Here is a 72,089-nt window from a genome sequence, read left to right as displayed (position 1 = left end):
AACCTCTAAGGGTGGACCTTACATGGTACAATTTTTCATTTTTTTTTTATTAGATAATTTAGTTCGATTATTCCATTAGATCAAATATAAAGATTTTTCCAACATGTACGATCTGATTTTTCTCGAAAAAACGCGATAATCGTTCGAATTCCTTGATCGAAAAAAAAAAATGTTTTTAACTTTCATTCGATTCGATTGTTTAGATTGAAAAAACGGGATAATCGAACGTTTTTATTGTACCGTGTATGGCCACCATAACAGATGTTTGAAAAATATTGTATATTCATTTATTTCACTGTTTAAGACACTGAGTTGTTGTATAACATTGGTGCAGCAGTGATCGCACCAGACAGGTGTGCCTACTCCTGCTGCTGCCATCTTTCAATATCAGTACTCCATTGCCACTACATTGGAACCTTTGTTTGCAAGCATAATTTGTTCCGGAAACATGCTTGTAATCCAAAGCACTCTTATATCAAAGCGCATTTACCCATAAGAATTAACCCCCTTGCCGTTCCAATTGTGTCGGCGAGGGGGCGCCACAGCACTTTTTAATTTTTTTTTTTTCTAAATCATGTAGCGAGCCCAGGGCTCGCTACATGATAACCGTTGAGCAGCGGCATCCCCCCACCCACTCCGATCGCCTCCGGCGATCAGAGTAAGCAGGAAATCCCGTTCAGAACGGGATTTCCTGCTGGGCTTCCCCAGTCGCTATGGCGACGGGGCAGGATGACGTCACCGACGTCGGGACGTCAGAGGGAATCCCGATCCACCCCTCAGCGCTGCCTGGCACTGATTGGCCAGGCTGCACAAGGGGTCTGGAGCGGGGGTGGCGGCGCGGCGGGTAGCGGCGAATCAGGGCCGAGCGTAATATGCATGCAGCTAGCAAAGTGCCAGCTGCGTGCAATAAAAAAAAATTATGCAAATCGGCCCAGCGGGGCCTGAGAAATCCTCCTGCGCAGGTTACCCCGAGCTGAGCTCGGGATAACCGGCAAGGAGGTTAATGAAATCCCAGTTGATTTGTTCCACAATCCAAAAAAACAGTTATAGTAAAATAGTATAAAATAAAAATGTAAACAAAACTTTCACTATAACTAACAGGATCATACATCTGTTTTTTGTTTTTGTTTTGTTTTGTTTTTTTTGAGTGGCTTTAACAAGAAACTTATCCAATGACAGTTACTTTTGAGGATTTCATGGAAATATGACTTTGCACAGTCTCTACACTCAGAATAAGTACAATCCTGCAGCTCCAAAGGGAGAAGAACTATTGGCTCAATTGTGATGATGTGACGCATGTATACTGTTTTTTCCTGTATATCAAGTCAAAGTTTCACTAAAATTGTTGTTTGTATTGTAAAGCGCTGGTAAAAGGAACCCGAGTTGAGCGGGATATGGAGGCTGCCATATTTATTTCCTTGTAAACAATGCCAGTTGCCTGGCAGCCCTGTTGATCTTCTGGAAAAAAAGTAATGTCTGAGTCAAAACTATGGAACAAGCATATGGCTAATCCAGTTAAACCTGAGTCAGCTGAGTCGGAGTACCTTATCTGTTGCATGCTTGTTCAGGGTCTATGGCCAAAAGTATTAAGGTACATACACACGTCGTATTTTTCCAAATGACCGGTCGTTTGGACCTATGAATGACTGGTCATTTGGACCTGTGAATGACCGGTCGTTTGGACGTCAAATGGGGCGTGTGTACAAACAATCATTCAGCTGGTAAGATTGGATTTGACCGATTCGCCAAGCGGATCCGTCAAGACCAGCTTTATCAGCTGAACGACCGTTTGCACACACACCCCATTTGACGTCTAAATGACCGGTCACTCAGACGTCCAAATGACCGGTCATTTGTAAAAATCCGACGTGTGTACGCACCTTTAGAGGCAGAGGATCAGGATGCCTGCCAGGCAACTGGTATTGTTTAAACAGAAATAAATATGGCAGCCTCCATCTCACTCTCACCTAGGGTTCCCTTTCAATCAAATTACCCTCAATCCAAGGGTTTCCAGGACTTGTATGTACACTTCTAGGTGACATAGGTGATGCACTTCACCCAGCTCATGCTACCAGCTAGAAATGTGGGCCATGCTCTGTCTCAGGGCCCACCACCTCCTCCCACTGCCTTTCAGTGCGGAATTGAAATGTCCACATTTCAGATTAAAATCTGCATTTCCGATCGGAATTCGGAAAACGGAAATCACAATTCGACGGAAATCCGATTTACCACAACTCTATAATTTTAGCCCAATCACAGAACTCGGAAGCGTTGGATCAAACCGAAAATGCAGAATTTTTCTGCAAAACTCGGGTTACTGCAGTCATTTTAGAGCAATCAGGCCAATTAGACCAATTGGGGGGGGGGGAGGTTTGTCGATTGTTTGCATTCTCTCTCTGCAAGCTTGTCTGTGCTCCCATTTTCTTTTTTTTCTCACTGAAAGGGTTAATAATCCAGGACCTTAAAAAAACAAAACAGTTTTTTCCTGCAGGATGAAATCAGACTGACTTAAAGTGAACCTCCAGACTAAAAATCGACTCAGCAGCACTGAAAAGGCTTTGTGTTACAGTTTCACAGCATCAGAACTTTGTTTCTCTTATACAAGCCTCATTTTTAGCTGCACAGAAGAAAACTGCCCGGGCTTTTTTCCCCTGATGCTGTGCAAAGCATGATGGGATTTCTGATGTTGTTGTTCTCGTTCTGCTGTTTTGGTGCAATTTTTTTTTTTTTTACATTTTGAATTTGACATTTGAAGCCTAGGGTGTGCAGCTAGGAGGGGTTATCAGGACCCAGGACAGTTGGAACTGTGTCTCATGCTCCCTGTCACCTACTTTCAACCAAAAAGATGGCTGCCCCCATGACAAAGATGGCAGCCCCCATGAATCACAAACATTTGCCTGTTCTTTTAAAACAGGGTGGGTAAGAGATTATATTACCGATCTATTCTAATTAACATAACTAATGTAACTTAATAACAGTATGTTTGTTTAGGCTGAAGTTCCCCTTTAAAGCAGCAGGTACAGCCATACTTTGCCAGGAAAAAAACACCCATATAAGTAGATAATTACTTGTTCTGCTTACATAATATATGTATTGCACTCTCCATGTTTTGATTTCAGTGAATTATGGAAAGTAAATAAAAATAATTCTGTTGTAAGTCCCCCTGACTGTAGTTGCATTCTGATGTCATTTCCTCTCTTACTCGTTTTTATTTTTTTTTCTAGCATCTGCACTGTCATAGCTAGCTTGCTTTGTAAACATGTGAGCACAGCAAGATCAGATTTCATCCTCATGTCACACTGAACTGCCTCAGCCAATCAGTGAGGAGCTGGAAAGTGGGAGGGGCGATGACAAGCTTCCTTCTCATCGGCAATGGAACAAATAGAGCCAGGCTGACAGATAAGATTTATTACAGCAGACATTTTCAGATTAGATTGGAGTGCTTGCAATGCAGCGTAAGGTTCCAGGCTGCATAATAAACACAGAGCAGTGGGTAAATTTAATTTGATTTTGTGTCTCACAATCCCTCTTTAAAACAATGCGATTATCCCTGACAGCTAATTAAAGATCATAAAACGTAAGCCTCCCTCACATGTATGAGGAATTCTGCCTGCAGGGATTGGCCATAGATCCCTCAGGCAACAGTTTGGGGCAGAGTATTGAGATAGATCGCTAACCTAATGGGCTGTTACCATGGAGCAGGGAGGAGGGATGGCACACAGCTCACTGCAGAACAACTTATGGTGGGCAAGTGGAGGAGGAGAACTGTGTGGTCAGGACTGGTCAGACTTTGACTTAAAAATCAGGGACTCCAAAAAAAGTTACATCTATGATTAATTCTCTTGATTTCGTCAGAAGCATAACTACAAACTATGCCCCCCCCCAAAAAAAAAAAAACATTGGTAGGGCCACCTAGTGTTAACACCCGTTCCCTTGTCTCCCCTTGGTGGCCTTCATGGCCCTGGGGTCCATCTTGCAAGTGTCATAAAACAAGTGTGGTCATCATAATCTTCACACCCATAACAAGTGTAGCCACAAAAACTCCTGATCTAAAGGATGGACCCCTTTATTGGAGGAGGAGAAGATTAGTAGTTGTGGCCCCTTTCCAGCTCTTGGGCCACCTGGGGTTCCAGAGGCTTCTACGATGTAGTTACACCAATGGATTCCATTGTTTATATCATCTGTTTACTTTAGGGTATTTAAAGTTTTTTTTTTATATTGTGGGTGTTGGCAGAGTACTCTAATTATAACCTGGACTTATGGTTTTCTGGAATTACATTTTAATAAAAAAAAAAAAGAAAAAGAAAAGAACATGAAAAATGGTGTATTTTACACATTAAGTGACAACACAAAGGTTAAGGGCGCAAACAGTGTGACCGACAGCAATATGTGCAAAGCATATGTTCAAATCCAACTTGACAGTTTGTAAAAACAAATGTATTAATAAAACACCATCAACGTTGTTCTGTTTTTTTCTGCATTTAATATTAGTAACATAACTTGGACATTAATTAGGACCAGTTTATAAAAGCTGGAAGGCAGATATGGCAGAATAAGATACACAAATGCAAATAACTCGGAGGAGACCTTCACAGGCAGTCACTGTACCTACAGAAGATCAGTCGCCTGGGGTGGTGTTGGGCGAACAGTGTTCGCCACTGTTCGGGTTCTGCAGAACATTAGTGTTGGGCGAACATCTAGATGTTCGGGTTCGGGCCGAACAGGCCGAACATGGCCGCGATGTTCGGGTGTTCGACCCGAACTCCGAACATAATGGAAGTCAATGGGGACCCGAACTTTTGTGGTTTGTAAAGCCTCCTTACATGCTACATACCCCAAATTTACAGGGTATGTGCACCTTGGGAGTGGGTACAAGAGGAAAAAAAAATTTAGCAAAAAGAGCTTATAGTTTTTGAGAAAATCGATTTTAAAGTTTCAAAGGGAAAACTGTCTTTTAAATGCGGGAAATGTCTGTTTTCTTTGCACAGGTAACATGCTTTTTGTCGGCATGCAGTCATAAATGTAATACATATAAGAGGTTCCAGGAAAAGGGACCGGTAATGCTAACCCAGCAGCAGCACACGTGATGGAACAGGAGGAGGGTGGCGCAGGAGGAGAAGGCCACGCTTTGAGACACAACAACCCAGGCCTTGCATGAGGACAAGAAGCGTGCGGATAGCATGCTTTGTACCACCATGCAGTCATAAATGTAATAAAGATAAGTGGTTCAATAAACAGGGACCACGCGGCAACGCTAACCCAGCAGCAGCACACGTGATGGAACAGGAGGAGGCGCAGGAGGAGAAGGCCACGCTTTGTGAGACACAACAACCCAGGCCTTGCATGAGGACAAAAAGCGTGCGGATAGCATGCTTTGTACCGCCATGTAGTCATAAATGTAATAAAGATAAGAGGTTCAATAAACAGGGACCACGCGGCAACGCTAACCCAGCAGCAGCAGCAGCAGCAGCACACGTGATGGAACAGGAGGAGGCGCAGGAGGAGAAGGCCACGCTTTGTGAGACACAACAACCCAGGCCTTGCATGAGGACAAAAAGCGTGCGGATAGCATGCTTTGTACCGCCATGTAGTCATAAATGTAATAAAGATAAGAGGTTCCATAAACAGGGACCGGCAACGGTAACCCAGCAGCAGCAGCAGCAGCAGCAGCACACGTGATGGAACAGGAGGAGGCGCAGGAGGAGAAGGCCACGCTTTGTGAGACACAACAACCCAGGCCTTGCATGAGGACAAAAAGCGTGCGGATATAGCAGCAATGCTTTTTGCCGCCATGCAGTCATAAATGTAATACAGATGAGAGGTTCAATAAACAGGGACCGGAAACGCTAAACCATCCCAGATGTTCATCGGTCATGTTACTTGGTTGGGGTCCAGGAGTGTTGCGTAGTCGTTTCCAATCCAGGATTGATTCATTTTAATTTGAGTCAGACGGTCTGCATTTTCTGTGGAGAGGCGGATACGCCGATCTGTGATGATGCCTCCGGCAGCACTGAAACAGCGTTCCGACATAACGCTGGCTGCCGGGCAAGCCAGCACCTCTATTGCGTACATTGCCAGTTCGTGCCAGGTGTCTAGCTTCATGCCCGGTTTCAGGTCCAGCGGTGCCAGCCACAAATCCGTCTGTTCCTTTATTCCCCTCCAAATTTCCTCCCCTGTGTGCTGCTTATCCCCAAGGCAGATCAGCTTCAGCAACGCTTGCTGACGCATGCCAACAGCTGTGCTGCACTGCTTCCACGATCCTACTGCTGCTGGTGCTGGGTTAGCATTTCCGGATGAGGTACAGCTTTGAGATGCGTTGGAGGAGAAGGAGTCAGAGAGGTAGGTGCTGCTGTTGTTATCCAGCTGTTTGCGGCGTGGGCAACACCCGCGCCGTAGCAGGTGAGGAATCGCTGCCAGGCTCCACAAGGTTCACCCAGTGCGCGGTAAGGGAGATGTATCGACCCTGGCCGAACGCACTCGTCCAGGTGTCAGTGGTGAGGTGAACCTTGCAGGCAACGGCATTCTTCAAGCTTCGGGTTATTTAGCTGACCACGTGCTCATGCAACTCAGGCACTGCAGAGCGCGCAAAGTGGTAGCGGCTGGGAACAACGTAACGTGGGATGGCCACTGACATCATGCCCTTGAAGCTGTTTGTCTCCACCACTCGATATGGCAGCATTTCGCAGGCCAGAAGCTTGGCTATGCTGGCTGGCTGTTACTGCCACGGCCCGGGGGTCATTTGCTGGCAATTTCCTCTTGTGCTCAAACATCTCAGAGACAGACAACTCAACCGTAGCGCTGCACACCGAAGGGCTGTTGGTTGTTGTGTTTGATGAACACTGGGAGACCTCAAGAGCACTAGTCCGGAAAGTGACAGTGTCAGCATCGTCTGATGTTTGTGAATGTTGTGAACCACGCAATGGCTGGGCTACTGCTGCTGCTGAGGCGGGTCTGGTGGTGAGTCTGGTGAACCCAAGGGAGGCAGTGTTGCTGGTGGTACCCTGTCCTGCCGCGTTTGCCCACAGAGTGGGATGTTTGGATAGAATGTGGCGGCTCATGCTGGTGGTGGAGAGGTTGTTAATACTTTTCCCCCTGCTCAGGCGGGTCTTGCACACCTTGCAAATCGCCATGGTAACATCCTCAGTGCAGTCTTCAAAGAAAGCCCAGACTTTAACTGGCTGAGGACTCGGACCTCGTGCGTGATGTGCTGGTGCTGCTTAACCCACTGCTGGACGCTTGAGAGGTCATCCAAGTAATTATCTGGTCCTGTTCTTTTGGATCTGTGAGGGTTGTTGTCCTGGACAACATGGGCAGTATTGAGTGGGTTTTCTTGGGTGCTCCCCTGTGGCCTGTACGTGAACCGTCAGGGGAAACACCTCTTCCCTTGCCCCTCCCTCTTTCACCGGATTTCTTCCTCATTTCACTTATCCTTAAAGTACACGCTGACTGGCAGCAGTACAGTGGCAGTACAGAAATGCTATACAGTGGTGGGTGAGCGGTGTACCACTATTGTCAGCAGTGACACAGAGCACAATGCTATACAGTGGCGGGTGAGCGGTGTACTACTGTTCCCAGCAGACACAGAGTGGAAGTAAACACAATGCTATATAGTGTGGCTGAGCCGTGTACACAGAGTGGCATTAAACACAATGCTATATAGTCTGCTATATAGTCACCCCGAACAGGGTGATGTTCTGCAGAACCCGAACAGTGGCAAACACTGTTCGCCCAACACTACTGGGAGGGAACGCAGATTTTAGTACCTAAACACACGATACAACATGTTTTCCGGGGTCGGACTCTGAGGCACATACAGATGGTCCCGATCATCATCCTCATCATACAACTCTTCTCCTGAGTCTGACCCACCCACCACCTCTGCCACCCCAACATCCCCAGACACAGACCCCTCATCGTCCTCAACATTAACTTGGGATGCTGGCCTGAGCCAGACCTCCTCCTCCACATCAGGCCCCATCATCTCCTCAATGGCAGCCCTCATTAATCGCTCTGGCGACGGACTGATGGACACAACGTTCTCCTCCGGGGAGGGCTGCTGCTGACCACTGGCTGCTGGGGTGGATGTTATAGCTTGCGTGGGGCGTTGGCTGTTGCTGTTGTTGGGAGTGCTGCTCACAGCGGAGGTCTCTGGGGAACTCATGTTGAGCTCATATAGTGGTTGACGGTGAGTGGAGTATTACTGATCCCAGCAATATACACACTGACTGGCAGAGTACGCAATGCTATATAGTGTGGCTGAGCGGTGTACACAGAGTGGCAGTAAACACAATGCTATATAGTCTGGCTGAGCGAGCGGTGTACTACTGTTCCCAGCAGAATCAGAGTGGCAGTAAACAATGGTATATAGTCTGGCTGAGCGGTGTACACAGAGTGTCAGTAAACAATGGTATATAGTCTGGCTGAGCGAGCGGTGTACTACTGTTCCCAGCAGAATCAGAGTGGCAGTAAACAATGGTATATAGTCTGGCTGAGCGGTGTACACAGAGTGTCAGTAAACAATGGTATATAGTCTGGCTGAGCGGTGTACACACAATGCTATATAGTCTGCTATATAGTGTCAGTAAACAATGGTATATAGTCTGGCTGAGCGAGCGGTGTACTACTGTTCCCAGCAGAATCAGAGTGGCAGTAAACAATGGTATATAGTCTGGCTGAGCGGTGTACACAGAGTGTCAGTAAACAATGGTATATAGTCTGGCTGAGCGAGCGGTGTACTACTGTTCCCAGCAGAATCAGAGTGGCAGTAAACAATGGTATATAGTCTGGCTGAGCGGTGTACACAGAGTGTCAGTAAACAATGGTATATAGTCTGGCTGAGCGGTGTACACACAATGCTATATAGTCTGCTATATAGTGTCAGTAAACAATGGTATATAGTCTGGCTGAGCGAGCGGTGTACTACTGTTCCCAGCAGAATCAGAGTGGCAGTAAACAATGGTATATAGTCTGGCTGAGCGGTGTACACAGAGTTTCAGTAAACAATGGTATATAGTCTGGCTGAGCGGTGTACACAGAGTGTCAGTAAACAATGGTATATAGTCTGGCTGAGCGGTGTACACAGAGTGGCAGTAAACACAATGCTATATAGTCTGGCTGAGCGAGCGGTGTACTACTGTTCCCAGCAGAATCAGAGTGGCAGTAAACAATGGTATATAGTCTGGCTGAGCGGTGTACACAGAGTGTCAGTAAACAATGGTATATAGTCTGGCTGAGCGGTGTACACAGAGTGTCAGTAAACAATGGTATATAGTCTGGCTGAGCGGTGTACACAGAGTGGCAGTAAACACAATGCTATATACTCTGGCTGAGCGAGCGGTGTACTACTGTTCCCAGCAGACACAGAACAGTGAACAGAATGCTATATAGTGTGGCTGAGCGAGCGGTGTACCACTATTCCCAGCAGACACAGAACAGTGAACAGAATGCTATATAGTGTGGCTGAGCGGGCGGTGTACCACTATTCCCAGCAGACACAGAACAGTGAACAGAATGCTATATAGTGTGGATGAGCGAGCGGTGTACCACTATTCCCAGCAGACACAGAACAGTAAACAGAATGCTATATAGTGTGGCTGAGCGAGCGGTGTACCACTATTCCCAGCAGACACAGAACAGTGAACAGAATGCTATATAGTGTGGCTGAGCGAGCGGTGTACCACTATTCCCAGCAGACACAGAACAGTGCACAGAATGCTATATAGTGTGGCTGAGCGAGCGGTGTACCACTATTCCCAGCAGACACAGAACAGTAAACAGAATGCTATATAGTGTGGCTGAGCGAGCGGTGTACCACTATTTCCAGCAGACACAGAACAGTAAACAGAATGCTATATAGTGTGGCTGAGCGAGCGGTGTACCACTATTCCAAGCAGACACAGAACAGTGAACAGAATGCTATATAGTGTGGCTGAGCGAGCGGTGTACCACTATTCCCAGCAGACACAGAGTGGCAGTAAACAGAATGCTATATAGTGTGGCTGAGCGAGGTACACAGAGTGGCAGTAAACAGAATGCTATATAGTGTGGCTGAGCAAGCGGTGTACTACTATTCCCAGCAGACACAGAGTGGCAGTAAACAGAATGCTATATAGTGTGGCTGAGCGAGGTACACAGAGTGGCAGTAAACAGAATGCTATATAGTGTGGCTGAGCAAGCGGTGTACTACTGTTCCCAGCAGTGACACAATGACAGGGGGGACCCTGGCTAGCGTGGCTGGAGCGCGAACTACCCTGCCTGCCTACCCAAAGCTAAACCCACAGACAAATGGCGGAGATATGACGTGGTTCGGGTATTTATTTACCCGAACCACGTGACCGTTCGGCCAATCAGAGCGCGTTCGGGTCCGAACCACGTGACCCGTTCGGCCAATCACAGCGCTAGCCGAACGTTCGGGGAACGTTCGGCCATGCGCTCTTAGTTCGGCCATATGGCCGAACGGTTTGGCCGAGCACCGTCAGGTGTTCGGCCGAACTCGAACATCACCCGAACAGGGTGATGTTCTGCAGAACCCGAACAGTGGCGAACACTGTTCGCCCAACACTACAGAACATCACCCTGTTCGGGTGATGTTCGAGTTCGGCCGAACACCTCATGGTGTTTGGCCTTTTTAGTTCGGGTTCGCCCGAACAGCTCAATGCCCAGCCGAACAGGCCGAACAGGGCCCCTGTTCGGCCAAACAGGGCCCTGTTTGGTCGAATACTGCCCCCCTATGGGGTCGCAGGCATAAGGGGGGAGCATGCCCCGGTCGCGAGGGGGGGTCGGAAATTCCCCCCACCCCCTCCGCTAGTGCTTCCCCCTCTGCCCGCTTCCCCATACAAAAATTTTGCGTAAAGTTCAATAGTACCTTCAGTGGCTGGCTGGCACTGTGGTGTGAGTGAGTAGGAGGAGTCCGAGTAGGATGCGTTGAGGCCGGGCAGCGGGCGGTTCAGCGGTAGTACCCTTGTGGTACTTCCGCCCTTTCTCTGACCTCATGTCCTCTACGTGATGACGCATACGAGGGTACGCGTGACGCATTGACAGTAAAGAGACACTGCTCTGAGAGCACAGGAACCTTCCAGCAGCTTGAGGCTCCTCAAGGGGAGGAGTCAGGCTGAGGATGGGAAAGGCCAGAGAGTGAGTGACACCTGACGGTGGATGTCACTATCTGGTCTGGAGACTATGGGCCTGATTCACAAAGCGGTGCTAACAGTTAGCACGCTAGTGAAAAGCCCTTTATCACGCCTAAACTCTGTTTAGGCATGATAAGTTTAGATGTGATAAGTTTAGGCGTGACTGATAAGTTTAGGTGTGATAAGTTTTTAGGCGTGATAAGTTTAAGCACCAACTGGGTTAGCACCGCAGTGCACAGCTGATCAAAAGTTTTGCGCTAGCAAAGTCTGGTGCACTTTGCATAGAGTTTAATGGCGCTGCTTTGCGTGCGGGACTTTAGGCGCAAAATAAACTTATCTAAACTTATCATGCCTAAACTTATCATGCCTAAACTGAGTTTAGGCATGATAAAAATGGTTATCACGCCTAGGGCTTGATTCACAAAGCGGTGCAAAGTGTTTGCACGCCAGTGAAAAGCCCCTTATCACGCCTAAACTCACTTTAGGCGTGATAAGAAGAAACTCGCGCGAAGTTACCGCGCGTACGCGCGCTGCACCCGACGCTTCGCGCGAAGCTCCCATTAAACCCTATGGTAACTTCGCGCGAAGAGCAGGAAAAAGCGGTGATAACTCAGTGGTGAAAAGGTCATCACGCCTAAAGTCTTTTAGGCGTGATAACTGGGTTATCACCGCTTTGTGAATCAAGCCCCTAAAGTCTTTAACTGGGTTATCACCGCTTTGTGAATCGAGCCCTATATCTTAACAGGAGAGATAGCTCTCAAGGTCGGCCTCGCCTGGTCGGCAACACACTGACAGATAAGGTACAAAGACAGAAGGCTGATTCGGTATCCTAGGCAAGCAGGGTCTGGCAACGGAATATCAGATATGCGAGGTACCGAATCAGAAGACAGAGGAGTAGTCGGAAAAGCTATAAGTCATAACATATAATAACAATGCCTATTCTGGGTGCGAGGTCCTTATTCTCAGCACCCCGGAACTAGACTAAAGTATACAATGATGATAATACAGTTCCCTAGACTGGGTGCGAGGTCCGTGGTCTCTACACCCTGGAACTAGTCTGAAGGTATAACACAGATGATAACACAGTTCCCTAAGCTGGGTGTGAGGTCCTTGGTCTCTACACCCTGGAACTAGCTTAAGCATAAACAGAATAACAATTTAAAGTAATCTGGCTAAGTGTGAATTCCCAGGTCCACCTGGTTCAAACACACTGAAGGATCTGACTAGGTCTGAGTGCTTCCACGTAGTGATCCCAACGGCCAACAACTTGCAAGTGACCAGCAGAAACTATATATGGAGTAGTGCTCTCTAGCACCACCCCTAATTGCTCAACCAATAGTATCCTGCTCTGGAGTCAGCTGATCGGCGTGGTCAGCTGACTCTTCCTGCTTAGTATAAGAATTCTGCCTCTCAGCGCACGCGCATGTATGCCTAAGCCTATGTGCACTAACAGACTCAGCCACACCAGACACACGCTGCTGCGTGCAAACCGCCGCGCTGGACGCGGAACCAGCCGCCTTACTGTTGTTGCCTGCGGCGACTTTTCCGCGTTCTGCCCTGCCACCAGACACACGCTTCCGCGTGCAAACCGACGCACTGGACGCGGAATCAGCCGCCTCCTTAGTAGCACATGCGGCGGCTTTTCCGCGATCTCTCACAGGTCCTCTTTAAGTTTTGTCTTCCAGTTTGATCTGCTTGACAGTAGGGGGCAACGTTTTGCCACACTACTAAATTCTATTATGTAAAAACTATTTCCAGACAGGAGAGCTGACAGTACAACGGGCTGTGCGGTGAAGGGCATGCATCGGTGCATATTTTGTATGATGCTGAATAGAGAGAATAATGTGTTCTTTCCAAAATAATGCCAGTTATTTCCCTACACTTACCCATCGCTCTTGGCATTGAAATCTTCACAAAATATGTGCTTACAAAACTGCTGAGATGCTGATTTGCTGGAAAAGCAATTTCACCTCTGCACAAAGAAAAAAGTTATTTTCTTGTCTTTTGGTCAAAACTTCCAAACTACTCTGTATGGAGCTTTCACGAATCCTGCCACAGTGCCACCTGTAATCATGCGGAATGGTAGCAGGCAGCAGGTAATGGTACTCTCTTATTTATAGTGGTTACATGGACGTAATGACCCAAAAGCCAAACTGTGTTAGAATGTTCAGACTTGCTGATGCTTAGATAAAGATGTTAAAAACAGCATAGTATGTTCATGAACAAAGTTGTAAGAAGACTCCTTTCTTAACCACTTAAAGCGAAACTGTAAATACAATTTAAGCACAGTGTTCCACTTACCTGGGGCTTCTGCAAGCCCCCAGCAGCCGCCCTGTCCCTCGCCGGTCCTGCCCGAGCCGCCGTTCTCCCGCCGCCAGCTCCGTTCCGTTCCTAGACTTCAAAGTCGACGCCAGCGCAGCTTTGCTAAGCGTATCCTTTCTTCGCGTTCCCCTCTGCAATAGCAGGGGACGTGAAGAAAAGATACACGTGGCACAGTGGTCCGGCGGCGAAACCGAAACTAGCTGGCGGCGGGAGGATGGCGGCTCGGGCAGGACCGGTACGGGACAAGAAAGTGAAACAGTGTGCTTAAATTGTATTTACAGTTCCGCTTTAGGTACCAGCAGTCTCTGGCCCCTTAAAGGGAAAGTCTGACGATTAAAAAAAATAAATAAATATATATACATATATATATATATATATATATATATATATATATATATATATGTGTATATATATATATATATATATGTACTTACCCAGGTCTTCCTCCAGCCCCTGGAGACATCCCGTGCCCTTGCCGCAGATCCACTTCCCACCGAAGGCCCCGGATCTCCTCAAGTGCAAGATGCCAACCTCGCCAGGTCAGCAGCCTACTGCGCCTGCACGAGAGCATCTTGCGGTTGAGCTGACATCATCTGGAGTTTTCTGCGCAGTACACTCAAGGTGACGTTAAAGCAACCGTGAGTGGCTCTTGCGCAGGTGCAGTAGAGGACGACCTGGCGAGGACAGCATCTTGCACCAGAGGGGCCGGCCCGCTCATGAGGCGGGGTGAAACTTTTGCCTCAGGCGGCAAAATTCCAGGGGCGGCACCCGCCCGTCCGTGGGTGCGGGGAGCCGGCCGCCGAGCTGGAGGGGTAGCTGGCAGGATGGGGGTATTGGGCCTAGCGGTGGGGAGGGGGGTCGGACCCCCCCCTCCCTCACCTGGGTCCCCCGTGCTCCGCTCCCCTCCCCTCCAGCCTTAAATACAAGCAGCCGCTATGTGTAAGAGGCACGGGCGGGTAGGACTCACCTCTTCCTCGTTCCAAGCGTGCGCTCCACTGACGTCACTTCCTGCAGCGTTGCAGGAAGTGACGTCAGTGGAACGCACGCTTGGAACGAGAAAGAGGTGAGTCCTACCCGCCCGTGCCTCTTACACATAGCGGCTGCTTGTATTTAAGGCTGGAGGGGAGCGGAGCACGGGGGACCCAGGCGAGGGAGGGGGGGTACGACCCCCTCCCCGCCGCTAGGCCCAATACCCCCGTCCTGCCAGCTACCCCTCTAGCTTGGCGGCCCCCCAGAGCGCGCCCCCCACCGGGGGGGGGGGGGGGGGGTGTAGGCGGAAATTTTTTTTTTGCCTCAGGCGGCAAATAGTCTAGGGCCGGCCCTGCCCCGGGCCATTGGCGGGAAGCAGAGCTGTGGTGAGGGCACAGGACTTCTCCAGGGGCTGGAGGCAGGGACGGATCAAGACCAAGTTGCGCCTGGGGCAAGGTCAGGTTTTGGCGCCTAAAGGTCAGGTTTTGGCGCCTAAACTGCCATTCATTTTGCTGCCTTTTTAAGAATTCAACAAACTGCGCCTGGGGCAAGAGACCCGCCTGCCCCCCCCTAGATCCGTCCCTAGCTGGAGGAAGCCCCGGGTAAGTAGATTTATTTATTTTTTAAATCCTTGGACATTCCCTTTAAGAAGCAGAGACTTTCTGGATGTCATGCTCTCGCTGTTTGCCCCGCTCTCCAGTCGCTGAAGACCACTCGCTCGGCTGTCAGTATGACAGCAGAGCTCTGTGAGCCGGTCAGTAGCCGATATCATTGACTCATGTGATTGGCTTACAGTGATCACAGGGTCAGGATCGAATGAAATGTGACAATAGTACGTACGGGGGCTTTGCTATTAACTGCTAAATTCAGTACAAAATTACCCAAAATCACATGTAATAGTGAAATTATGGTTCCTAGTTATGGTTATAGTCGAAATTAATTATGTTTTTCCCCAATATTTTGTGTTATGATTTTGCATCATAATTGCAAATTTTATGATGCAAAATTTATGATCATGCAAAAATCCTGTTCATCACTACCTATAAATATTTCACGAATAGAGCAAAAGTGAATGCACACTAGTAATCTGCCTGATAACTATTACAAACTTTCTCAAGCGGTTCAACATCCGATTGAGCAAAGATCCATAGGGCCTGATTCACAAAGCGGTGCTAACAGTTAGCACCCTGGTGAAAAGCCCTTTATCATGCCTAAACTCAGTTTAGGCATGATAAGTTTAGGTGTGATAAGTTTAGGTGTGATAAGTTTAGGCATGATAAATTTAGGCATGATAATTTTAAGCACCAACTGGGTTAGCACCGCAGTGCACAGCTGATCAAAAGTTTTGCGCTAGCAAAGTCTGGTGCACTTCGCATAGAGTTTAATGGCGCTGCTTTGCGTGCGGGACTTTGTGTGCGATCTAAACTTATCTAAACTTAGCATGCCTAAACTTATCACGCCTAAACTTATCATGCCTAAACTTATCACGCCTAAACTGGCTTTTCACCAGCGTGGTGCAATGGTTATCATGCCTAAAGTCTCTAACTGGGCTAGCACCGCTTTGTGAATCGAGCCCATAGTATAGTATTCAGCAAAAGACATAGCACCGCTTTGTGAATCAGGCCCTAACAGTTAGCACGCTGGTGAAAAGCCCTTTATCACGCCTAAACTCAGTTTAGGCATGATAAGTTTAGGTGTGATAAGTTTAGGTGTGATAAGTTTAGGCATGATAAATTTAGGCGTGATAAGTTTAAGCACCAACTGGGTTAGCACCGCAGTGCACAGCTGATCAAAAGTTTTGCGCTAGCAAAGTCTGGTGCACTTCGCATAGAGTTTAATGGCGCTGCTTTGCATGCGGGACTTTGTGCGCAATCTAAACTTATCTAAACTTATCACGCCTAAACTTATCACGCCTAAACTGGCTTTTCACCAGCATGGTGCAATGGTTATCACGCCTAAAGTCTCTAACTGGGTTAGCACCGCTTTGTGAATCGGGCCCATAGAATCCAGGAGCAGCTCGCTTGTATAATAAAACTTCCAAAGCTTTAATTAAAATCTTCGTTAAAACATAGGCAGCATAATAAGTAATACGTATCAATTCCAGAAGGTAACTGGTGCAGCAATGGGTATTGAGGTGGGTCTACAAGAGATGCAGAGATTGGCCGTCGATGATCGTTTCGCCGCTCTAATAGGGCTTTCTCAAGTCCATTACTACTACTATTACTACTTATAAATATTTGGGTATGTCCTTCATCTCATTTTAACCGTAGAAGAATTTGTAGTAGCAATGAAACCTCTACAAAGCAGCGAGTTCTCCTGTTGAAATGTCTTTAATTTGTTTTTGGAATAACCATTACATGGATAAATGAGACTCCTTAACCCATGGGAGCTATTTGGTTTTCTGTTCTTTAGCGTACATATGAAAACGGTGGCGGTAGACTTGGGCGCAGGATACAGCCAGTATATGGCTGATCCTGCTGCTGCACAAGTCCCAGCCGTGGTAATTACTATTCCCCCTCCAGGCCGCCATGGATAGTGGGGGAATGATATAATTCAGCTTCCAGCGATTGCTGGAGGCCGAATTATTGTGTTTAAGCAACTTCCGCTCCGTCTTCTGACGTTACTCACTGAGCGCCGCTATAGACTGATTCCCATTATAGTCTATTGCGGCGCTGGCAGTGCCCAAATCTAGCAGAGCTGAAAAGCACTGCTCCGTGTTCTTTAAACTTCTGAATAAAAATCATTCTCTCCACTAGTTCCTGTCCTTCCATATTAACACAAATGTTTTTGTTCAGATTTCTAAACAGAATACTGTTAATGTGCTGGCAGGAGCAAATGTATAAATGGATCCTATGTTAAGCAGAGGCTCCGCTTTACTTGCCACCTAAAATGAAGTGGAGTGGAATCGGGAGCAAAACGCACAATGCTGATTGCCACAATTTTTCCAGAGCCCGCATGCCCTGCGGATGTCCATGGAATCAGTGCAAGTGTATAGGAACTGAGAGTCTGTTCTCACTAGGCTGCTTTCCTCTTCTGTTACAGATATACACACCTGTCTCTGTGTGTCCTCGGTTGGGTCCTCTGCCATTGCTGGCACCTCCACTGGGCTTGGGGAGTGGACAACCACTGATATCAGAGTCCTAGGGCTATCATTGGATTGCAAAGGATCAATGGCAGTCATTCATAGCAACAGGGAGGATTCTCATTTACTCAGTGGTGGACCAATGAGAATCCTCCTAGTTGCTAGATAGGATTCCCATAAATCTATCCAATGATAGCCCTATGCTTCTGTCCAGAGAAGGAATTCTGGAAAGATAGGAAAGGCCCCAAAGTCCCAGGCTTTGGGCGGCTGCAGCCCCAGGGGGCACCTGGACCTGAAACAAGGAATGCTACATATGAAAGAGTAAGCTGCAATTGGAGACACATGTAAAGGGGAGGCTGATGCCCAAAGGAGCTGTACATGAAAGAAAGGTGCTGTGGCACATGGATTTTACACAAGAAAGAAAGGGCTGGCCTCGATTCACAAAGCGGTGATAACCCAGTTATCACGCCTAAAAGACTTTAGGCGTGATGACCTTTTCACCACTGAGTTATCACCGATTTTTCCTGAACTTCGCGCGAGTTTCTTCTTATCATGCCTAAAGTGACTTTAGGCGTGATAAGGGCCTTTTCACCATGGTGCTAACACTTTGCACCGCTTTGTGAATCGAGCCCATAGAGTGTGAGGGATGCTGCTGCGTGTGAAAGAGAAGCCCTAACATACTTGGCCTAAGGTTGGAACAAGTATAAATCCGGCCTTTGGGCTTACCAGTGCCTGTCCCTGAGCCCAGCACAGGTATTAGCAGTGCGAAGTACTGGAATAGCCATGTGATGACAGACGCACAACTGTGGTGAGTGTGAACATCTTGCAGGACGGTGCGATGTGGCACAGCATATCCGATCAGGACCTGGTCTCTGTGTTTGACCCTGTGGACCTGACCTGGCCTCAGTGTTTGACCCTATAGTGTTTCTCTAGAAACTTCAAGCGGGTGAGCTCCAGAGGCAGAAACAACCCTTCAGTAGAGATGGCCCGAACAGTTCGCCGACCAGTAGTATTCTGCGAACATCGGCTGTTGGCATTGCCAGCGAACAGTGAACATTTGGCGTGTTCGATTCGCCCCCTATACATCATCATTGAGCTAAACTTTGACCCCTTACCTCACAGTCAGCAGACACATGACAGCCAATCAGCTAGCACCCCTTCCTGGAACCCCCACCCCCTATCCAAAAGAAGTTGTGGTGTACATATTGGATCAATTCTCTGCTGGCTGCTGACTGTAGTGAGAGCAGGGACAGACTTGCTACAGATAGGTAGGGAAAGTATTATCTAGGCCTATGTTCTTGTTCCTCACTAGCTGTGAAAGCCCAAAAAACAGCCCTTTTGAGGGCTAGCACATCGGTCTCCTGTGTTTTTTTTGTGTGTGACACTCCGCAGCCCACTGACACCCAGAGCTGTGTGCACACTACTGCTGTTGCCTCATTAAGTTGAAGGCACAGAACCACTCCAGTGCATTATTATTTCACTGTATTCTGATAGTACTATTGTATCTCTCTGTGTGAGACACTTCACAGCCCACTGACACCCAGAGTTGTGCATAATGTGATTTCTGCCCTTTAGGGATTAAAACCTGACTTTGCGTCAACTCCGTAATTTTTGGTGAGACTTTTGGCATGGATCCCCCTCTGGCATGCCACAGTCCAGGTGTTAGACCCCTTGTAACTACTTTTTCATCAGTTTTGTGGCCAGAAACAGTCTTTGTAGGTTTTAAAATTCATCTGCCCATTGAAATCTATGGCGGTTCACCAGATTCGCCTGTTCGCAAACATTTTGCGGAAGTTCGTATTCGCAAAATTCTATGTTTGTGACATCTGCGAGATAGCACTGTGCACTAGCAGAGACAGATTAAGATTAAGGAGGGCCCAAGGTAAGATCAGATTTTGCCAACGGCTGATGATCACCTGGCTTTTAAAAAATATTTGGTGGGTGCTAGCATCCACCAGGCCCCTCGACTCTCTCCAAGCCAATTGCCTTTTGTATGATCCGGCTCTGTGTAGTATTACTGAGGCATGTTGAACATGAAAGGGACATTAATGGAAAATTTAGTTTGGGTTCTAAACCATTCACACTATTTCTGAAGTGTGTATTTCGGACTTCGGACCCCCCAATGGCTGACCTTTCCCCCGTCAGCTGTTGATTTTATAAAACTATTGTCTTGCTTGGAGTCACTTGGTGTTATTAATCTTCACGAGCATGAAGAATTTGAGCTGGTTCTCAAGGTTCCCCTGGGACCAGAGCTGAGAAAAGGCGAATAGCACTAAACTCACCATAATTACTGGAGCGAAACAGACGGGAGCAGCTGTGCTTTCAGGTGGAAAGAATGAAGCGAGGAAAATGACTCCTTACATGGCCAATCCCCTCATATTGATATCGCACTTTCCTTCCTTACAAAGGATACACGACTGAAAAGCCATACAAGGCCAGAGCTCTCTAATGTAGCTTCAGAACTGCCCGTAATGCTTACAAGCTCACAGTTATTTCACATTTTACCAATGTTATTTGTCAGTGTACTGTTAATGTTCATCAGTATGGCCAAAATAAACAATGAATAACCCTGGGGTGGAACCTCAAATCATAGGACCAGTCAGCAAACTTTTGCCCCCGTCCTCCACGTTGACAGTGCTTTCTATCTCCAGCTGTAACCACGTGGCCAGTCATTGGTCATATAACACCTGGTGTGGTCATCCTGCAGCCACCATAACTCCCCCGCCCATAACAAAGCCTATTCTGAAGGGAGTAAGGCTCTATCTCAGAAGGAAGGAGGATAAGAAGTTATGGCCCTCTGTAATTATATTAATATGTTAAAAATAATTAAAATGGGGTTGGGGGGGTGGTGGACTTACTTGCCCACAGGAGACTTGACAGATCAAAGTCAATACAAGTGCAATCTCTACTCAAAAAATTGTTGCAACGCGTTTTGCAGTTCAACAGCCCGCTTCCTCAGGCAAATACAAAAGGAGCAAAGGACAAGAGCGCCTCTGTAATTATAGCTCTTAAAACCCCGTGGATATTGTGCAATCCAATCTATACTGAAACTCTTCTCTACATAGTTAATATATTTCAACAGCTGTTTAACTCTGCGGTGCCCATTCACACTACGCGTTTCATACATTACTATTATTATTTAGTATTTCTATAGTGCTGACATCTTGCAGAGTATTAACTTTTACAGAGTATATAGTCTTGTCCCTAAGTGTCCCTCAGAGGAGCTCACAGTTTAATCCCTGTCATAGTCATAGTCTCTGGCAGTGTCATAAAAATTTCCCCCGACTTCAGGAAATTCCATTAATTTTTACGAATGTCTTTCACAAACTGTATTGAAGTCAATGACCTGACTTTAATGATTAATAGCAAAGGCTCCATACACGCTACAACCGCCAAGTTCCAAAATACCTTGTGGTTTTCCAGAAGCCGCTTGGTGGAATTAGGTTCAAGGATGAAAGACCTGAGATGGAGCGTGGGCAGCAGCAGTGTGTGGTCTCTAGTCAGCTATCACCGATGAGAAGACATTGATAGCTGGCAGCATGACCTGGGTGGAGTGCATCAGCAAAGCTGCATCTGCAACCATATGAAAAACATGCAGTTCAAATCAACTATAGAGAAGTAACGTTACAACTGAACTTGCTGATTCCCACATGAACTCCAAATCCCTCCTTTCTGATTGACTCATGCTGTCTAGATTGTGAAAAGACAGCATTAGTCACCAAAAGGGAGGAAGGGTGAGGTAAGAAAGAAGTGCTTTAATTAAATACTTCTATGTAAAGATATAGCAGTAAATTCATATGTATGGACTCATTTTTATAAACAGTTATTTTTACTCAAAATAACTAGTCAAAATGTACTACAGTATATAGTTAATTGTCACCCCACATGCAAAACCAGGCAGAATCTAATCTACTGAGAGTGTGATGGGGGATGGAACAATGTTGTCACCTAATCAGCTGTCTCTGATTAATTATGCTTGTACACACAATCCAATTTATAGCTAGATTATTTATTACCCAATGCACCATAATTCAGTCAATTACTAAATTGTTAATGGTACGTTCTTTCAGGAGCAGAAACAAGACAACAGCTCTGACATACTGTCACTTGTAGTGACCTCTCTGCTTTCCCGGGACCAAAAGACTACCTGAGGGTAATTAATATGCAAATCAAATTACTATGCAAATCAAATGAAGACTGGAAGCTGTTTATAGTGTCACCTCTCTGTGTCTTTTTATTAAAGCAGCAGGACCAACCATACTATGCTAGGAAAAAAACACATATGTAAGTATATAACTACTTGTCCTACTTACATAACAGATGTATTGTACTGTCCACATTTTTATTTCAGTGAATTTTATATAGTAAATCAAGAGAATTCTGTTTCAGGCATTTGCAATATTGATTCCCTCTGCAAGAAGCCAATCCTGATGTAATTTCCTCCCTTACGTTTTTTTCTCTCCTAGAAACTGCACTGTCATAGCTAGTTTGCTTTGTAAACACATGAGAGAACAGCATAGCTTGTATTTCAGCTTCACACTGAACTGCCCTCAGCCAATCAGTGAGGAGCAGGAATGTGGGAGGGGAGAGGACAAGCTTCCTTCTCGTCGACAATGTACCAAATAGAGCCAGTCTGACTGAGAAAAGATTTATTACAACAGAAATATTTCTAAATAGACTAGAGTGCTTGCAATGCAGGGTAAGGTTGCAGGCTGCATACTAAACACAGAGCAGTGGTAAATGGAATTTGATTTTGTGGCTGACAATCCCTCTTTAATGCTCAGCTGAGCAAGAAGCCATTATTGAACTAAATTGCATATCACAAACTTACATATTCAGTCCTGAGAACATTGGCGTCAATTCACCAGAGAGCATTTACTAAGAGAAAAAAGGTAGGTAGTTTATCTCATGAGGTATTTTAACACTCTGGAGTCAATTCACCAGTGTGAGAGGACAGAGAGAAAAGTGTTCGATAGCAGGGGATAATGGAGAGATATGCATGAGGAAAGTGTGAGAAAGCAGAGAGTTAGGTAATCGGTATTAATGATTTACATGGGATACTTTTCCTCTCTGTAAGCTTGAAAGTGAAGCATTGTGGGTAGGAGGCGGAGTTTTACCACTACCTGACCAGAGTATTCCCGCCTTTTACTGCCGGATCATATCATAAATCATATCACGAGTGAGTCTGAACTTCTTCACTACCTCTGTCTCAGTAAAATGATCAAGAACTGTTCTCTCATAAAAAATACGAGGGGCGATTAAACAGACCCTCCTCCTGCGCCTTCATCTCCTCATAATAGAAGCAAGCTCTAAGGCCTAGTGCACGCCAGAGCGGTTCGGCTGCGTTTTGCGATCCGCTTGCGGCTGCAGATACGCTTGGGTAATGTATTTCAACGGGCTGGTGCACACCAGAGTGGGAGGCGTTTTGCAGAAACGCGTACTCCCGGGCTGCTGCAGATTTTGGATTGCGGAGGCGTTTCTGCCTCAACGTTAAGTATAGGAAAAACGCAAACTGCTCTGAAAAACGGCACTTCAGAGCTGTTTGCCAGGCGGTTTTTGTTACAGTAGCTGTTCAGTAACAGCTTTACTGTAACAATACATGAAATCTACTACACCAAAAACGCTTCACAAAACCGCAAAATGCTAGCTGAAACGCTACAGAAAAATAAGAAAAAGCGTTTCGAAATCTGCTAGCATTTTGCGGATCTGCTAGCGGTTTTTGGTGTGTACCAGGCCTAACAGAGTAAGCTCAAAAGGCTCCATCTTCCACAGCAGCAGCTGCTGTGTGAAAACCACGATATCTCCAGGTTCATTCAGGGGATAAAGAGATGAAAAAATAACGAATGGCCACACCCCCTTTCTTCCCTGGTGAATTGTGATTTGGAGAAAAGCTAACTACTAACTATCACTTATTTATCTCATACTTATCTCACATTTATCTCTTGCATTTCTCTCTGTCGATATTTTCCCCTATACTTCTGGAGAATTGCTATTTGGAGATATCACAGGAGGTAAATTACCTCCCAAGAGATAAATACCGTATTTTTCGGACTATAAGACGCTCCGGACTATAAGACGCACCTAGGTTTAGAGGGACAAAATCAAAGAAAAATAAAATATACTAAACCTGGTGCGTCCATGGTCCAGGAGCACCTTGTGGAGCTTCAGAAACAAATAGCAGCATCAAGTGAAAACCCCCGAATAAGGTGTAACAATGTAAAACCAAAGATAAACTTGTACTGTGAAAACAGAACAAAACAGAACAGTGCAACAATATAAATCTCTAAATATAAACTCCTGATGTACCACTGCCACCTCCTGTAAATCTCTCTAGATTGTGCTGAGCAGTGAAATTGCAGATTAGCAGCACAGCCCCTTCCCCAAGACATATGCCCAGCACCCCCGTGCAGACCCCCTCACCAGCTTGGTGGCCCAGTCCCATGATGCAGTGCTTCATGCTGCTCTCTGGTGCTTAGGGTCTCCAGGAGATGGAGTTTCTGTCTTGCACGAGGGGAGGAGGAAAAGGCCTCTGAGATCGTCTGTCCGGCTTGATGAGCGCTGATGTGTCCCTGCGGCCACTGCAAAAGCACCCCCGCCATTTCAGAATGGTCTCGCTGCGGGTCCGGACTTTCGCAAACAAGATGTGACACACTTCTGCCCAGCTCCGTGAGGGTCTACACATGCAGCGCTGCGGGTCCGGACTTCCGCAAACAAGATGTGACACACTTCTGCCCAGCTCCATGAGGGTCTACACATGCAGCGCTGCGGGTCCGGACTTCCGCAAACACATCGTCACACACTTCTTTCCAGCTCTATGAATGACTAAGTGCACATGCCGCTGATTGGCGCTGATAGCCCTGCTGACGTCACGTAGGCACCGCTCCTGAACCAATCACAATCCCCCTTCCGTGGAAGGGGGATTGTGATTGGTTCAGAAGCAGTGCCTTCGTCCCGCCGGCAGGGCTATCGGAAGCCAATCAGCGGCATGTGCAGTCACTCATAGAGCTGGAAAGAAGTGTGTGACGATGTGTTTGCGGAAGTCCGGACCCGCAGCGCTGCATGTGTAGACCCTCACGGAGCTGGGCAGAAGTGTGTCACATCTTGTTTGCGGAAGTCCGGACCCGCAGCGCTGCATGTGTAGACCCTCACGGAGCTGGGCAGAAGTGTGTCACATCTTGTTTACGGAAGTCCGGACCCGCAGCGAGACCATTCTGAAATGGCGGGGGTGCTTTTGCAGTAGCCGCGGGGACACATCAGCGCTCATCAAGCTGGGTCATCAAAATGAAAATCTGCATGAACTGCTGGGTCTCTGCAGCAGATGAGATGGTCTGCCGAGACTCCTACGCCTCCCCATCTTACTGGACAAGCCGCGGCTCCACCACAATGGAGATCCGATCGATGGAGCACGAAATCCCCACTTGGCACAGGTACATTCGGACTATAAGACACACCAACTTTTTCCCCCCTCTTTTGGGGAAGAAAAAGTGCGTCTTATAGTCCGAAAAATACGGTAGGTTGGTAACCTCTGGTGAATTGACGCCATTTATGATGGGTATGTCTGATAAACACAAATTTTGCATAGCTTTAATTTCACATTGTAATTCGTAATTATTTAAAAAATATCTTAATTAATTTTCTTTGTCACCGTAATCTGGATCTGTAATTTTTTTCAAAAAGACCTTGTAGTTTTTGAGAAAATCAATTTTAAAAATCCAAAAGAGAAATGGTTAAACTCAGTAAAATTGCATTTTGCGGTGGTACACATTTTTAAAGGGAACCTAAAGTGTCAGTAAGGTCTCCGGTTTGTTTAATTTACCTGGGGCTTCTTCCAGCCCCCTGCTGGCACCCTCTGAAGATATTTTACAACAGCTTGTCACAGCTTTTTTTGTTCTCTTTTATTATAATTATTATTAAACTTATTTATAAAGCTCTAATAGCGTTAAGCCCAACCTCACAAGTTTGCCTTAGGCAGTAAAAAGTCTAGAACCGGCCCTGGGTGGACATCCTAAGGCTTCTTTCCCATTAAGACGTTGCATTAAATGCCACGTTAAGGTCGCATAACGTGCCCCTAACTCAACGCATAGTGGGTTGAAGCTGGACGTTACATTGAGCCGCGTTAAGCGGCTCTTCACGCGTCCTGTGATGCCGTGATGCGTACTCTTGGACGCATGCGGAATCCCGCCAGCCAATCGCCGCACAGAGCGGCGCTCTAGGAAGTAAACACTGCACACGTCACACCGTGCAGTGAATATTAATTAGCCATGTGGCTGGCCGAGGAGTAGGAGGGAAGACCTCCTCCTCCAACACTACTGAGCATGTGCGCACGGTCTAACGCGGGTTAGCCGCGCATAACGCACAGCATGCAGCACTTTCCACTGACGTACAGCGTTACAATGTAACGCAACATGGGCACTGTGAACAGCACATTGATTTTTCATTGCTGTGCGGTGGAGTGCGTACAGGCTGCTCCAATGTGCGCCTGTAACGTCCCACTGTGAAAGCAGCCTTAGAGTATTTTAAATCCCAACATTTTAAATACAGCAACAAGAGTGTGTTGTTGTTATACTAGCGATACCCTCCTGAGTGATTTGTAGTGCAGAGAGTGATTAAGGGGAGAGCCAGTTTGATAGCAGAACACTCTGGTAGTCGATGTTCCAGGACAGCTTTGCCCGTGTGTGCTGTTAGGCTTACAGACGCTTGTGCTGGAAGAGAATGAGAAGGAGCTCCATGCTTTCATGTGTTTTCCCCGACTGGCACAGGTCTGGGCTGGATATGAGTCATTTGTATAGAGTTATTTCAGGGAAGCTCACAAGATGATGTCTATAGAGCAGCGCCCAGCAAATCCTGGAAGCTGGCAGGCAGCTGAAAAAAAATACATTTTTCCCCAACACTGGCAGACTGTGGAAATAAAATACCAGATGGTAGCTCACTTGAATTTCTTCAGCTACGAGACTTGCAGAGGAGACAGTTATAAACTTTGGATTGATGGAAATGGAAGTACAGGTAGTCATGTTAACCAATGAGACAGGGACTGTAGGTTCACTCTTAATCTGAATCTGTCCAAATGTTGAACCACTATCATCTCTGTCCCCCCTCTGTGCTTCCCCTGTGCCCCCTTCTGAGCCTCCCCTGTTGTGCCCCCTCTGCCCCTCTGTGCCTTCAATATCCACGTCTGTCCCCCTGTGCAGTAGTGAGGTTAGTGTTAGGTGCAGCGGCAGTGAGGTTAGTGTTAGGCGCAGTGGTTGTGAGGTTAGTGTTAGGCGTAGTAGTAGTGAGGTTAGTGTAAGGTGCAGCGGCAGTGTGGTTAGTGTTAGGTTCAGCGGCAGTGTGGTTAGTGTTAGGTGCAGTGGTTGTGAGGTTAGTGATAGGCGCAGTGGTAGTGAGGTTAGTGTTAGGTGCAGTGGTTGTGAAGTTAGTGATAGGTGCAGTGGTAGTGAGGTTAGTGATAGGCGCAGTGGTAGTGAGGTTAGTGTTAGGTGCAGTGGTTGTAAGGTTACTGTTAGGCGCAGTGGTAGTGAGGTTAGTGTTAGGCATAGTAGTAGTGTGGTTAGTGTAAGGTGCAGCGGCAGTGAGGTTAGTGTTACGCGCAGTGGTAGCGAGTTTAGTGTTACGAGCAGCGGCAGTGAGGTTACTGTTAGATGCAGCGGCAGTGTGGTTAGTGTTAGGTGCAGTGGTTGTGAGGTTAGTGATAGGTGCAGTGGTTGTGAGGTTAGTGATAGGCGCAGTGGTAGTAAGGTTAGTGATAGGCGCAGTGGTAGTGAGGTTAGTGTTAGGTGCAGTGGTAGTGAGGTTAGTGATAGGCGCAGTGGTAGTGAGGTTATTGTTAGGTGAAGCAGTAGTGAGTTTAGTGTTAGGTGCAGCGGCAGTGTGGTTAGTGTTAGGTTCAGCGGCAGTGTGGTTAGTGTTAGGTGCAGTGGTTGTGAGGTTAGTGATAGGTGCAGTGGTAGTGAGGTTAGTGTTAGGTGCAGTGGTTGTGAAGTTAGTGATAGGTGCAGTGGTAGTGAGGTTAGTGATAGGCGCAGTGGTAGTGAGGTTAGTGTTAGGTGCAGTGGTTGTGAGGTTAGTGTTAGGTGCAGTGGTTGTAAGGTTAGTGTTAGGCGCAGTGGTAGTGAGGTTAGTGTTAGGCATAGTAGTAGTGTGGTTAGTGTAAGGTGCAGCGGCAGTGAGGTTAGTGTTACGCGCAGTGGTAGCGAGTTTAGTGTTACGAGCAGCGGCAGTGAGGTTACTGTTAGATGCAGCGGCAGTGTGGTTAGTGTTAGGTGCAGTGGTAGTGAGGTTAGTGTTAGGTGCAGTGGTTGTGAAGTTAGTGATAGGCGCAGTGGTAGTGAGGTTAGTGTTAGGTGCAGTGGTTGTGAGGTTAATGTTAGGCGCAGTGGTAGTGAGGTTAGTGTTAGGCGTAGTAGTAGTGAGGTTAGTGTAAGGTGCAGCGGCAGTGAGGTTTGTGTTACGTGCAGTGGTAGCGAGTTTAGTGTTACGAGCAGCGGCAGTGAGGTTACTGTTAGATGCAGCGGCAGTGTGGTTAGTGTTAGGTGCAGTGGTTGTGAGGTTAGTGATAGGTGCAGTGGTTGTGAGGTTAGTGTTAGGCGTAGTAGTAGTGAGGTTAGTGTTAGGCGCAGTGGTAGTGAGGTTAGTGTTACGTGCAGTGGTAGCGAGTTTAGTGTTACGAGCAGCAGCAGTGAGGTTACTGTTAGGAGCAGCGGCAGTGAGGTTACTGTTAGGAGCAGCGGCAGTGTGGTTAGTGTTAGATGTAGCGGCAGTGTGGTAAGTGTTAGGTGTAGCAGTGGTGAGGTTAGTCAGGGCCAGTTCTCTCATGAGGCAAGATGAAACATTTGCATCAGGTGGCAGAGACTACAGAGGCAGCACTTTTGTACTGTGCTTACACTAACAGAATGCAGACAGAGTAGGAAGAGAACGAGACTCACAGCCAGCCAGCGTGCTATTGTGTTGAGCTGCAGCATGTCATGTGAGAACAGTAAATGAAGCAGAGTAAATTGTCGGGTGCTATGCGATCATTCCAAATCAGGAAAGGGGGGGGGGGAGGAACCTCACAAGATTGCCTCAGGCAGCAAAAAGTCTAGAACCGACCCTGAGTTTACTGTTTGGTGCAGTGGTAGTGAGGTTAGTGTTATGGACATGGTGCCCATATACATGGTCCAATTTTTTTCATCCAATCTTACCATTTCTATGTAATATAAGGGAACTGCCTAAGTTATCCTTTCCGTATATTCACTTAATTTACCCTTATACTACATAGAAATGGTAAGTAGTGTTGGGCGAACACCTGGATGTTCGGGTTCGGGTCCGTTCTGCCGAACATGGGCCAGATGTTCGGTATGTTCGGCCCGAACCCCGAACTCAATGGAAGTCAATAGGACCCCCGAACATGCCGCTTTTGGGGGCCCTATGGGGTCGCAGGCATAAGGGGGGAGCATGCCCCGATCGCGGGGGGGGGGGGGGGTCAGAAATTCCCCCCACCCCCTCCGCTAGCGCTCCCCCCTCTGCCCGCTTCCCCATAAAAAAAGTTTGCGGAAAGTTAATAGTACCTGGTGGCTGGCTGGCTAGCTGGCAGTGGTGAGATGAGTGAGGAGGAGTCCGACTAGGAGACGCGTTGAGGCCAGGCAGCGGGCGGTTCAGCGGTAGTACCCCTGTGGTACTTCCGCCCTTTCTCTGACCTCACGTCCTCTACGTGATGACGCATACGAGGGTACGCGTGACGCGTACCCTCGTATGCGTCATCACGTAGAGGACGTGAGGTCAGAGAAAGGGCGAAAGTACCACAAGGGTACTACCGCTGAACCGCCCGCTGCCCGGCCTCAACGCGTCTCCTAGTCACTGCCAGCCAGCCACCAGGTACTATTAACTTTCCGCAAAAAGAAGCGGCCTGTTCGGGGGGCATTGAGTAGTTCGGGCGAACCCGAACTAAAAGGCCGAACACCACGAGGTGTCCGGCGAAGCCCGAATCGAACTCGAACAGCCCGAAATCCGGGCGAACCCGAACAGTGGCGAACACTGTTCGCCCAACACTAATGGTAAGATTGGATGAAAACAATTGTACCATGTATGGGCACTATTAGGCACAGTGGTAGCGAGGTTTGTGTTAAGATGCCCATACATGGAACAATTTTTCATAATCGTTCCTTTTTCTTGATCGAAAAAAAGGATTCCTTTCAACTTTCATTCGATTTGATTGTTTTGGTTGAAAAAACTGGAAGTTCGAACATTTTTATTGTACCGTGTATGGGTACCATTAGAAGTAGTGGCAGTGAGGTTAGTGTTAGGTGCAGCGGTAGTGAGCTTAGTAGTAGGTGCAGATGTAGCTACTGCACTGAGGCCACTGGACCAGAGGGGCCCTCCTCTTTATCAGCTCTTTATTAGTGCTATGCTGGTACCATCACCTCTATATGTGCTTTGATTAGTTGTAACCATTAAAGGGGAACTGAAGAGAGAGGTATATGGAGGCTGCCATGTTTATTTCCTTTTAAGCAATACCAGTTGCCTGGCAGCCCTGCTGATCCTCTGCCTCTAATACTATTAGCCATAACCCCTGAACAAGCATGCAGCAGATCAGGTGTTTCAGACTTTAAAGTCAAATCTGAGAAGACTAGCTGCATGCTTGTTTCTGGTGTTATTCAGATACTACTGCAGAGATATAGACCAGCAGGGCTGCCAGGCAACTGGTATTGATTAAAAGGAAATAAATATGGCAACCTCCGTATACCTCTTACTGCAGTTCCCCTTTAATAGACTGTTCTTCTCCCCAGGCCCAGCCTACACCTCTCTGACACTGCAGCTGTCTTTGGCAGGCTTTGGTGCTCTACATCAATTGTTATGTATAGGGGGCTTGACGGAGCCCAATGTAAAACTTGCATCGGGGCCCAGAGCTCCTAAGCTTCTCCTACGATTATTAGCATTTCATTATCTCACTGACCCTCTCTACTTGTGAGCAGCAAATGACTTGCAGAAGATGCACAGTGCAGATGAGAATGAGGCACTCATGAGATCTTCATAGCTATAAATAGAGGTGACAGTGCTGATAAGCATTGCGAGATTCTGCATTCACCATGTGGAAAACAGAAGCAGACACACAGGAGCAGAATCCCATGCAGATAATAGGTTTACTGTATACCCTCAGCCCTGTTACATAAGAACAGCAGAAGATGTGACATGCTGTCTAGAGACATCTTAGAGAGGAGGAGGATGAAACTGACAGCTCCCCGAGGACCTGGGCACAGACGGGCGAGACGGCACAAACATCTACAGGAACCATGCTCTTCACAGGGCAATGTGTCATACCGAGGACTGGCATGGTGTGAAGTCTGGATCAATCAGCTCTTCCTACTAGAAAGCATGATTCAGGTGGTACATGCTGCTCTGTTGCTGTGCACAGAATAGGGACACGATGTGGAAGAGGGACAGATCTTATGGATGTGAATTTCTCTATCCAACTTTCCTACAAAATTATCTACAGATTTATCCTCCCTAGCAGGATTATTACTTCCGGGTTTTAGGGTCTTAAAGCGGTGCAATTTTTTTTTTGCATAGGTGCCCCCATATAGGTAGCCAGACATAGGTGCCTGCAGTATAGGTTAGCCAGGTACAGGTGCCCCCAGTATATGTACCAAGCTATAGGTGCTTCAGTATAGGTAGCTAGGTACAGGTGCTGCCCCAGTATAGGTTAGCCAAGTACAGGTGCCACAGTATAGGTAGCAAGCTATAGGTGCCCCAGTGTAGGTTAGTCAGGTACGGGTTCTGAGTATAGGCACCAAGCTATAGGTGCTTCAGTATAGGTAGCCAGGTACAGGTGGTGCCCCAGTATAGGTTAGCCAGGTACAGGTTCCTGAGTATAGGTAGCAAGCTAAACGTGCCCCAGTATAACTAGTCAGGTACAGGTGGTGCCCCAGTATAGGTAGCCAGGTACAGGTGGTGCCCCAGTATAGGTACCAAGCTATAGGTGCTTCAGTATAGGTAGCTAGGTACAGGTGCTGCCCCAGTATAGGTTAGCCAAGTACAGGTGCCACAGTATAGGTAGCAAGCTATAGGTGCCCCAGTATACGTAGCCAGGTACAGGAGGTGCCCCAGTATAAGTTAGCCAGGTACAGGTTCCCGAGTATAGGTAGCAAGCTATACATGTCCCAGTATAGCTAGTCATGTACAGGTGGTGCCCCAGTATAGATAGCAAGCTATAGGTGCCCCGGTATAGGTAGCTAGGTACAGGTTATCGAGTATAGGTAGCAAGCTATAGGTGTTCCAGTATAGCTAGTCAGGTACAGGTGGTGCCCCAGTATAGATTAGCCAGGCATCGGCCGCCAATGGAGACTTAAATAACCCCATTCCAGCGCTGACTCCTCTCACCGCGCCCTTTCTCCTCTCGCCGCTTTGCTGTGTCCTACCACCAAGGTTTCATCCGGCAGTGCCTCTGACGTCATAAGAGCCGCCGCTGGGGTAACCACAGAGACAGAACGTGAACTCAGCAAGGTGGTGACAGGAGGAAAGAGCGGCGACAGGAGGAGAGAGCGGTGAGAGGAGTCTGCGCTGAAACAGGGTTATGTCAGTTATTGGGGGGCCCCGGGCCGCACAGCACAGGGCAGGCCAGCAGCCACCAGCAACAAAGTGAGGCCCCCCTCTAAACTGAGGCCCAAAACGGGCATGTCCCGCTTGTATGCTGCCTTTAATAATAGACAGCACCGTTCTAGAATTTTGCTGCCTGAGGCAAACTTGAGAGGATACCACTCCCTCCCCCAATAGGTAGTATAATTGCCCCCAGTACAGGTAGCCTGGAGGGGTTAGCAGCCAGGAAGGGGGAGCAACGGGCACAGTGGTGGGAAAGGGGGGTCAGACCACCCATCACCTGGGGCTCCCCTGTCCGAGCTCCCCCTCCAGCTTATTGGGCAGCATTACTATCAGGCAGCGAGTGGGGAAAGCAATGACTCACCTGCTTGCGTTCCACCGCTCGGGTCCCTTCCTGCAATGCCGCCCACTGTACTGTACTGCAGAAGTACAGTGGGCGGAATTGCAAAAAGTGAGGTGAGTGGTGGAACGCATGCAGGTGAGTCATTGCTTTTCCCGCTCGCTGCCTGATAGTAATGCTGCGCAGTTAGCTGGAGGGGGAGCCCCAGGTGAAGGAGGCCCCCCCACCGCTGTGCCCATTGCTCCTACTTCCTGGCTGCTACCCCCTCCAGCTCGGCACCCCCCCCCCCCACCCGTGGCCAGGAGGACACCGCTCCCCCCCCCCCCCCCCCCCCCACACTTCCGCCGCTCGAGGAACCTGCCTCACCCCGCCTCATGAGCAGCCTGGAGCTGATAATAGAAGCTTTAATACATCACCACCAGGGTTGTATTTTTCCAAAAACATTCCCCACCTTCCTTTGTAGCGCCATTGGCTCTGAGGGGTGCCGCTGGAGTGCAGACTATCATTCATTGGCTGTCCTACTGCTGCTGTAACTGACATAACCACTAATAATTATACCAGACTTCCCTAAACCATTATCAATGTACTACATTTGAAATGAAATTTATTTTTTATGAGGACAAATTGCTGAGCACTCACTTTTACTGGGCTTATAAACAGTAATCGAGTAACGTTTGGCAATTAACGGTCACCTGCATGCAGACCTATTTAAAATGTACGAGGGAATGAAACCAGTAATGTGTACAGATTCTAATCATCCCTGGAAGCAGGCAAGCGATACGCAGGCTGACCTTATTACACACAATATGCTTCATTGATGTCAATTAGTGAAGCCTGAAATGGTCTATGAGAGAAAAATAAAAATGATCTACAAATTATTACTATGTGTATGTAGAACAGAGGCACCAGCCGGATAAAAGTCAATACAATTTTTAAAAATTGCTTGGAGGAAGTGTTGGGCTTGCCTCCCAAAAGCAGACACGAGATCCTGTCTTCATATAAATAAATACATTTATTATACGGTACCCCAAAAGCAGTGCAACGCGTTTGGCAGTCCCAGCCCGCTTCCTCAGGCAATAAAAGTGGGGACAAAACAGAATTTCGGCAATAGCAGGTGTAGCGCCTCAGTGAAGCGGGCTGGGCCTGCGAAACGCGTTGCACTGCTTTTGGGGTACCGTATAATAAATGTATTGATTGATATGAAGACAGGACCTCGTGTCTGCTTTTGGGAGGCAAGCCCACCACTTTTTCCAAGCAATTTTTAAAAATTGTATTGACTTTTATCCTGCTGGCGCCTCTGTTCTACATACAAATACTCTGTGTCCACTCCTGGTGGAGGGGAGTGCTACCCCTTTCTTGTTTCTTTACTACAGAGAGCGACTTCTTAATCCTGAGTGAGGACAGGTCTAATCTCCTCACCTGCCTATTGAGTGGTTGCCTGAATGGTAACCCATGTTTGTGAGTATAAATTCTCTCACTAAACCACTTACCAATTGTCTTTAACATACTACACCATATTGGACTCTCGTTTTTTTTCTATTTTACAAATTATTACTGGAAATTGAAATAAATATCTTAGCGTAAAGCCCACCATAGCCTTTCTGTCAGCTCTGACTTGTCTGGCTATTGTCCTCGGACCTCGCTGATCAAGAAGGAGATTCCATCCAGATAGCTGGATATGTTTCATTTTTGCACAATTCTGAGTAAAATGTATAGGTAGAATAAAAAACCCCAACGTTTGGTAAAAGTAATAACTTATAATGGCTAACTGATGACGTTTAGTTATACAATGTTTCAGGGCACTAGTTCCCTTCATCAGGCATAGTTCCATAAGTTAGTTGAAGTAAAACCCTGTATGCAGGTTTAGTTTGATACTGTCCTTGTTGCCTTCAATCACTGAATGCACTAAACACCAGCTATTTCTGGCCATGATGTCAGACCACATGACCACCATATCCCGAAATACAATCTGAGGGAGGATACAGGCATGGCCAGAAATCTGGGAAGGCCACAAAGCACATGGTCTTGGGCACAAAACTCAGAAGGGCGGAGAGATAAAAGGCCTGAGTTGGAGAGCTCCCGAAACTAAAAGAAGCTTGCTGGAGGCGAACGGATAGCATGGTAAAATGTAAAATGTTATTCTCACCTCGGTTTAGAGAACCCGAGGTGGGTTTTAACCTCCTTAGCGGTAGCCCCGTGTGTGACACGGGGTAAGCCGCCGGAGGGTGCCGCTCAGGCCCTGCTGGGCCGATTTACTTAATTTTTTTTTGCTGGACGCAGCTAGCACTTTGCTAGCTGCACCAGCACCCTGATCGCCGCCGCCGCGCGCCCGATCGCCGCTATCCGGTGCGGCGCGCGCCCCCCCCCCCCCCAGACCCCGAGCGCTGCCTGGCCAATCAGTGCCAGGCAGCGCCGAGGGGTGGATCGGGTCTCCCAATGATGTCCCGACTGACGTCGGTGACGTCATTCCGCCCCGTCGCCATGGCGACGGGGGAAGCCCTCCAGGAAATCTCGTTCTTTGAACGGGATTTCCTGATCGCCTATCGCCGGAGGCGATCGGCGGGACTGGGGGGATGCCGCTGAGCAGCGGCTATCATGTAGCGAGCCCTCGGCTCGCTACATGATTTAAAAAAAAATAATTAAAAAAAAACTGCTGCGCTGCCCCCTGGCGGTATTTTTCATACCGCCAAGGGGGTTAAGAATGCTATTAGGACACAGAGGCTGGTTCTGCATATAATGACGGGCCTCTGTTACCATACCGTGCCCCCCGCGCTCTGCTGTCCCCTAGAAAAAAAAAAGCTTGTCGCTACCCGGCTGTTACATCCAGGCTGACATTTACCGCTGCTCTTCTACCTCCAATCGTGCGCGGGGGGGGGGGGGGGGGGGGGGGAGCGGGCGGGCGAAGGAACGCAGGTGGGAAGCGGTGCTATAGAGGAAGCGGGGAGCGGTGGTAAATGACAGCCTGGATGTGTGAACAGCCGGCTAGCGACAAGCTGCATGTCGCTAGCAAGGCGTTTTTTTTCTGGGGGACAGCAGAGCGTTTCTTTGTGGGGGGGCTGGGGGGCACAGTATAGCCGGCTGTTACATCCAGGCTGTCATTTACCGCCACTCTTCCGCCTCCAATCGTGGGGACACTGGGGAGGGAAGGGACGCAGGCGGGGAGCGGCGCTATAGAGGAGGCGGGGGAGCAGCGGTAAATGACAGCCTGGATGTAAACAGCCGGCTAGCGACAAGCTGCATGTCGCTAGCACAGCGGGTTTTTTTCTGGGGGACAGCAGAACGCTGGGGGGGGGGCACAGTATAGTAACAGAGGCTGGTCATTGTATGCAGAACCAGCCTCTGTGTCCCAATAGCATTCTTTAAACCCACCTCGGGTTCTCTTTAACAAAAAATAAAAAAAGAAGAAATGCTATAAACATGTATCAGGGTTGCACAAATGTTTTTACAATTTAATATTTTTCAAAATGACCTTTACATTCTGGTCTGCAAGCAGCTGTGAATTTCCAAAGCTAATGCCCTGTACACATGCTAGGTAAAAGTCGCTTGAAGCATCCAACAAACAACAGATATTTTCGGATCGGACAACAATTGGTACACAAAATGTAGCCAATTGACGTTAGACAACAACAACGAGTGACCAATATTGCATATCCTTCCCAATACAACTGCCAGATCAATTCACATGGCTATTGGGCAGATACCGTACAGTCAACCGGTGTGTTTAATGTTATTCAAATGGCTTTGTTCTGGAACATGCGTACATATGTCATGTGAAATGTCAATTCCGCACAAAAATACATAATGCCCTCCCCAACCATGCAAACACTATGCGCTACAATATTAAAACATAACATATTGATCATTCACCTACAACCCTGTAGACAGCCAATGGTCTGCCAACCGTTGGCCCAATCTAATTGCCAAGAGTCTCTAAATGTATAAGAAACGATCTCACCACTTCCCCTGCACACAGTCAGAGATTTAATCTCAGGACATCAAGGTTCCAATCGGTTTCGCTGATCACGCGGGCTTTCTCAAGGCCCTGGCTCTGTGAGAACATTTACATATTAGGCAGACCTAAATATATTAACGTAACTTCAATAAATAGCAGCTCAATCTATGTCTAAGAGTATTACACATGATGAATAAAACATACAAACCGGCTTAGGTTGGTATGTTTTATTCATATTAAGCTAACTGCCCAGTCATCCAGTATTATCTTAAATCCACACAACGCTGACATGTGAATGACAAATTGTTATTGGGTTTAGCAGCTTTCCTTTACAAATATCATTAGATGATGATGGTGGAAAATATGGTGAACAGAGAATAATGATGTTTTACAAGCTTATTCTATGAAGAGGACTCTTTCAGTGGATAATGATTTTTGGATTTTTTGAGGGGATGTTTTATTTGAGATCCCTCAATCGATAAGCTTGGACAATTGTCTGGCTTCGCCAGCTGTGTCGATGTTAGAATACTTTTTCCAAGTAGATAATGAAGAGTACTTTTTTGTATACAATGGTTTCAAAAGATTTTCTTTATTAGATTTGATGTTTATATCAAATCTAATGATTGATCTATTGGAACAGTCACATACTGTATGGGTACCTTAACATTGTAACGGACCACATTATCTTAACACAGGATACAGTGCGTTTCACCATAAAGTGTATGAGAGCGCACACATTGCATACAGTAGCAATTTTCTTCATGCTGTGAAAATAATGTGTGCATTTAAAGAGAACCAGAGACTAAGCACCCTCATGTATTTTACCTTATAAATCAGTGGGAACATGACAGTAAACACCTAATCTGCTCTTTGTTTCATTGTTCTCTGTTTAATCTGACAGTTATCACCTCTGATAAGAATCCTAAACTGAGCATTCAGTCTGGCTTTGCTACTGAATGATTATAGCTGAGTCTGTCTTCTCTGGTGTCTTTTCAAGCCCAAGCCTGCCCCCTTGTGGCTCTGCTATAATGACTCAACTATAATTATTCCCTGCAAAGCCAGACTGAATGCTCAGTCAGGGATTCTTATCACAGCTGATAACAGACACTTTTAGCAGTGAAGATGAAACGGAGAGCAGGGTAGGGGTTTTCTCTAATGTTCCCACTGATATATATGGTAAAATACATGAGGATGCTTTGTCTCTGGTTCATTTTAAAGTACGAGTGTGCTATGCATATGTTATAATGCAAAGCACAAGAGTGAACTAAGCCTTATGGCTAGGTACTAGGCAAGGTGGCTAAAGGGTATCCTAACTAAATAGCACTTTAATGAAATGGTGATGGTTTTTCCTAGCAGTTTTCATAGGCACTTCTATTACTGTATATGCATGTCCAGAACCCTCTCAGCCGGGATTGTTGTGCACAGCCTTTTGGGAGCCCTGACATACAAGGGGCAGGGAGTGGACAGACAATATGGTGCTCTTTTGGCCTCTGATCGACTGTCTCCAGCCAGAGCCCCGAACTGGGGTTCAAAGCTATGCAACGGAGGAGAGACCATACAAACAGCATACCTATGAATCGGGCCGCCGGGAGATTTGGGCGCAGGGTAAAGCCAATAGACAGCTTACCCTGCTCCTGCACAAGTCCTGACGGCACTAATTCCCCCTCCAGGCCACCGTGGATAGTGAGGCTAAGATGTAATTCGGCTTCCAGCTATAGCTGGCGGCTGAATTACAGTTTTTGTAGTAAATCGTGTTCAGTCTTTTGACGGCGCCCAAATTACTTACTGAGCGCTGCTATAGCCGTAATTCCTATTATGGTCTATGATGGCGCCGGCTGCCCCCAAATCTCCTGCACTGTTTTTACAGCGCTCGTACAAACATGGAGGCCTGTAATTATTAAGAACTCGTACCACACACATTGGCATGTGTAGTTTAACAATAATGTTGTTGTTTTAGGCTTGGTTTAAAGGGGAAGGAAGTGAATTCATGTAATTTCTACTGGCCCTGTGTGAGGACAGCCTCAAGGAGGCGGGTAGGGGCATCCGGGCAGGAGGACACAGGAAGCTGGTGCGGATACAAATCATTATCAACAAGCACCGCAGTGGCACCTCTGCGAGCCAATGGCGCTCCAGGCAAGAGCCTGGAATGTCAGGTTAAAAACAGCCCTGGAGATGGGGGAGAGAGAGGGAAGCACATGGCAGACCAGAACAGCTAGACCAACTGATTTCCATCTTGGCAGGGTTGGACTGGTCCATTTTCAAGCTGCATACATTTGCCAACATAATTTGAATACTCCTACCTCAACTTAGAATCATTTGCATATCATTTGCATATCATTGGGGTAGGGGCATGAATTAGGAGCCCCAATGAGAGTCATGGACTGGTGTCTGTTAGGTGCTGTGGAAAAAAATCAGTGTAAAATTGTGTAATTACTTCACATACAATACATAGCTTTTCAAGTTCCTCTTCAGAATTATCCATTGATAAAACACAATGATAAACAGAGGTGGTAAAGTACAATTATTTAGTAATAAAGGGCTTTTATGTATACCTAATAATGTAACTGTAAATCCGCTGTTCTGTACTTCAATTCTCGGAAATAATTTGTATATTTACTGAATGAAGTTTCCATTTGAGTCAGTTTTATATCACTAAGAAGTATATCATGTCTTTGTGCATTGTGCTTATTACAGATGACCTTTATTATATATTGGCTTTGTGTCATCTTTATATGAATGCCTAAATATATTTTCTATTCATTGTTGTATACAATAAACTCAACTATACTTTATATTATCAAGAGGAACTGTTGAAGTTTTCTAGCTTATTAATAGAACTCTATATTGCTCATTACAGAGGCACAACACTAGATGGCACTGTAATGTACCATTATCAGTGTTTGTCATTTTGACAGCTCTGAGCCAATCATTTTAGTGTTGGAGCAGTCAGCTGACAATAAGTTGCCACACCCAGAGATGGATTAAGATGAAATGGGGCCTTAGGCATGGTAGTAGCTGTGGCTCTTCCTTAGAGTTTAAGTTGGGTGAAGGGTCAGTTAAAGTGACAATTGGGCCCCCCTGACACCCATTGGGCCCCAGGCACCTGGGCTACACCCACCCTACGCCATTTCCCCTTTATGCCTCAGCTATTATCCCCATTCTAATAAACTACCTCCAACTTAAAAAAAAATCTTACCCTCCATGCCTTAGCAATCTTCGTTTTTCGTGCAACCAATCCTTACCTCTCCACATCCCCAAAAATACACACTGATTAAAAACTTCAGTGCACGAGGTCACCTTCTACCTGCTGCTGTGGTGCTAAGGCAATTTCGTTTTGACGCAACTGTGTTTGGTCCCAGTTCAAATGATTGGAGTGTGGTCCCTAATGGTGCGGTCACCATTAGGGATACGCATTCTGATTCCACGGAAATGAAATTCCCACATTATAAATCAGAAATCAGCATTTCTGAACAGAACTCTGAAAACTAAATACAGAAATCCGGAATCAGATTTCTGCGGAAGTACCAAATTACCACCACTCTGTATTTTTGGCCCATTCACAGAACTCAGGAGCATTGGACTATTTAGAGAATGCAGAGTCAACTCAAAAGTATTTGGCCCATCAGAGAATGCAAAAAAATGAACCAAAAAAGACTCCTCGGAAATTGGAAAACGGATTTTTACTGCAACTCGTTCATTTTAGCCAAATCACAGAACTCAAAAGCACTGAACCAATCAGAAAAATGCAGAGTCAACTCGGAAGTATTTGGCCAATCAGACACTGCAAAAAATAGCCAAAAACTACTCGAAAATGGAAATCGGAAATCCGACATTGGTGGAAATCGGAATTCCGGAACTGGAATTCCTCATCACCATAACATGGATCATGTGCTGAAAACAGCTCGGAGCCTCCTTCAAGTACTTCAGTTAGTCTGTGGTCCATCATGTTGTTGAAAGAATGTACTCCACCAGTTCCTGTTCTTCTCTGTGTGTTGCTGGTTTCATCATGTGTGTTTATTCTGCTCTATTCAAGTATAAGTCTCTGTACAGTATGAGAATAACATAAAAGTCACAACTGATGCAGATAGACTTTAGACATGCTCTTTAGCGTGGTGAGAAATGTCTGCTCTAATTTATCTGATATGAGGCTCACTGTGAGACTCGGTCCATTTATCATTATGCTAGAGGTTAATGATAAGTTCCTTCCGTGGAAAATGCTCATTATAGCACACAGATATTTGCCAACCAGCTGGGAAATGTCTGTTCAATGAAACTAATCCTTTGTGAGAAGATAACGCAGTTTAACTATATTCTCTCCCATTAACTGCTAAAGGTCTGCTGAGTGTTGGTAATAATGCTAACGGTTCTATCATTTACAGTAAACAACCACTGCTAGCGTGTGCTACGCCGAGGATGTATAGTTGGCAAGGTGAACACCGCCAAGGATACATACTGTACATTTACCTAAATCTCAGAAATGAGCTTTATTCTTGCCATAATACCGTGTTTCCTCCGAAAATAAGACACTGATATTAATTTGTGCTCCAAAAGATGTGCTAGGGCGTATTTTCAGGGGATGCCCTATTTTCTTTGAGGGGTATAAGATAAGGTAGAAAATCGCAGAGGTGTATGGAGAGGTGTGAAGTCTCTTACCGCACCTCCCTTTTGCCTGCATCCCCCTCCGTTCCCCTGTAAATGGCTCCAGTATCCTAAAATGGCTCCAGTATCCTAACATGGTCAGTACCCTTTGACCCGATCGCAACACATCCAAACACAGGGGCCTGTAAGTATCAGGACCCCATACTACACACCTTGGCATGTATAGTTTAACAATAATGCGGTTGGTTCAAGCGTGATTTAAAGGGGGAGGAGAGAATTCATGTATTTTCTACTGACCCTGGGTGAGGCCAGCCTCAAGGAGGCGGGGAGTGGCATCTGAGCAGGGGAACACAGGGAACTGGTGTTGATACTAATCATCATCAGCAAGCACTGCAGTGGCACCCCTCAGAGCCAATGGCGCTCCAGGCTAGGGCCAGGACTGTCTGGTTAAAAATCAGCCCTGGGGATGGGGGAGAGAGAAACACCTGTCAGTCCAGGGCAACCTGACCACCGCTGTGCTACTTGGTTGACCCCCCTTTGACCCGGTCTCAGCACATGCGCTGTATGCTGGATCAGGTCCTTTGTGACCGTGCCAGGGACACATCAGCATGTGTGTGCGCACATTGGCACATGACGGGAGGGGAGCATGGCCACAAAGGAGCCACATACAGCACATGTGCTGTGATCGGGTCAAGGGGCGCCAACAACCTAAGGATACTGAAGCCGTTTACAGGCGAATGGAGGAGGGGACAGGCACAAGGGAGGTGCGGTTAGAGACACCTCCCCGTACACTAACATAGCCTCTGATTTTTTTTATACTGCTTGGGCTTATTTTCTGGGGAGGGCTTATTTTGGGGGAAACATAGTATATAAACGCAAAACCAGGACTTATTTGATTGCAACATCCATAATGATAAGAAATTGCCCATTATAAGTTGACAGTTTTCAACCACACATACACGTCCATCATGTAGATAAGAATGCATACACAACCTATACGTCAGAACAACACAGAATGGAAAGCAATCCCACTAGACCATACTTTAACGCACAAAGAAATTAGATGCATATATCAGCTGAATGAGATAAACCTAATGGAATTGTTTTCTGCTCTCTCTGACATTCGGATCTATGGATTTGATACGTTGTTAAGTGAAGCATTTAGGGGCAGGCACATGTGGTTAGACATGCTTATCAATTAATGGGTTATTTCTGATGGATGTGGTCATCAAGTCCTTTTTTAAATATATCAAATCCTTTTTAAAATTTATTTTAGATATAATGACAATAATAAAGCTTTGTTGTGAGTTTAAAGTGAACCGAAGGTGAAAATAAATTGATGAAATAAACAATTTTATGTATCCTCCTACTCCCAATAATGACTTTTTTTTAAGTATCCCAGAGTTTTCTTTTATATTTAAACTTTTACAAAGTAGGTTGAATTTTTTACTGTCTCTAATCAGTAGCAGTGTATTAAGTGTCCCAGAATGAAAATACATGAACTTTTGACCTTGTCCTTCTTCTCCCGTCCTCAGGAGCTGTATTCTACCAAGAAAACTTTCATGGCTGTAATTAGTTTATCAGTGATGTTTACTATTTTCCCGACAAGGTACCAACAAGACAGAAGCTGCCACTTGCATGCCTGAAAATTAACTCTTTCATGCAGCAAAAATAAAGCAAGTTAAACAGCCTGGTTATTAGTAATATGTTTTGTACTGTACATACACGTTTATCTCGTCATGTCGCATATCGTCTTGGGTACACTTTAAGCTGTGGGCGCTAGTCTAGTTTAGGGGACCCAGCAGGAATTCTCATAGGGAAATTCAGCTAATGTGATTGGGTGGACAGCACCCTCTCCAGCTGCTAAGTTTCCAATAGGTTGTAGGAAACTACACCCACACTATTTGCCCAATCACAATGCTTTATGCTGTAAGCGGATTCTGTGAATGGAGAACCGTTCCCTAAAAGGATTCCTGTTGAGTATGCAGTAAAAGGCATAACTACCGGAGGAGGAGTTCCTGCAGTCGTAGGGGGCCCGGGGCTTTAGGGGGCTCTGTGTTGGAGGGAAGTGGAGAAGAAGGTGCCCCATAGCCCTGTACCCCCCTGTGACTGCAGGGAATGATTTTCCATAGTGAGTGTTTCTAACATAACACCTGCTATGGCTGCTGTATTCACAAGTTCATGTACCATTTAAAGGAACACTACCAATACCCAAGTGTTCTAAAACGATGATGTGCAAATAATGTCTAATTAGCAGTATAACATCTTCCTACTTTTCATGTTAAATATCAGAGGCAAAAGCTGTAATGTACTGAGTGTAGGATTTAGCTTTATTTGGAACAAATCAATTGCAGAAGGGATGTTTGTTTCAATGCACAGCCAGTGTTGCATATCAGACTACAGAGTATTTTTCTCTTTCGGCAAAAAAGAGTATGAAAAGCTGTGGTGTCACAGACAATTACAAATGTTTATAACAAGTTACATTTCCTCTGCTCTCTTCAGACATTTCAGTCAGAGACACAGGACACAGCAGCTGCAGCTGCAGAGAGCTTTCTCTTAGACACACACAGGGATAACGGATGAAGTGTGAAGGTAGTTCCCCCTTCCCTCATGGTTCATTCTGCCATCAGTTTTGGCGTCAGTAAAGTGTGAAAATATTTTGATAACAGTAAACAAAGAGGTTGCCAGTGAAATGTGTGCACCAGTACTTAGCAGCACTTCCCAAACAATCCCTATCTCAATTGGAAAAAAAAACATGTTAATGTAATGATCTGCTCAGCTGTCTGCACGGGCAGAAAGCTGTTTGTCCATTCTTTAGGTCTGAGTGCTGCAGGTCTCTGGAAAATAGACCTGTCTTCATTTTGCAAGTTTCTGAGTTGCTCTGCTGGTGAGAAATTTGCATACACTTGTCATGCAAATTGCTTAGCTGCCTCCTTTGATGGATTGCAGTATAAATACCTTTTGCTCCCAGAATTCCTTGCTGGTCATGATGGTTTGTTCCTGCTAAACTCTCCTGGAGTATCAGCCTTTGCTATTGTTTGCTAAGATTATCTTAGAGTAAATCATTGGGACTGCACTAGGCATCCCTTCTAGCGTAGTCAGGTTGTATTACCTGTTTGCCTTGTACTGTCTCTCTGTTTCGATTGTCTTGTCACCAGCGGTGGTCGACAGGAAATCGTTCTGTCTGTTTGGATCGCACTCGCCCTAGCGGTAGTGACGGTGGTTCCTTCTGTACTCTGTTTGGGAGTGTAGGCCAGAGCTGCGGTTGCTACTGGCTACTCCTTCTGTCTGTCTTGTCTGATACGAACGCTTGCTGTAGGCTCGGTGAGCTAACCGTTTAGCAAGCGTTCGCGTTCTCTATTTCGTGTTTGTGTTACTTTGGTTAGTTAGGGTGGCACGCTTATCACTGGGCGCCTAACGCGTGGTGATTGTGTCTTTAATGCGTTCGCTGTTGCGAATGAGTACGGTGTTCGCGTTTAGCTAGCGTTTGTTATTTTCCTTGTTGTTCTGATCATTGTTATTTGCTATGTCTTTCTTGCTACACTTGTGCTCTGTCTAATTCGGTCTTGTTTCACTATTTGGCAATCGCCACTCTTGCGATTGCGTTCCCACTTCTTTTCCGGTGTTGTGTGTTCACCGTCGCTGGGTGGCGACTAGATTGGTGGACACACGTACATTCTGTCTCTGTGCTCTCTCTCTTTAAGGGCTATCTTGCCCTGCATTGCTTCAACTCGTACAATTCCCATCTGGCATCTGTGGCAGGGCAGAGGCTGTGTTCGTCTGCACTCCACAGCTCCATCTGCCGGTGGGAATTTCCCTCTACAGGTGCATAGCACCATAGCTGGGTTCTGTCAAATTACACGCTTGTGGAGGATTTCCGCAGTGTCAGCGCGCATCCTGTGCGCTGACCACGGAAATAATTCCCCAATCGTTACAGTTAATCAATAGTGTTCTTTTAAGCCTGATTTTAGTATCCCTAGGACCACATATACTCAGAGCCAGGTTGCTGGAAAGGTCCCACAGGCCCAGGCGTAGGTTGCCTGCAGCTCAAGGGGGCTGATGCACATGGAAGAAGGTTTGCTGTGTATGGGGGAGGTGGATGCCCAAATTCTCCCTCCCTCTCTCCGGGGGCTCCCTCCATGCTCCTCCCTTAAAGGCAGAGTAAGCGCAGCTGAAGACTCGTAGGAACAGCTCACCTCCCTCCCCGCTCCAATAGATTCTGGTTTCATCTGTCTGCATAGCTGCTTATACTGTCTCTACTTCCTGCTAATCACTGTACTGTAGGATGAGAACTTAAAGAGAACCAGAGACAAAGCACCATCATGTATTTTACCATATATATCAATGGGAACATGACAGTAAACACCTACCCTGCACTCTGTTTCATTCTTCTCTGCTAAATCTGCCTGTTATCAGCCCTGATTAGAAACCCCTTGGGTGACTGTAATTTTACTTTTTTTTTGCCACTAGTTGGCACTAAAAACACTATTCTGGGTTTTTGTTTTTTTGTTTTTTTTACTTTTAACTTTACTTTATTTACTATGAATGGACATTGCCCATGATCAGTGTCATGCCCATTAATTCCAGGCACTGTGAATGGCTCGGGGAATGCTTGTTCCCCTTCACCACTTTCCGCCATGTAAATGCTGCCGGGAATGAGCGGCAGGGGTGTGCTCATGCGCACACACCCAGTGTGGCAATACTGGATGCGAATACACATCCAGATAGAACACAAGAGGCTTGATTCACTAACTGGCGCTAGCACTTGCCTGCCAGTGTGCGCAAACCTACTTTGCGTGTGGCCCCGTGCACTGCGCGCGCAGCTCGAGTGCGCCGATAATAGTGTGCGGCGCAATGATAACTTTGCACCCGCTGGCCGTTAAAAGTCGCACCTGATGCGACGAAAATGACGCATCGGGTGCCCCCGAAGTGGCACATCATAGTGCTGCTTAACGGGCACCCGATGCGACATTTTCGTCGCATCGGGTGCGACTTTTAAGGGCCAGCAATGCGCACTATTATCCGCGCAGTGAGCGGGATTATTCTAACTGTGTGGGCGCAAACCACCTAACGCCGTGGTTTGCGCACACTAACACTTAGGGCACACTAACCGGCTTAGCGCCGGTTAGTGAATCAAGCCCAATGCCTCCTATAGGATTAAGTGGCTAAGATGAGCATCAGGCGGGAAAAAGTGTAGACCCGGTCTTGCGCACTGAGGGTTATTTGGCTTATCTATAGCAAAAAAACACTACCACAAGCACAACGAATACTTGAAAATTGCCTGGGCAAATGCATACAACCCAAATGCATACAGCCACTGGGCATGCTTTTCCTGACATTGGAAGAAACATGCCTGTATAAGAGGCCCTAAAGGTTGTCCAGAACATCAAGGCAATGAAGCTTTCTCCCTACTTCCAATACGTATGAGCAGTCATCAGATACCGTATAAGCATCTGCTCCAACCCCAGCTGCTTGCAATGAAAGTGGCAGAGCCGTCACACAAGAGACTGAAGAATTATTTCTTACTTATTTACTTTAATCCTAGCAAATGTCACATCAATAATATTCCCCCAAATCTCTATGATTACTAATTACCGATGCTAATTTGACATTCTCTACTGATAATTTGCATAAAGTCACCTTGTACTTCCTAGCTAGCTATATTTAGGCTTTGCCCGGGCACCCAATCCCACTAGCAGCACCCATCAGACTGGAGGAGACCGCCAGGTCTGTCATTTTAATCAGACAATGGATCTTGGCTGACAGACTTATATTATCACTTTAATAATGAATAGGTCAAGGCCCTTTAGACGGCTTTGTCGATGAAACCAGCAGTTAGCTGTGAGAGTTTAATTATAGTATCCACTGGGAAAGGTAGGCACATATCATTAAAACGCAAACTCACCCTAAACAAGTATATTAATGCCTTCTGGCATGCCTGATTCTAGGGGTGGGCGGAGCTGTGCATTGCCTGGAGCGCAGTGGCGGGGGTTGAGCGCAATCAGAATGCGCAGTGATAGCTGTCACTCACCTCCCAGGATCCATGCGCCGCACGTCCTTCCTGGTTCCAGGCATCCTGTATCATGGTAACAGCATTCTCTGATGTCATCACAGGGGGCACTGTTACCACGATACAGGATGCCTAGAACCAAGAAGGATGTCCGGCGCATGGACCCTGGGAGGTGAGTGACTAGTTCTGCTGCACATTCTGCATGCACCCCCCTTCTTCACCTGTCGCTCCCTGGCTCCCCAAACAGGGGGGCTCTCCACCTACCTAAATTGGGGGACTCTGTGCCTACCTAAAGAAAGGGGCTCTCTGCCTAGTGGTGCTCAAATACCCCTTTTTAAAATTCGAGTTTGGTCGAATTCGAATAGTAAATTATTCGAGGTCAGTCGAATATTCGAGTCGAATAATTTTTACTATTCGATTCGACCTCGGACTTCGAGCTCACTATTCGAGTCGGTATTCGAGCTCACTATTCGAGCTGACTATTCGAATTGGCCTTAAATAGCTTCCAACACTTGTTTTGAGGGTGAATGATGCAAGAAACATCTTTTTTTCCAAGTAACAACAGCAAGTGATTATGTGGGGATGTTCCTTTAAAAAAAAATGTGGAAAGAGAAGTTGTGTCCTTAATTTTGTTCAGTAGTGTTACTGTATATACTTGTTCTTCTTCTTCTTTATCTTTCTTCTTCTTCTTCTAGATCTTCTTCTTCTATATCTTCTTCTTCTTCTTCTATATTGTCTTCTTCTTCTTCTTCTTCTTCATCATCTTCTTCTTCTTCTTCATCATCTTCTTCTTCTTCTTCTTCTTCATCATCTTCTTCTTCATCATCTTCTTCTTCATCTTCTTCTTCATCTTCATCTTCTTCTTCTTCTTCATCTTCATCTTCTTCATCTTCTTCTTCTTCATCTTCTTCTTCTTCTTCTTCTTCTTCTTCATCTTCTTCTTCTTCTTCTTCTTCATCTTCTTCTTCTTCTTCTTCTTCTTCTTCTTCTTCTTCTTCTTCTTCTTCTTCTTCTTCTTCTTCTTCTTCTTCTTCTTCTTCTTCTTCTTCTTCTTCTTCTTCTTCTTCTTCTTCTTCTTCTTCTTCTTCTTCTTCTTCTTCATCATCTTCTTCATCTTCATCATCTTCTTCATCTTCATCTTCTTCTTCTTCTTCATCTTCTTCTTCTTCATCTTCTTCATCTTCTTCTTCTTTTTCATCTTTTTCTTCATCATCTTCTTCATCTTCTTCTTCATCTTCTTCTTCATCTTCATCTTCTCCTTCTCCTTCTTTTTCAATATCGTCTTCTTCTTCTTCACGTATTTCTCTTTTCAATTTTTTTTTTAAAGAAATGCAGCTATTTTTGAGCGTAACAAATAGCTGGTGGGCGCACGCATGTTGGAAGCGCCATTGTATGTGCTCCCTGGCAGTGGAAACACAAAGACAGCAGGAGGTAAATTCAGCAGCAGGAGGAGGAGGATGAGTGTGTGGCAGCAGGCAGTCAATGAGGCAGGCAGCTCGCCGTGACATAATAGCCCTGGTACCTAGCGGTGATACCAGGGCTGTAAATAAACACAACAGGAGGTCCCAGACAGCGGTCGTGCAGCCCACATTGTGTCCAATACACAACTGGGACAACACAGTTTTCAACCCGGGCACCTCAGAAAAATTAAACCTTTTTTTTTTTTTTTTAATGGTTTGTTTGGTTTTGGTTTTGCAACCAATATAGCTATTGTTTGACGTAATAGCTGGTGGCAGAGTGGCAGCAGAAGGTAATTCTGTGTACCCTGGCAGTGGGAAACACAGACAGACAGCAACAGCAGCAGGAGGAATGGAGGAGTAATGTGAGCAGCTATTGTTTGACGTAATAGCTGGTGGCAGAGTGGCAGCAGAAGGTAAATCATCTGTGTAGTGTACCCTGGCAGTGGGAAACACAGACAGACAGCAGCAGCAGCAGCAGGAGGAGGTATGGAGGAGTAGTGTGAGTGTGGCAGCAGGTAGGCAGCGTGACATAATAGCCCTGGTACCTAGCGGTGATACCAGGGCTGTAAATAAACACAACAGGAGGTCCCAGACAGCGGTCGTGCAGCCCACATTGTGTCCAATACACAACTGGGACAACACAGTTTTCAACCCGGGCACCTCAGAAAAATTAAACCTTTTTTTTTTTTTTAATGGTTTGTTTGGTTTTGGTTTTGCAACCAATATAGCTATTGTTTGACGTAATAGCTGGTGGCAGAGTGGCAGCAGAAGGTAATTCTGTGTACCCTGGCAGTGGGAAACACAGACAGACAGCAACAGCAGCAGGAGGAATGGAGGAGTAATGTGAGCAGCTATTGTTTGACGTAATAGCTGGTGGCAGAGTGGCAGCAGAAGGTAAATCATCTGTGTAGTGTACCCTGGCAGTGGGAAACACAGACAGACAGCAGCAGCAGCAGCAGGAGGAGGTATGGAGGAGTAGTGTGAGTGTGGCAGCAGGTAGGCAGCGTGACATAATAGCCCTGGTACCTAGCGGTGATACCAGGGCTGTAAATAAACACAACAGGAGGTCCCAGACAGCGGTCGTGCAGCCCACATTGTGTCCAATACACAACTGGGACAACACAGTTTTCAACCCGGGCACCTCAGAAAAATTAAACCTTTTTTTTTTTTTTAATGGTTTGTTTGGTTTTGGTTTTGCAACCAATATAGCTATTGTTTGACGTAATAGCTGGTGGCAGAGTGGCAGCAGAAGAAGGTAATTCTGTGTACCCTGGCAGTGGGAAACACAGACAGACAGCAGCAGCAGGAGGAGGAATGGAGGAGTAGGCGAGCAGCTATTGTTTGACGTAATAGCTGGTGGCAGAGTGGCAGCAGAAGGTAAATCATCTGTGTACCCTGGCAGTGGGAAACACAGACAGACAGCAGCAGCAGCAGCAGCAGGAGGAGGTATGGAGGAGCAGTGTGAGTGTGGCAGCAGGTAGGCAGCGTGACATAATAGCCCTGGTACCTAGCGGTGATACCAGGGCTGTAAATAAACACAACAGGAGGTCCCAGACAGCGGTCGTGCAGCCCACATTGTGTCCAATACACAACTGGGACAACACAGTTTTCAACCCGGGCACCTCAGAAAAATTAAACCTTTTTTTTTTTTTTAATGGTTTGTTTGGTTTTGGTTTTGCAACCAATATAGCTATTGTTTGACGTAATAGCTGGTGGCAGAGTGGCAGCAGAAGAAGGTAATTCTGTGTACCCTGGCAGTGGGAAACACAGACAGACAGCAGCAGCAGGAGGAGGAATGGAGGAGTAGGCGAGCAGCTATTGTTTGACGTAATAGCTGGTGGCAGAGTGGCAGCAGAAGGTAAATCATCTGTGTACCCTGGCAGTGGGAAACACAGACAGACAGCAGCAGCAGCAGCAGGAGGAGGTATGGAGGAGCAGTGTGAGTGTGGCAGCAGGTAGGCAGCGTGACATAATAGCCCTGGTACCTAGCGGTGATACCAGGGCTGTAAATAAACACAACAGGAGGTCCCAGACAGCGGTCGTGCAGCCCACATTGTGTCCAATACACAACTGGAACAACACAGTTTTCAACCCGGGCACCTCAGAAAAATTAAACCTTTTTTTTTTTAATGGTTTGTTTGGTTTTGGTTTTGCAACCAATATAGCTATTGTTTGACGTAATAGCTGGTGGCAGAGTGGCAGCAGAAGAAGGTAATTCTGTGTACCCTGGCAGTGGGAAACACAGACAGACAGCAGAAGGGCAGTACACAGCAGCCCACTGTAGGTGTAAAATGTGTGGCTGCAGGCGACGTAATAGTCAAAGTGAACCAGGCTGGCTTAGTGAGCAGGAGCCAGGAGGTGGTAAAGGGTGGTAAGGCACATTAACGATGGTTCCGGCAGCCAGTTCATGTCCCCCTCTCGCCGACAACAGGGGCCAGGAACTCGCCTTCCACCCACGCCTGGTTCATCTTGAGAAACGTCAGTCTGTCCACAGACTTGTGAGACAGACGTGAGCGTTTCTCGGTGACCACGCCACCAGCTGCACTGAAGCAGCGCTCGGACAGCACGCTGGAAGGGGGGCAGGACAGCACTTCCAGGGCGTACTGCGCCAGCTCGCTCCAGATCTCCATGCGCTTGACCCAATACTCCATGGGATCAACAGGGGCATCGCTGTCAAGCCCGCTGTACGAAACCATGTAGTCAGCCACCATGCGGGTCAGACGCTGGCTGTGACCGGAGCAGGATGCTGCTGCATGCATCTCCTCTCTAGTCACTGCTGCCGGAGCCTCTACAGTCCTGTAGAGCTCGTGGCTGAGAGACAGCAGGTCTGTGGGGCGCTTGCTGCTGCTGGATGCAGGCACCTGCTGCTGCCTCTGTGCTGGCTGCTGGACAGTGGGGGTGGAAGGCTGGGGGAAGGCTTCCTCCAAGCGCTCAACAAGGGCCTGCTGCAAGCTCCTTATTTGTTGCGCTGGGTCTCCTCCTGCAGGCGGCAGGAACTGGCTCAACTTCCCCTTGAGGCGTGGGTCCAACATCATGCTGATCCAGATCTCCTCCCTCTGCTTCATCTGGATCACCCTGGGGTCCCTGCGCAGGCACGTCAGCATGTGCGCTGCCATTGGGAAGAGGCGGGCCACGTCTGCTGGCACATCGACGTCAGTGCTGTCCTCATCCTCCTCCTCTGCCGCCTCATCCTCTCTCCACCCCCGCACCAACTCAGCTGCGCTGTGCTGATCCCCCTCATCAGCAGCCAGGTCAGGGACCTCCACCAAGTCCTCCTCCTCCTCCCCCTCAGAGGTGGACTGCGCAGCTGGTTGCCGCTCCTGCTGGTCCAAGGCTGCCGCTCCCTGTTCCAGCAAAGCATCGAGGGCCCTGTTCAGCAGAGAAACCAGGGGCACCCACTCGCAGACCATAGCATGGTCCCTGCTCACCATGTTTGTGGCCTGCAGGAAGGGAGCCAGCACAAAGCACACCTGCTGCATGTGCCTCCAGTCATCATCGGGGACGATGGACGGGATGTTGCTGGTCTTGTCCCTTCTCTGAGCTGCGGAAACAGTGGCCAGGGCAAGGTACTGTTTGACAGCGTGCCTCTGTTCAACCAGACGCTCCAACATCGCCAGGGTGGAGTTCCAGCGAGTCGGAACGTCAAGGATCAGCCGATGGCGTGGCAGATCCAGCTCCTTTTGCACGTCTTCCAGGCTCGCACAGGCTGCAGCCGAGCGCCGGAAGTGACGCACAACATTCCTTGCCGTTTCCAGCAGTTCGCCCATCCCCTGGTAGGTGCGCAGGAACTTCTGCACCACCAGGTTCAGCACGTGGGCAAGACAGGGGATGTGGGTCAGGTTTCCCCTGTCTATTGCGGCAACCAGATTGGCCCCATTGTCGGCCACCACCTCTCCGACTCTGAGGCCTCTGGGGGTCAGCCAAATCCTCTCCTGCTCCTGGAGTTTGGCCAACACATGGGTTGCCGTCAGCTTGGTCTTCCCAAGGCTGACCAAGTGCAGCAGCGCTTGGCAGTGGCGGGCCTTCACGCTGCTGCTGAGGCGGGGGGTTTGGCCAGGTGTGCCGGAGGATGGCAGAGGATCGGAGGAACCTGCTGCAGTTCCCCTGACCCTGCGGGGTGGCACCACCCACTGTGTTGCTGCTGCTGCTGTGCCCGCTGCTGCTCTCCCATCCTCACCCCCTTCCACCAAGCTGACCCAGTGGACAATGAAGGACAGGTAGCGGCCTGTCCCGAAGCGGCTGCTCCAGGAGTCCATGGTGACGTGGACCCTTTCACCAACCGCGTGCTCCAGCCCTCGCTCCACATTGGCCATCACAAAGCGGTGCAGTGCAGGAATGGCCTTGCGGGCAAAGAAGTGTCTGCTGGGGAGCTGCCAGTCTGGGGCTGCGCAAGCAAGCAGCGCACGAATGTCGCTCCCCTCCTGCACGAGCGTGTACGGCAGGAGTTGGGAGCACATGGCCCGTGCCAGCAAGCCGTTCAGCTGCCGCACGCGACGGCTGCTGGGAGGCAGAGCCCTAACCACCCCCTGGAAGGACTCGCTCAAAAGGCTCTGGCGTGGCCTTTTGCTGACACGGGAATCAGCAGACACAGCAGAGGAGGCCACTGAGGACTGGCTGCCAGAACAGGCCTCAGTGTCGGCGGCAGGAGTTGCAGAGGGGGGAGGAGCAGTGCGTTTCCGCACTCCTGCTGGTGCTGCTGGAGGAGCAGGAGGGCGGGTGGCTGCTGTTGCTGCTGCTGCCGCTGAAGGCTGTGCAGTGATGGGTGTGGTGCCACTGCCAGCACCAGATGCCTTCAGCCTCTGGAACTCCTCATGCTGGTGGAAATGTTTAGCCGCAAGGTGGTTGATGAGCGAGCTGGTGCTGAACTTTAAGGGGTCTGCACCTCTGCTCAACTTCCGCTGACAGTGGTTGCAAGTGGCGTACTTGCTGTACACAGTGGGCATGGTGAAAAACCGCCAGATTGGTGACAGAAACATCCCCCTACGGCATGGAAGCGCTGCTGCCTGTCTCCCTGTGGTGGTTGGGGGGGGGGGCTTGGGTGCGGCTGGTGGTAGTACTGGCTGATGCTGCTGCTGCTGCTGCTGAGCCTGAGACACCAGCAGGCTGTGGGACGCTTCCAAAGCTTGCAATGATGCGCCTCCTTGCAAGGCCCACAAGCGCATCCTCCTCCTCCTCCTCAGAGCTGCTGAGGACGACATCCCCTGGAGGTGGTGGCACCCAGTCTCTGTCTGTCACCGGGTCATCATCATCATGCCCCTCCTGAAACATGTCCTGCTGGGATGATGACCCCCCAAACTCCTCTCCTGATGCATGGATGGGACGCTTGACTGTCGCCACAGTCTTGCTGTCCAATCCCTCCTCCCCCAAAGTGCCCATCAGCATCTCCTCAAAATCGCCAACAACAGCAGACAATACCCTGATGGTGCCTGGGGTAAAAAGACTGCTGAGTGACAGGTCGGCGACTGATGGTGAACTGGCCTCCTCCCCAGGCCCTGCTGGGCGGCTGCTGCGAACAGGGGTGGTGGTGGTGGTGGTGGTGGTGGTGGTGAGGGTGGAGGCCTCGGATGCAGAGCTGATGGCGGGCTGCTCATCCTCCGTCATGAGTTGCACCACAGTGTCTGCATCCTTTTCCTCAATGGGACGTTTCCGACCCGGCTGGAGGAAAATGGGAGCAGGTGCTACACGCTGCTGCTGCTGTGTCTCTGCAGCGTGAGTTGCAGATGCTCCTGCTGGGCGGCGCCCAAGGCGTCCACGGCCAGTGGCTATGGGAGGAATGTTAGCCACTGACGCTGCTGCTGCTGCGGAACTGTGCATGGTGGCGCGCCCGCGGCCGCTGCTTGCCACAATGCTGCTCCCTCTCCTCCTGATTCCCTTGCTGCCCTTCCCCTTGCCCAAACCGCGCTGGCTGCCACTTCCAGACATCTTCAATGTTTTGGGCGTATAGACAAAAGTTTTTTAAAAGGGCGGGTGAAAAGTGGGGTACTTTAATGGAGTGGGTTGGTTGGTGAGGTGACTGAGTGAGTGTCCCCTAGTACAGTAAGTAAGTAGTAACAGTCAGGAAGTACAACTAGCAGTTACAATAATCAGTAGTAATCACAAGTAAATTTAGTGTGTGTACACTCAGACAGTGAGTGCACGCACGCAGGAACTAGTAGCCTATGAACACAGTGACTGAGTGTCCTAGACTCCTAGTACAGTAAGAGTAAGTAGTAACAGTAAGTAGAACTAACTAATTACAATAATCAATCAGCGATCAGAAGGAAATGGAGTGTGGGTGTGTGTACACTCAGACAGTGAGTGCACGCACGCAGGAGCTAGTAGCCTATGAACACAGTGACTGAGTGTCCTAGACTCCTAGTACAGTAAGAGTAAGTAGTAACAGTAAGTAGAACTAACTAATTACAATAATCAATCAGCGATCAGAAGGAAATGGAGTGTGGGTGTGTGTACACTCAGACAGTGAGTGCACGCACGCAGGAGCTAGTAGCCTATGAACACAGTGACTGAGTGTCCTAGACTCCTAGTACAGTAAGAGTAAGTAGTAACAGTAAGTAGAACTAACTAATTACAATAATCAATCAGCGATCAGAAGGAAATGGAGTGTGGGTGTGTGTACACTCAGACAGTGAGTGCACGCACGCAGGAGCTAGTAGCCTATGAACACAGTGACTGAGTGTCCTAGACTCCTAGTACAGTAAGAGTAAGTAGTAACAGTAAGTAGAACTAACTAATTACAATAATCAATCAGCGATCAGAAGGAAATGGAGTGTGGGTGTGTGTACACTCAGACAGTGAGTGCACGCACGCAGGAGCTAGTAGCCTATGAACACAGTGACTGAGTGTCCTAGACTCCTAGTACAGTAAGAGTAAGTAGTAACAGTAAGTAGAACTAACTAATTACAATAATCAATCAGCGATCAGAAGGAAATGGAGTGTGGGTGTGTGTACACTCAGACAGTGAGTGCACGCACGCAGGAGCTAGTAGCCTATGAACACAGTGACTGAGTGTCCTAGACTCCTAGTACAGTAAGAGTAAGTAGTAACAGTAAGTACAACTAACTAATTACGATAATCAATCAGCGATCAGAAGGAAAGAGTGTGTGTTGTGTGTGTACACTCAGACAGTGAGTGCACGCACGCAGGAGCTAGTAGCCTATGAACACAGTGACTGAGTGTCCTAGACTCCTAGTACAGTAAGAGTAAGTAGTAACAGTAAGTAGAACTAACTAATTACAATAATCAATCAGCGATCAGAAGGAAATGGAGTGTGGGTGTGTGTACACTCAGACAGTGAGTGCACGCACGCAGGAGCTAGTAGCCTATGAACACAGTGACTGAGTGTCCTAGACTCCTAGTACAGTAAGAGTAAGTAGTAACAGTAAGTAGAACTAACTAATTACAATAATCAATCAGCGATCAGAAGGAAATAGAGTGTGTGTTGTGTGTGTACACTCAGACAGTGAGTGCACGCACGCAGGAGCTAGTAGCCTATGAACACAGTGACTGAGTGTCCTAGACTCCTAGTACAGTAAGAGTAAGTAGTAACAGTAAGTACAACTAACTAATTACGATAATCAATCAGCGATCAGAAGGAAATAGAGTGTGTGTTGTGTGTGTACACTCAGACAGTGAGTGCACGCACGCAGGAGCTAGTAGCCTATGAACACAGTGACTGAGTGTCCTAGACTCCTAGTACAGTAAGAGTAAGTAGTAACAGTAAGTAGAACTAACTAATTACAATAATCAATCAGCGATCAGAAGGAAATGGAGTGTGGGTGTGTGTACACTCAGACAGTGAGTGCACGCACGCAGGAGCTAGTAGCCTATGAACACAGTGACTGAGTGTCCTAGACTCCTAGTACAGTAAGAGTAAGTAGTAACAGTAAGTAGAACTAACTAATTACAATAATCAATCAGCGATCAGAAGGAAATGGAGTGTGGGTGTGTGTACACTCAGACAGTGAGTGCACGCACGCAGGAGCTAGTAGCCTATGAACACAGTGACTGAGTGTCCTAGACTCCTAGTACAGTAAGAGTAAGTAGTAACAGTAAGTAGAACTAACTAATTACAATAATCAATCAGCGATCAGAAGGAAATAGAGTGTGGGTGGTGTGTGTACACTCAGACAGTGAGTGCACGCACGCAGGAGCTAGTAGCCTATGGACAGTGACTGAGTGTCCTAGACTCCTAGTACAGTAAGAGTAAGTAGTAACAGTAAGTACAACTAACTAATTACGATAATCAATCAGCGATCAGAAGGAAATGGAGTGTGGGTGTGTGTACACTCAGACAGTGAGTGCACGCACGCAGGAGCTAGTAGCCTATGAACACAGTGACTGAGTGTCCTAGACTCCTAGTACAGTAAGAGTAAGTAGTAACAGTAAGTAGAACTAACTAATTACAATAATCAATCAGCGATCAGAAGGAAATGGAGTGTGGGTGTGTGTACACTCAGACAGTGAGTGCACGCACGCAGGAGCTAGTAGCCTATGAACACAGTGACTGAGTGTCCTAGACTCCTAGTACAGTAAGAGTAAGTAGTAACAGTAAGTAGAACTAACTAATTACAATAATCAATCAGCGATCAGAAGGAAATGGAGTGTGGGTGTGTGTACACTCAGACAGTGAGTGCACGCACGCAGGAGCTAGTAGCCTATGAACACAGTGACTGAGTGTCCTAGACTCCTAGTACAGTAAGAGTAAGTAGTAACAGTAAGTAGAACTAACTAATTACAATAATCAATCAGCGATCAGAAGGAAATGGAGTGTGGGTGTGTGTACACTCAGACAGCGAGTGCACGCACGCAGGAGCTAGTAGCCTATGAACACAGTGACTGAGTGTCCTAGACTCCTAGTACAGTAAGAGTAAGTAGTAACAGTAAGTAGAACTAACTAATTACAATAATCAATCAGCGATCAGAAGGAAATAGAGTGTGGGTGGTGTGTGTACACTCAGACAGTGAGTGCACGCACGCAGGAGCTAGTAGCCTATGGACAGTGACTGAGTGTCCTAGACTCCTAGTACAGTAAGAGTAAGTAGTAACAGTAAGTACAACTAACTAATTACGATAATCAATCAGCGATCAGAAGGAAATGGAGTGTGGGTGTGTGTACACTCAGACAGTGAGTGCACGCACGCAGGAGCTAGTAGCCTATGGACAGTGACTGAGTGTCCTAGACTCCTAGTACAGTAAGAGTAAGTAGTAACAGTAAGTACAACTAACTAATTACGATAATCAATCAGCGATCAGAAGGAAATAGAGTGTGTGTTGTGTGTGTACACTCAGACAGTGAGTGCAGTGCGCACACGCAGGAGCTAGTAGCCTATATGAACAGTGACAGTGAGTGTCCCTACGGGTACAGTAAGAGTAAGTAGTAAGTAAGTACAACTAACTAACAATAATCTATCAGTAATCAGAAGGAAATAGAGTGTGTGTACACACAGACAGTGAGTGAGTGCACACACGCAGGAGCTAGCTAGTAGCCTATAAACAGTGACAGTCAGTGAGTGTCCTACTCCTAGTACAGTATAACTACAATACTATTAGTAAAGGACAGCAGAAATACTGGTATAGATGAGAGAAATAAACAGAGGACAGCTGCCCACAGAGGCAAGGCCCCCCTGAGGCCTAAACCTGTAAGCTTGCAGCAGCTGCCTGTCTCTAATGTAACACACAAGCTACTAACTAAAATACAATGTCTAAATAACTAACAACAATATAGGTGTGTATAGGAGGTGTATGTGAGCAAAAACGCTAGGTAAATGACCACAATAGAGCTCTTGCTAAGCCAAAGCACAAAGGAGCAACTCTCTCTCTGTACAAGTCTCAGGCAAGCACGGAGAAACGGAACATGGCGGCCGCTATTTATAGGGTAGGGGCTGGCCAGGGTCCCCCTCTGTGATTGGCTGCCGTCAGAGGGCCTGGGAGCCCTCTGATTGGCTCTAAGGACATCAATCTGGGCTATGACGCTATTCGAGCTCGGTACCGAGCTCGAATAGCGCCGGGTTGCTCGAATAGCTCGAATAGTGAATGGGCTATTCGAGTGTACTCGGATAGCCCATTCGAATAGCTCCAGCTATTCGGAGCTCGAATACCGAGCTCGAATAGCTGAAAAAGAGCTCGAATATTCGAGCTACTCGAATATTCGAGCTCTGCTGAGCACCACTATCTCTGCCTGCCTAAAGAGGTGGCTATTTGGCTAGCTTAAAGGGGGGGAGGGAGCTTCTCTGCCTACCTAAAGAGAGGGGCTCTCTGTCTACCCAAAGTGACGGACTCTGGCTACCTAAAGGGGTGTGGTTTCTCTGACTACCTTAAAGAGGGGGTGTCTCTGGCTACTCAAGTGCTGGTTCCCAGAGGGTGAGGAGGATGGGGAAGCCTCTGTAGGATCCAGAGGCTTCCCCCACCTGAGGTAAGTATCCCCTGGAGAGGGGGGGGGGGGGGGGTTGTTACACATTTTCTTTGAGTTAATAATTAGAGGTATTTGGAGGTAAGCAGCTACTTTAGAGGTGGAGTCAGGGCAGTTTCTGGGCTTAATGGGGCACTGGGCAACAATGACATGGAGCCCCCCCCCCCAATGACCCTCCCCTTTCCTGTGAGCGGCATTAGGCCCCATTATTTGTGCCCCCAGGGCCAGCTGGCAGATCCCTCTGGTCTCCCCACCCCCTCCAGTCGTATTGTGGTCCACTGCAGACAATTCAGCAGTGGAGAATTCCTGGGCAGTCTATCATCGAATGCTTCATACATTGCACATCCATCCATTTGTGCTCCCTATCTGCCTCCCCTCTGGAACCTTTTCGCATTGACCCGGTGCATGTAACTCATGTAACACGCCGCCAGGTCACTGAGATGACGAAGAAGCAGGGGAACAGGCAGACTGATGGAGGAGTGCACTAGCCGGGACAGTTGAGTCAATCTGCTGCCGAATTCTCTGCTGGGGCCAGGGAGACCACTATACATTGAAAGACCCGGGGAGGAGCGGGTAGCTGGCTGCCTGGCAATTGCCCATTTTTCCCAAAGGAAGTGCAGGCCCTGGGAAGAGTTAAGGTCAAGAGCAGATTGTATACAGTGGCGGGAGAAGGGGATATGATACATCAAGCGTGAGGCCACAACTCAGCATCTTCCTATGTTAACCACTTCAGCCCAGGGGCAATTTTCACATATCAGCGCTGCTCCCATTCATTTGCCAGTAACTTTATTACTACTTATCACACCTAAATTAATTATCTATATATTTTTTTCAGGGCAAATTAGGCTTTTTAGTGGGTGATATTTTTGTTTAGTAATTACCTTATTTTCTATGCATTTTAAAGGGAAATTAAGGTAAAAAATAGAAAAAATACACTATTTTTTCATTTACATCCAATATAGCTTTACAATAAACAATGCTAAGTATAAGTTAAACCCACAGATTTTATTTGCTTTTCCATCGTGGTTATTACAACATTTACATTTTGTTCCTAGTACAATGAATTTCTTTATTATTTATTTATTGTATTGTATATTGTATTTATTTATTATATTTATAAAGCGCCAACATATTACGCAGGGCTGAATGAATGGTGACAATATTGTATTTGTAAATAAAGGTGTCTTATTCTGTCTTGTGTGTTTTGCTTTCTCATTGTACACTTTCAATGATTACAAGACCTTATTTTCAAAAACAATAGTAATATATACCCTCATGGCATACATGTTTAAAAAACCAAGTTCCTAAGGTAACAATATATGTATTTTCTTTTATATTCTGTCACTTTGTTTTCATTTTACAACTCTTTGATTTTGGTACAGAATATGCGAAAATGTAATTGCTTTTGATTCAGTTTGTGATTAAAAGGAATACACAAGACATGGGCCTCAACCCTAAAACACTCTAAACTATTCTACTACTTATCATGGTTAAAATATTACCAAATATGTAGTTTGGCTAAAGCAAGTTTAATCATCATTTTGAAAATTACTTTTTATGTTGGACTGAGTTTGTCCCTACTTTTTTTTAGGTGACGTGGGTCCAAGCTTTAAAGTGTAGCAGAGACGGGGGAGCATAAAAATGTATATATAACTGCGGCTTCCTCCAGCCCCTCTGGCCTGATCACTCCTATGCAGCCGCCCTCCGCCTTCTGGATCCAAGGTAATGGGTCCCGTAAGTTCAGCCAGTCGGTTTATGCGCAGTGCAGCTCCGCGCGCTCCCCTGTCTTGCTCCCATGGCTGGGAGCATTCTGTGCTGCCACAGAATGCTCCCAGCTCCGGGAGTGCAATGGGGGTGTGCTCTCGGCCGGGCTGTGTATGCGCAGTAAGCCCCGTGTATGCGCAGTAAGCCCCCCTTGGCAAAACTTACGGAACCCATTACCGAGGATCCAGAAGGTGGAGGGTGGCTGCATGGGAGGGATCAGGCCGGAGGGGGCTGGAGGAAGCCCCAGGTATGTATAAATTTCTTCTATCCCACCATCTCGGGTTCCCTTTAAGACACACCAAAATATATTCTACAACTCATCACGGTTAAAATGATAGCACACGTGCGTTATTTAGTAACAAACTGGTGGCGCAATCTCCACAACTACACTTAACAGATATACAGTATACATCCAGTTTGCTTTAAGTGGTTTAAAATAACATAAATTAAAAAAGCTTGAATTTGTACCCTCGTGTTGCTTTAGCAGTTTCTTTGTTCAGAAATATTCACCATATGGTGTAAGTTACGTGACAGCGCAGTAGAATGGCATTTAGCCCAATGTTTCTTCTCTCTGCTTGCCGAGATGTATTTCAACTTTTACCAAGGGAGAAAATGATGAGAATGGAAGTTATTCTGCGGACTGATTTGATAGAAGAGGAGCTCTAGGTAGGGTCTGTGTAAACAGGCAGAACAATGTTATTAGGGATGCCCAGGGTGTTTGCCAGCCTACGTACGGCAGTAATGAAAGTGATGTCTGCCTGGATAAAACACGCCTGCTCTTTTATCCCACATACATCATTCCCTCTGCTGTGTGCAATGCTCAGACCACTGTGTTCCATTATTACAGACATAAGCCGCTACTTATTACAGGTGATATACGATCTGCTGGGACAAAAGGCTTAGCATGGATGAAGAGACTGGAGAGAGCAAGGGGAGGGGTGTGAACCGCAGGCAAAGGGGGAAAGTGGTGTTGGGCAGATGCAGAGCTGGGCCAAGGAGAGGCTGGATATGCTCTAGCCCCTGGACGCAGAGCTGTGAGGGTGTGGGGAACGGCGTGGATGATGCTACACTGGGTCACTGTGCCACTCTGAGTGCCCCCTATTGCTCAGTAACATACAGTTAACTGTTTCCAGGCTCCCGCAGCAAACTGTGTACAGGATAGGGTCTGTACAAAAAACTCTCCATGTCAGCCTGAGTCTATGTAATCATTAAGTGCTCAAGGTTGCACCTGCAATGTAAACCAACAGAGGCAATGCAGAGCCCCTCTGGGACTAAATACATGCCTTGAATGCAAAACAGATGTAAACTATGTGCTAATTCTAATCTAAAAAATGTTAAAGTATATTTTAAGCACTGAATGCAGCTAACTACTAGAATACTTACGTTCAATTTGCACAGCAGGAGACATGGCAGCACTTGCAAATAAAATTATACCTGAATGATTTATCTACATTGATGTGCAGAGCTCCAATAACTGGACTATATTACACACCTAGCACTTACTACAGGCAAAGGCTTCAGTGATAATGTGTGCACAAATTATTACCTAATAGACTTCCCCACGGCAGTGACAGACCCCCTCGGGGAAGACTTAACACCAGTTTAGCAATAAAAACATAATATTCCTTGTGCTGCTAATCATTGATGGTATACATGTAACGATTGGTGTCAGCAACACAGATCTTTTCTGATTATTGGTTATCTGCAGTATCACCAATAATACAGATGCTATACCTGATTATGTGGTGATCTGCAGAATCACCAATAATACTAGTATAGATAGACACAGGACACCCAATGTGATAATGTGTTTGGTGCAACAGTAAACGGAAAAGTTATCTCCCGAGAAGCGGGAGATACAGACACTACTGCAGCCAAGGATTCCCTGAGGAGCAGGGAATCAGACTGCACTGCAGCCAGTGGACCCCTGAGGGGCAGGTTCACACTTACTGTGCTGCAAGATGATTTTCTGAGATGGAGGTAATACAGACAGTACTGCAGCCGAGGATTCCCTGAGGAGCAGGGAATCGGATGATACTGCAGCCAGTGGACACCTGAGGGGCAGGGACCACTGACTGGACTGCAAGAGTGATAACTGGTGTAATGAGAGATATGATCGGACTGCAGCCAGGAACTCCCTGAGGAGCAGGGAATCAGACTGTACTGCAACCAGTGATTCCCTGCGGGCAGGGAATCAGACTGTACTGCAGCCAGTGGACTTCTAAGGGATAGAGACCACTGACCGAGCTGCAGGATGGCACCCCTGAGGAGCAAGTAACCATAAGCCTGAGCTTGCAGCTGATGAACACCTGAGGAGCAAGTGTCACAGATAGTACAGTAAGGCTGATCACCCAAGGGTAGGGTGACAGTCAGAAAGGTCAGACAAGCAAAGTCGGCAACACATGGACAGATAAAGTACAGAGACGGAAGACTGATTCAGTATCCGGGTTCAGGCAATGTCGGCAACAGGTAATCAGATAGGCGGAGGTACCGAATCAGCAAGCAGGAAAGTGGTCAGGAAAGCCAGAGGTCATAACAGGTAACAGTATATATATCAATCCTAGACTTAGGTGTGAGATCATTGGTCTCAACACCTGGGAACTAGTCTAACAGATAAACAGTAGCAATGTAGCAATCTCCTAGTCTTAGGTGTGAGGTCCTTGGTCTCAACACCTGCGAACTAGTCTAACAGATAAACAGCAGCAATGTAGCAAACTTCTAGTCTTAGGTGTGAGGTCCTTGGTCTCAACACCTGGGAACTAGTCTAATAGATAACGGTAGCAATGTAGCAAACTCCTAGTCCTAGGTGTGAGGTCCTTGGTCTCAACACCTGGGAACTAGTCTAACAGATAAACAGTAGCAATGTAGCAAACTTCTAGTCTTAGGTGTGAGGTCCTTGGTCTCAACACCTGGGAACTAGTCTAACAGATAAACAGTAGCAATGTAGCAAACTCCTAGTCTTAGGTGTGAGGTCCTTGGTCTCAACACCTGGGAACTAGTCTAACAGATAAACAGTAGCAATGTAGCAAACTCCTAGTCTTAGGTGTGAGGTCCTTGGTCTCAACACCTGGGAACTAGTCTAATAGATAACGGTAGCAATGTAGCAAACTCCTAGTCTTAGGTGTGAGGTCCTTGGTCTCAACACCTGGGAACCAGTTTAACAGATAAACAGTAATACTTAAACGGCTATCACCGGAATCTGACTAAGTGTGAATCCCCAGCTCCGGCTGGTTCTAACACACTGTAAGATCTGACTGGGTCTGTGTGCTCACACGTAAGTTTTCGCAACAGCCAGAGCCGGGACAAGGTCCTCCAGCATCCAAGGCTGAGAAACCAAAGTGCGCCCCTCCATCCCTGCCACCCCAGCCATCACACACTGATTGCTATTAGACTAAGAGGTGCCACAGGGCCCACAACCTCCCCAACACCTTAATATCTAGTTATATGGCTTGCAGTCACTGCTATGTATCCCCTTTTCTTATTTCTTTCTGCTTCAAACACAATTAGGAATGACAGCTGAATGAATTCTGCGCCCCCTCCTACACTGCACCCTGAGGCTGGAGCCTCTCCAGCCTATGCCTCGGCCCGGCCCTGGCAACAGCAGACAACTTGCAACTGACAGGCAAGTCCTAAATATACCCAGAGCGCTCCACAGTGCTGCCCCAGTCACTCAGCCAATCCGGAAGATAGCTGTAGTCAGCTGATGACATGATCAACTGACTCCCCTTCTGTTAGCATAAAGGTCCTGTCGCCTGGCGCGCGCGCGCGTAGCTCTCAACCTGTGTGCACTAGAAGGACCAGGTGAACCAACAGCATGTAGCCGCTGGCTGGAACGCGGAGATGGCCGCCCTGCCGCTTGCCCATGCGGCGGCATCTCCGCTATTCATTACAATACACATTTCATCAAACAAATAGACAAACAAATGACAGCGCTCAAGGTTTCACCTGGAATGTAAACCAACAGAGGCAATGCAGAGCCCCTCTGGGACTAAATACATGCCTTGAATGCAAAACAGATGCAAATTATGTGCATTCAAGGCATGTATTTAGTCCCAGAGGGGCTCTGCATTGCCTCTGTTGGCAGGTGCAACTTTGAGCGCTGTCATTTGTCTGTCTATGGGCCTGATTCACTAACTGGCGCTAACTTAGTTAGCACGCCTAAAGGCTTTGGGTTGTGCTAACTAGGGTGCTAAGTAGTGAGTACACACCAAGTAAAATCAGATTGCGCGCAACTTTGCGCGTGCAAAGGCCGGTGCGAGCGAAAAAAAACGGCGCACCCGATGCGCCTAGAAGTTCGCATTAGATGCACCCTTATAGGCGCATTGGGTGCACCGTTTTCATCGCACTTGCTTGCACTGGCCTTTGCGCATGCCTTGAATGCACAGAGGGACTCTGTATTGCCTCTGTTGGTTTACATTGCAGGTGCAACCTTGAGCACTGTCATTTGTCTGTTTGTTTGATGAAATGTGTATACCATTTATGATTAGCAGCACTAGGAATATTATGTTTTTATTGCTAGACTAGTGTTAGGTCTTCCCCAAGGGGGTCTGCCACCACCGTAGGGAAGTCTATTAGGTAATAATCTGTGCACACATTATCACTGAAGCTAGCGCCCCCCTTTGCCTGTAGTGAGTGCTAGGTGTGTAATATAGTCCAGTTATTGAAGCTCTGCACATCAATGCAGATAAATCATTCAGGTATAATTTTGTTTATAATAATTAAGTGAATCAATGGTCTCATCTATTTGCCATAAATACCTCACAATCCTTGCAAGATCATTTGTAATTAATGTATCTCGATGACACTTATGTCAGAAAAAAAACCCGTCTATGATCACCCAAATGGGCCTGACAAGCCAGCCATCATGCCCCCCAAAAAAAATTGAAGCAGGAGCTGCCACTAGGAGGTCTATCCTCCCTCCTTCTCCTGGGGCCCCCTCCTGTCACTGTTTTCTCTCCTGTGGTCCCCACCCCTTTCCCATCTGCAGAGTGGTGCAGTGGAAGGGTATAGACAGACAAGGATTACAGCTTACCTCCTCCAGGCTCCAGGCACGAAAGGTCCAAGTCCCTTCTGTCTCCTCTGCAGCGCCGCTCACGCTCTACTTCCAATCTGAGAAACAGGAAATAGAATGAGTGGTGCTGCAGAGGAGACAGAAGGGACTTGGTTCTCTAGTGCCTGAAGCCTGAAGGAGGTGAGCTGTAATCCATGTCTGTCTATACCCTTCCGGTGCACCACTCTGCACATGGGTAAGGGGGGAGCAGAGTGACAGAAGGCGGCCTGAGGAGAGGGAGGGAAGATAGAAATCATGCCCCCTCCCCACACCTGTGCCACTAGGACTAGAGAATTGTATAGGGGAGGGATGGGGCCACTGCCAGCAGACACCAGGGTAATATATATGAGAGGGATGGAGGCCACTACCACTAGACACCAGGGAACTGTATAGCGTAGGGAGGTTCTATTCCGCACTTTGGAGTGTTTTCAAGGAGGAGATTCCTGAAAGGTCTCCCTCAGCCATGCACAATACATTTTAATAATATTGTAGGACATAATGCTGGGTACACTTAATGCAATTTCCCATCTGACAGACCGACAACAGGATTGACCAGGATCAGTTTGAATACAGATAATAATGAGGACAGCCGACATTGGTAATGAAGGGGAAAGTGAAGCTTTCACACAGCAGGGCACACCCCACTCAACATGTTTCACTCCAAAGGGCTTCATCAGGAGCACAAAGGGTAATGTGCGGTGATAACATATACAATTCACAGCAATTCCCCCCAGCAAAATAGCCCAAGTCAGATCGGACTAATTTTGCATAGTCATGACTCATTGTTCCCTGTAAACATTTACCGGGTGTTTTCTATGCTTCAGATGTAATGTTTACCCAGTATAATACTAGGATTTTGCATTTCGTCCTATAACAACGGAATGTCCTGGAATGAATATCTGTAGAATCTGTGCTGTCAACCTCCGCTGCATGATTATGTTATTCATGGACAAGGTTAGTGGTGTGTTACATATCATCTTGTTTGTATTTGCTTGTGCCATTGAAGCTGATATATTCTGAGCACAGTGTGCATTCTTGATGGAACACCTTGATATTCATGGAATAGAATATTCCAGTTATTGTGCAAGCAAGGTGGAAAAATGAAAAAAATATATATGTATAAAGGAGCATGGGGATATTTCCATCAATATTTACAAGCTAGGCTGAAAGTGGAACTGCGGTTGGGGGCGGAGCTTGCCATGGTTCCGTGAAGACGCAGCCTTTCTGAGCTCCGAGCGAAGCATACAAAACAGGAGGTTATGCAGAAGCAAAACAGCCCAAAAAACTCCACGGAGACCGCTAACCCAAAGGCACCAAGGAGGGTGACCAAAGCTAACCAAACCTCAGCTTCTAACACACCATCCGTCACGAAGTTCTTCACTGGCCCGGTCACGAGGCAAGCAGACAAGATGGCGGATCAGGCATCCCAGCCGGGAGCCTCCGACAAAGTCTCTTCCCAAGACAGCGTGAGTAAAAATCTCGAGGATATATGGGCCTTTCTTAAAGACTTACCTACGAGAAGGGATATAACCCAACAGACAGACCTTATCCTCTCAACAACGCGCACTGAGATATCAGCGCTCCGGGAAGATATAATAGGCCTATCCGGCCGCGTGACGCAAGTCGAGACAGACATTGAAAAACTCCAGCAGGAGTTGAATCTCCTAAAAGAATCCTCTGCCAAGCAAACTTCACTCTCCACCATGCTCAGAGTACAATTAGAAGACCAACAGAATCGCAACAGGCGCAATAACATTAGGCTTCGCGGCCTACCTGAAGCTACGCGAGCAGAGGACCTGGCAGATACAGTCAGAGCCATCTTCGAAAAGATTCTCGGCCATGCACCTTCGCCTCCGATACGGCTGGATAGAGTGCACAGAGCGCTGCGGGCACTTCCGAAAAACAACGCTCCACCGCGGGATGTAATCTGCCGAGTGCACCATTTTGACATCAAGGAGGCCATTATGATGGCGGCAAGAAGGAGCGGCTCAATAGACTTTGATGGAGCCTCTGTCACTTTATTCCAGGACCTGGCACCAACTACTCTCGCACAACGCAGAGCCCTAAAGCCACTGCTACAGGTACTTCACGAAGCAGGCGCCATCTACCACTGGGGGTTCCCCTTCCACTTACATGCAAAGATGGGTTCAAAGTCGGCAATCCTACGCTCACCAACCGATCTCGCTGAGTTTTGCACAGCCTTAGGCGTTAACACAGTCGCCTTACCAGAGTGGGACCCGGATCTGATCTTCCTTAGGGGACCCCAGCGCCCCCGGCGCGACTCCCAAGAGAACTAGGAGGCCCCGTGAGTATATTTTGGCACTCATACACCCAACACAAGAACTCTATGCTCTGAAGCACTATTTTTTTTTTCCCCCCTTTTTGTTTCTTGTCTTCCTCGCCTTTCTGGCATTGGAACTATGGCCTCTATACGGCTCCTCTTTGCGTAGGACCCTGGTTGCACCCTACAAACGTTTTTTGTTTGGCGCTGGTCAGACAAGAGACCTACCTAACCTGTTTTTTCTTGGTCTCACATAGCCATGAACGTTCTCATATTATTTATATGTAGAAGCTATATGTGATTCTTATATACTGTACTAGATTTATGAAGCATAGAGTTTTATAACATCTGTTATTCACACTAATAGATCTTTGGATTTCAGACTGAGTTAAATCATACAATGTCGTTTATTCTGCTTGGGCTGATATCTGTGACACTGAGGCCTGGTGCATTGTGAGGGTTTGCGGTCTCCATCAGGAGATTATCCGCCCACAAATAGATATCGTTCTTTGTTATGTATGATCTCCCCTATCCGCACAATGCTCGGGGGCTCCGTCACGGGTACCATGCTACTCTGTTACCCACCCATGTTGGCCCTTGTGGCTAATGGAAAAACTTCAATATCCATACTGTTTAACACTTGCCTAATTATATATGCAACCTGGCCGAGGGAACAACCTCGACCCTACTCCTCTTTTAACTATACTGTCCTTTTCCTTATTACTCTGATACTCTCACTTTTCTATCCCTACCCCTCACTATGCTTGGCCACCCCCTCGCGACACGATTATACGCTGGTCTCTTACCTCCGTGTTCCTTAGAATTCAATCCCTGAACATCAGGGGGCTCAACACCCCTGAGAAGCGCAGAGCCCTCCTACGTGAATTACATAAGCAAAAAGTCCATATTGCATTCTTGCAGGAGACACACTTTCGAGCAGACAATATCCCAAAACTTACAGATAACCACTTTAACCTGGCTTTCTTCAGCTGCTCCGCTGAATCTAAATCCAAAGGTGTAGCAATCCTTCTCTCTAAACAGATCCAACTTAATCTCCTGCAGGAGTGTAAGGACTCAACTGGCCGTTTCCTTTTTATAAAAGGCGAATATCAATCTCGCAAACTCACATTGGGTACATTTTATGCCCCCAATGGTGGGCAACCCGCTTTCCTGGAGAGGGCCCTTGAAGCTCTAGATGGTTTCGCCGAAGGTAGCGTCATCCTAGGCGGTGACTTGAACATGGTGCTGGACCCCTCACTGGATAACTCCCTGGGCAGGAGCTCCCTCTCCAGTAAAGCTATTAAGACTACCAGAGCCTCTCTAGCTTCTAGACAGTTGTTGGATATATGGAGACTTCAGAATCCTTCTTCCAGAGACTACACCTATTTTTCAAATTTGCATGGTAACTATACACGCATCGATTACCTTTTTATCTCCCAAAACCTATTATCCGAATCCATAAAAACAGATATTGACCCAATGGTTCTCTCTGACCATTCCCCTATCACTCTTGAGATTGGCATGAGGCCAAAACACCATATTCCGAGGCAATGGAGACTTAACGTCTCTCTCTTACAATCCCCTGAACATAAGCATACCATTCAAGCAGCACTCTCTGATTATTTTGAACTAAACGATATTGGAGATATCAACCCGTTTTCTCTATGGGAAGCGCACAAATGTGTGATCAGGGGAAGGATTATACAAGTCTCTAGTATCCTTAACAAACAAAGGAACGAAGCTTTGGATGAATGCTTATTAACAATTCGCCAACTAGAAGCCAAACATAAATCCTCTCTCTCACAGGAGAACTTGGCTACACTTATAAGCACTAGAGAAAAATTGAGGTTGTTATTGTTCCAAAGAGAAAAGCATATAGCATTAAAATGCAAACGAAATTTTTACGAGTATAGCAATAAATGCAGCAGGATGTTGGCTAAATCTCTGAAAGAACAATACGCCTCCACACACATACCTAAGATACAGGACAAAAGAGGTAAAATGAGACTCAGGGCAGAATCTATAACACGTGTCTTCCGGGATTACTATTCTACTCTATACAATTTAGATCCTAAAGATAAAGGAGGCATGAAACCCTCCAAGATCGCCTTAATAACTGACTACCTAAGGGACTCGGGTCTTGCTCCTCTTGCAGAAACAGTCACTGAGGACTTAGAAGTTCCAATAACAGAAATGGAACTCAGGCAGGCCTTGAAGGAGTCGCAGACAGGCAGGGCCCCGGGCCCGGATGGACTCCCCTTGGAGTACTATAAAACTTTCAGTGATATTATTTGCCCACACCTACTTAAAGCCCTAATTTCCCTTATCTCAACAGACCCAGCCCCAACCCAGCTCCCTCGCGACATGCTCTCAGCACATATCACAGTTATTCCAAAACCGGGGAAGGACGCCACCTTGTGCTCTAACTATCGCCCCATTTCCCTGTTAAACACGGATTTAAAACTCTTTGCCAAGATCATTGCTAACCGCTTAGCCCCCTTGGTCAGCGACATAATACACCCGGATCAGGCTGGCTTTATTCCGGCCAGGGAGGCGCGGGACAACACCATTCGCTCTATAGATCTAATTGACTGGGCCACCAGATCCAACACTCCGACCCTTCTCCTATCAACAGACGCTGAAAAAGCCTTTGATAGAGTTGACTGGGATTTCATGGAATGTACATTAAAACACCTAGGACTTGGCCCACACATGTTAACGTGGATCCTATCTCTATACTCACAGCCCACGGCAAAGGTGCGAGCGAATGGTGTTGCCTCTGACCCCTTCGGAATTACTAATGGCACCCGCCAGGGCTGCCCCCTGTCACCATTAATTTTCGCCCTCACCCTCGAACCCTTTTTGTGCATGATCCGAAAAAATCCAGATATAAAGGGGCTTACTCCAGCACAATCCGAGCACAAGGTGGCGGCCTATGCCGATGATCTTTTATTTTTTCTCACCACACCACATATATCCCTCCCAAACCTACTAAAAGAATTTAAAAAATTTACTCACCTGTCAAATTTCAAAATTAATGCCGATAAATGTCAAGCCATGAAAATTGGTATACCCCAGCAGCAGTATCTCCTGCTATGCCAAAATTATACCTTCAAATGGACTCCTCAAGCCATACATTACCTAGGTGTCCATATTCCATCCTCACTGCCCCTGCTATACAAATTAAATTTCCCACCGCTCATTCAAAAAATTAAATTAGACTTGCAAAAATGGAACAGGCCGCAATTCTCCTGGCTGGGACGAGTTAATATCCTTAAAATGAATGTCCTCCCCAAAATACTGTACCTTTACCAAGCCCTGCCTATTACTCCCCCAGTAGATCACTTCAGAGACCTTAAGACGTCCTTCACTAGATTTATTTGGAATGCAAGACCCCCCAGGATAAAACTTAGCACACTAACTCTCCCAAAACTACAAGGAGGACTTGCAACTCCTGATCTCAGAAAATATCATACTGCAGCAGCACTAACCAGAGCAGTCGATTGGCACAGAAACTCTCACCACAAACGCTGGGCCTCCCTAGAGGGGGAATTAATGGGGAAAGACTTAACATCCTACGCATGGTCATCAAACAAACTACAAAGTGAGTACGTTTCGATACAATCTACTTTCACAGCTCTTAATAAATATAGACATGTTCAAGACATTTCCCCCTGGCCATCACCTTTGGTCCCTGTTCTGGATAATCCGGGGTTTTTGCCTGGCTGCCATCCGCAAGGTTATGTTTGTTGGAGGATGAGCTCCCTGCTTAGAGGTCAAGACCTGATTCAAAAGGGTGCATGGATCCCATTGGATAGTCTTAAAAACAAATTAAATAACCCTTTCCTCGACACCTGGAGCCTGTTACAATTCCGACACTTTCTGCAGTCGATGGGCACGAGAGAACAACTATCCAGAGCACACACCCCATTCGAACACTTGTGTATGGGTGAGGGCCCCCTCATGAGGACACTCTCAGATATCTACCAGCTACTAATATCAGACTCTTCCTGGTCCACCACTTTAAGGAATAGCTGGGAATCCGACCTGCACCTACAATTCACCAATGATCAATGGTCCAAAATCCTGACTCTCTCCCAGAAAACTTCAATCTCAGCACGAATACAGGAATCTAACTATAAATTACTCACAAAA

The sequence above is a fragment of the Hyperolius riggenbachi genome, chromosome 1 (genome assembly GCF_040937935.1).
Source record: "Hyperolius riggenbachi isolate aHypRig1 chromosome 1, aHypRig1.pri, whole genome shotgun sequence".
Lineage (NCBI taxonomy): Eukaryota > Metazoa > Chordata > Amphibia > Anura > Hyperoliidae > Hyperolius > Hyperolius riggenbachi.
The sequence above is the reverse complement of the archived record's forward strand: the minus strand, read 5'-3'. Positions refer to the sequence as shown.